This window comes from Chenopodium quinoa, unplaced genomic scaffold (genome assembly GCF_001683475.1).
Source record: "Chenopodium quinoa cultivar QQ74 unplaced genomic scaffold, ASM168347v1, whole genome shotgun sequence".
NCBI classification, from domain to species: domain Eukaryota; kingdom Viridiplantae; phylum Streptophyta; class Magnoliopsida; order Caryophyllales; family Amaranthaceae; genus Chenopodium; species Chenopodium quinoa.
The window spans coordinates 1,140,633-1,197,500 of NW_018744693.1; the positions used below are offsets into that span (position 1 = coordinate 1,140,633).

Below are 56,868 nucleotides of genomic sequence, written 5' to 3' on the forward strand. Positions count from 1 at the left end.
AATTCCGGGTGGAAGTAGATGGTTGATTGGTTTGAGAAATGGATTGTTGTTGAGGATTTGTTGGTTGAGATGTCTGTTGAGAGGGTTCTGACATTGAGGGTGTTTTGCGCGGCGTGTATAGTGATTAGTGAGTGAAAGAATGGAAAACCGAATCTGTATGTGACTGAAAGAATGAGATAATGTAGCCGTTGTTATTCCTTGTTGATACTAAGGGCTTGTTCTCATTGACTGAACTCAGCTGAACTGAACTGTACTGAACTGAATTTCAACGTAAAAGAACAGGCCCTAAAATTGTGATATTTTTAGCAAGGCATAAACAGTTTTTATAATCTAATGGGTTACGTTCATAAATTTCTAATTTCTCAAATGAATAAGGTACAGGAACCAACAAGATTTGGTTCAAGTGTTGAAATAAATTAATGTCGTTTAAATCGAGTTCGAACCTCACGGCATGCAGAAAATTCTTGTTTGGGAGACTCACGTTAATTCTTGTTTGGGAGACTCACGTTAATCAGGGATTAGAGCCCTTTTGGCAAGCCTTTCTCCACCAAAATACCCTGCTTTGATTTTTGCTACCTATTTAAAATTTTATTTTTATTTTGCTACCTCTAAAAGTTACAAAATATAGTTTTTTCTACCACTTAACATAATCTGTTACGATTTCGTTAAGTGGTAGCAAAAGCTATATTTCATTAAATAATGATTTAATTTATTAAAATAAAAAAGAAGAGACTTTAAAAAACAAAATCCCAGCCATTGCCTCCTATGAGCCACCCCTCCCCATGCCGGCTGTATGGGCCCAAACGATCCCCCGGCATCGGCAACCCCTCCCCTTCTCTTTCCCCCACCCACTTTGCATCACTGGCGACCCTACTTCCCACACATCTACCATCACACCTTTTGTTTTTGAAACACCACCGCAACATCAATCTCTCCTCTTCACCGTCCCCATTCAGGCCACTATCAAAAGCGAGGCTATGTTGGTCGAATTTGGCCACCAAATCCCAATCTAAAACAAATAAAACCAAATTCAACCTTTATAACCTCGGTTTTGAATCTCAATAATTTAAAATTTGCTTGGCTAACGGTGGTTGAAGTGGGTATTTTCTTTATTCTCTCCATTTGTTCCTTTATTTCAATGGTGCAGTGGTCTGCACGGTGGTGAAAAAGGGGGTTTTATATTTCAAATAAAATAAGGGTATGGTGGTTTTAAGGGTAGTCGAGAGTGGGAAAGGGGAGGGTGAGGGTGAGGTCGCTGGCGCCGAGGTATTGTTTGGGTGCCGCCAGCCGCCGCAGGGAGGGGGAGAGGGTGGCTGGGTGGGGTCGCTGGCGTCGAGCTATTGTCGACAACTACCACGGGGAGGGGCAGAGGGGGGAGGGGTGGCTTGACGGTGGTAAGGCCCTACTAATGAAAATAGTAACCTATTTTGTTAAGTGGTACGTAGGAGTAATACCAATTTTTTTTTTGTTTTTTTTTTTTTTTTTTTTATGGTAGTGAAATAAATAAATTTTAGATGGGTAATAAAAGTTAATGTATTTTAGTGGACAAAAGTCAAATTTTCATTTTGTTTCTCTTGCTGGTTGGTCACATCGTATGGCCAGTTTCATATAAAAATCTATAATATAATTGTAGAGATAATTCACTACAATCCTCCAAATCCCCAATCTTCAATCCTCAAATTCTATTGATCACCAATAACTACACTACCCGTCCTGTTATTTTTTAATTTTATATTTTTTTTGTATTTTTTTCAAGAGATACCAATAACCATCAACATTTCACTTTAGGTAATTTTCTTTTGAGTATAATGTGTCCTGTGTAAAGCACGGGTATGCTCTAGTTTGTAAAAAAAGAAAAAAAAAAAAAAAAGGTAAAACTATGTGCTGATTAAATTTGAGGGAGGATTCCTAAAATAAAAGAAAAACTAGGTCAGAACCCGTGCGATGCACGTTTTGTATAAAGTCTATTTTTAATTTGTACATTATAAAAATAAATCGCTATTATACATGAATATAAATAAGAATTACGTATATTTTGTAATTATAAAAGTTTTTATTTTAATCAAAATTATGATATAGTATCTGGTTAATGTTGTTTAGGAGGTCATTTATTAGTGTGCTATTTAAAATTGTTTCAATTTCCTACGATAAATTGGTAGATTTTAGTTGTAATGCAGAAGCTTCCAATATTTAAATTTCAAAAATGTTAATTATGATAGTTTTCCAAAACAAAAAAAATGACATCATCATTGTATTTAGACGGGAAATTTTTTAGTGAATTGCTATTTGCCACAATGAAATTACTCAAGCTATAGTATTAAAAGACTTTCATGCTCCTTATAATTTTGAAAATTACATAACAATTCAACCATTATTAACTACTAACTTTGTCTTAGCTCCACCTTGACCATTAGCTCCACTACCCATACCACGACTCCACCTTGACCGGTCCACCACGACTCCACCTTGACTGGTCCACCACGACTCCACCTTAACCATCATACACCACGACTCCACCTTGAATGGTCCACCACCTACGACATATAAAATGAGTCGACGACGGTCGGCGTTCATATCGGAGGCACTTGGTTGGGACGACGAACCGTCGACACCGTCAAGTCAGGTATATGTTGGACTTTTTTTTCAATTTTCGTTGTACCCGGTCGCATGTTATATGCGACTATACCACGGTATAGTCGTATGCTATATGCACTACATCGTGGTATAGTCGCATATAGCATGCGACTATGTCATGGTAGAGTCGCGTGCTATATGCAACTGTACAGTGGCGTAGTCACACGCTATATGCGACTCCACCACGGTGTAATCGCATGCATGACCAACCATAAGAGTGTGCAACATGAGCTGCCGCACAGGGCCCAACTTTGGTTGGGGCCTCAGATCATTAAAAATGTATAACTGATATATGTTGTAAAATTATGGAAATTTTGTAAATTACTACCCAAAAAGAGGTCCAGTTTTGAAATTACCACCCATTAAAAACTTTATTCTAAATAACCACCCATTAAATTAATTAATCTTTCAGATTACCACCCATTTTGATTTTCCGGTTGAAAATCCGTTTGAGGGGCCCACATAACTGCTATTAACGGCTAGTTTGACTTAATTGACTGGGTTTCTCCTTGATTTTTCGTGTTTATATATTTCCCAACTACAATTACTTGGAAAAAAAAATATATCTCCAATTAACAAATTCTTCCCCTAATTTCTTCCAAATTCCCCAAATTTGAACTGGTATTGTGCGACGAATTAATCCATTGAAGTTCAGACCCAATTGAATTCGCATTTGAGGTAAGACTCCTGAACTTTAAAAATTAGGGTTCCTGGGTAAATTTATTTGGGGGATTTTGCAATTAGGTTTCGTGGAAGTAATTAATTGGGTGTTTATGTTATTTTTCTGGTAATTGGTGTTGGTGTTGTCCAAATTTGGTGAATGATTGTCTATTAGGTTGAATAATGGTGTCAAATGTGTTGTTTTTTTTTTAAAGAAAGATGTGAATGATTCATTCATGCATGAAGTTGTAAGCTTGGTTTTGTGTTGTTTTTTGTTGAATGATGTCTTGCAGAAATGGAAAGAGGGGATAAGTACATTTTCAGATTTAAGTATTTTAGTTTTGTTGTGGACCTTGAGTATGAAGTAGGCAACAGTAACTTACAGGACACAGCCATAGCTTTCGAAGATCAACTGCGTGACATGGAAGATCCAAGTGAAGGATCAATTGATCTTCTTTATCCTATATTTCAGTATATCTATAAAGGGAAGTATAGGACTTTAGAAGATGATGGTGATGTGTTCAAGATGATTAGGAGGTTGGGGAATAAGGATATGTACATCATACATGTTGGGAGCACAGATGACCCAGGGTTCTTAGCTGACTGTATCATTGAGTACAGGATGAAACAGAATGGGACTTGGCCACCCCCTGGTTATCCTCATTATGGGGGTCAACCACCACAGTGACTAGGTGTGCTTGTCTTAGAATAATATAATTGCTTGTGTTTGCTGGAAATGTTGCACAAACTGAGTTGTTGCTTTGTAAATGCAGGTTAGAAAATGTCTTGGAATAACACATCTCCCACTAACCAGAAGAAATGCAATTGTGGACTGCCCTTTGCTAGGTTGACATCTTGGACCAGAGAGAACCCAGGAAGGAAATTCAAGGCTTGCAAATTCTATGACCCTAACACTGAAACTAGAGGGTGCAAGTGTTTTGAATGGATTAACACTGAAGATGGAACTGAGTGGCAAAGAGATGTGATCAACAATCTTTTGCTTGACAAAAAATTGATGAAAGCTGAAGTGAACTATCTGAAAAGGGATGTTGATGACTTAAGTGGGCAGAGAAGGTGTCTTCTTAATGAGGTGGATACATTGATAGTGAAATGCAAGGCTTTAAGTGGAGATAGGAAGAAGATGCTCAATGGCAGTGGCAATCCTGATAGCAAGCTAATGATTGTTGTAGTTGTTGTTTGGTCCTTAATTTTAGTTTTAGGTTGTGTTGTAGTTAATAAACTGGTTTAAGGGAGGTGTAGTTGTTGTAGTAGTTGTTGATTATAATGTTGAACTTGTTATTTTAGTAATGGAATGAACAAGTATTTCTGGTTTATTTGGCTTATGTGTTATGTTTGCTGATGCTTTTTATTAGCTTCCTTATTTGTTGATTGTTCTATAAAAGAAAAATAAAAGGAAATAGAATATAGGCACACCACAATTTAATCAACACAGTTGCAGCTAAATGAATTAAGTATTTGGGCAAAGTTTGTCCAAACCAAACTGTCAATTTCATTGAAACAGCATCCAAGATTACACAAGTCACAAAATACAACCTAACACTACCACCTTCTAATTACATACTATCCAAAATATGAGAAACTAACACTAACACCTTCTAATTGGTACCACCTTGAATCTTGTATTTCATTCAAGTTGGAACAGTGTTATCATAAGTAGTTGTTGAGGCTTGGCTTGGTTGACTTAAAGGTTCTTGCTGGTGACTCTGCTGAGTCTGCTGACTTTGTTGCTCCTGCTGTTGTTGTTGTTGCTGTTGCTTCTGCTGTGCTTTCTGCTGCTGCTCCTTCTTGTATTGCTCTTGAGGGAATGTCCTATTCCCAATGCTGTTAGGTCCAGCAGTAGCATCTAGTGCACTTTCCTAATTTTGGCATACAACAGAACAGTAGTTAGAAACACATATCAGCTAAGTACTAAAAAAAATAAAAATCCACTTTGCTTTGAGTGTTACCATCTGCAATGCTCTGAGGTTTTTCTTCTTTCTTTGTTCTTTCACCTAGTCACTATCAGATTGGGGTCTACCTCCTCCATTTTTTGGTGAAGAAACTGCTAGTGGAGTAACTGTAGGGTTCTTGCAAGTTTTTGCATAGTGACCTTGCTGCCCACAATTGTTGCAAGTACTCCTCCTTTTCACAGGCTTTTGCACAGATTGGCTTTGGGCACCCTCCTGTCCCTGCTCCAGCTTTCTTTTCTTAGATTTAGGTCTTCCAGGCTGGATCTTGATGGCTGGTGGCATAGGTGCTCTGAGGTTGACCTTGTCCCGATGGTGTGGGTCAGACATTGGTTGTACTTCAAACCTATAAGCCAACATATAGGTGTCCACAGCATATGCACTGTCCACATAATCTTCAGGGTCTGCTCTCTTGTCCATGATGCATGCATATGCATGGACACAAGGGATACCTGTCAGCTCCTAATGATAGCAGGAACATGTCCCTTTACTTAGGTCAACTGTAACTAGATCAGAGTTCAGTTCAACCTCATATGCATCATCCCTAGATACTTGCACAATGCAATGCCTTGCAACTGGTTCAATTCTTTTAAATGTTTTCTTCACATATGGAGTTACCTTGCCCTCCATTTTCTGACAACACTCCCACTTGTCATGATTCCTTTTCATCATATACCTCCTAAGCCACTCCATTTGTGTCAAAATAGGCTTATCCCTAGCTTCTTTTATCACAGCATTGAAGGTCTCACAAACATTGTTCAAAAGCATGTTTGACTTTGGAAAGGAGCTAAATGCATGCCTAGACCAGTGCTTAGGAGGGATGTCAGCAAGGTATTCATATGCCTCCTCAGACAAGAACTCAATGGATTCCATGGCAACTTCAAAATCAAACTAAAATGTGCAGTGAAAAAAAAAATCAAGACATATCAAACAAACCTACATTATTGACAGCAGGATTTACTAACAGCACTAGATAAAATGTCAGAAGCTTTAAGTTAGACTAAAACAAAAAGAACAGGTTGAAGTTATGCTTACCAAGGTAGTTGCTCTGGCTGCTGACCAAAATAGCTCCTTAAATTTAGAGCCACTGAATTGAAGCTTGAAGTTAGCCCATATATGCCTCACACAGTACCTAGTGTCAGCATTTGGTACAACTTGATTCAAAGCTTCTAGCAGGCCCTGTTCACAAATCAACAAAATAAGTAAGTTAAAGTGCAGACATAAAAGTGTCTATCAGACATAAAAGTGTAGGGTTACTTTTTGTCTATCAGACATAAAAGTGTAGCCAAGCCCTCCTTCTTCATCTTTAAGTGTGCCCATCAAACACTCAAGAAAAAAGATCCAGGTTTCCTTGTTCTCAATCTCAACTGTAGCCGAGACAATAGGATAAATGTTGTTATTACCATCCTTACCAACTGCTACTAGGATCTGCCTTAGGTATGGACCCTTAAGATGAGTGCCATCAAGCCCAATTAATGGTCTGCAGCCTGATAAAAACCCTTTGGCTAAAGGTGCAAGACACATATACATCCTCAAAAACAAAGGAGGTTCAGGCTTCTCCACTCCCTCAACCATTACTACACAACCAGATCCAGGGCTATACTTAAGAACAGCCTTCCCATAGTCCCAAACTCGAGCATATTGTTCTGATGCTGAGCCATAGATCTTCAGTTTAGCCCTAGCCCTTGCCATCCAAGCTTTACTGTATGTTATTTCAATCCCAAGGTCCCCCAAAACCTTCCTTCTGAAAGCTTTAATTTTCCACAAAGGATCTGATCTGAACTCCTCAATGTACTTCTCAGCTAAGTACTCAGTTGTTAAGTTGTGATTGCTCCTATCTCTTAGACAATTATGCTTCAAATTTAAGCTCTTAATCTGCCAAAAATCTTGGTTCACAGACCTCCTAACAACCACCTTAAAGTGACATCTCCTACCCCCTACACAAGTACAACTAGGAAGTCTACATTTTTTTGGGATTCCATTTACATTGACACCTCTTCCTACATTGTATAGTGATCTTGCTACTGTCATTATGTAAATACCAATATTCATACCTATTCTCAATGGCATGAACCCTGAGAGCTTTCCTCACCACATTGTTGTTCATAAACTTCTGGTACTTCACCAATTGAATTGGTTTGCTGAAGTGTGTTGTAGCATGGAACCAAGGGCTGTTATCATGCTCATCATCAGACCCTCTTGGACTATCCAATTCCTCAGAGTCAGAGGTGAACTCTGTTTGCAAAGCTACCTCATTCTGTAGCAGCTGACTTTCCAAGAACACTTGTTGTTCTTCTTTGTCTTGCACATCCTTCAAACTAGCATTCACTTCTTCCAAAATTTACCTCCCACTAACCTCCAACTGCCTTGCCTCTTCTACTCCCTCATCATCACACTCCTCTTCCCCTGCTCCCCAATCTATATCAGTCCCCTCAGAATCAGAAAAATCAGATCCACTTTCTGATTCAAGCTCAAGCTTTCTATTTGTCTTCTTCCCCCTGGAAGTCCCTTCCTGCTCACCTTGCTTCCCCTTCCCTTTAACACTTTCTGTGGGAACCCTATCTCCAACCTTATCAGCAGCTTCCTCTCCCTCAGTCACCCCCTTATTTGTTTCCTGTTTAAACCTAGGGCTTCTTCTAATTTCAGTGGGCTTGGATTCATGTTTTGACTATTTTGGGTAGGCAGAACAGTATTAGGTTCTTCAGTTACAACCCTAAACTGGTCTTAGCTTGTACAGTAAAGTACAACAAACCCATCCTTACTTTTGGTCTCTAAAAAGCCCTTGACTTCCTCTTCATTCACAATTTCCCTTTTGCCATTTGACCAAAGCTTTCCCTTTTTTTTTTAATACTAAATATTCCACTCACTAGGCACATGCAAATCTAGCTTAACAAAACCCCAAATGCAACACTCTTTGAGAAAGTTCACTGACATGTCACTCACTTTACAGCCATACCTCCAAAACTCCCATCCTCCTTCATACACAACCATATTCCTTCCCTTTAATTTTTTTTTCACAAACCCACCACCTAATCTAACCTTAACATCCAAACATTCCTGTTTACCTAGTACCTGTTCATATTAATAAGCCACTAATGAATAAACCATACTTGGCAGTCTACAGTTCACCCACACAACACCATAGTTTATTCAATTCAACACATGTGGCATAATTAAACAATAAACACCCAATCAAACAACAATTACAGTTCAAATTGCAATAATAAACAATTGTGAAGATAACCCATTACACATTTAACCCTAATTTTTCGCATAATTGCAATTATACCATCAACAACATACATATACAAAATTCAATTGAATAGGGTCAAAATTGCTTACCTCAGTAGTCGCCATTGACATCAGCAGTACCCACGAGCTTCAAAATCACGTTTGGTCCCCAGATCACTTCAACATAGCGACTTTACCAATACATGCAAGTCCACCAAACGCATTCAATTTCCGGGAAAAAAGCTTAGAAATAGGGTTTTAACTCAATTGTATAGGAGTCGTTGAGGATTTGACAGAGAAATAAAGGAAGAAATAGGAAAAAATTGATGGATTTAGATGATTTCAGTGAGGAAATTGGAGAGAGAAGCTGTGTTATGTGGTTAATGGAAGTTAGGTCGAAGAAAAGAAGAAAAAAAAAGGAGGGAAGTTAATAGGGTGGGCCCCTCAAACGGATTTTCAACCGGAAAATCAAAATGGGTGGTAATCTGAAAGATTAATTAATTTAATGGGTGGTTATTTAAAATAAAGTTTTTAATGGGTGGTAATTTCAAAACTGGACCTCTTTTTGGGTGGTAATTTACAAAATTTCCTAAAATTATTCATGTATACTAATAATGCCTTAGTGGTTTCATGAGCTCTACCATCTTCACTTGCAAGAGGTCCTTGGTTCAATTCTCACTAAAGTCCTTTTTTTTTTTACAAAATGTATTTTTTTTTTCCGGATTTGTGAAGAACAACGATTTTGTTTCTTGTATTAAAAAATGTACCGTGAGTAGAGAAAATTCATAAGCCAAATTTTATATTCTATTTTTGCACAGGGCCTCCAAAAAGGTTAGGACGACCCTGATCGCATGCTATATGCGACTATGCCGTGGTGGAGTCGCATATAGCACGCGACTATGCGAATCTAGTGAAAATTAAAAAAAAAAAACTTACCGACAAATTGGTCGGCGTTTTCCCCCACATTTCCCGGCAAATGAACCCTCTTCCCACGCCGCGATTCCATTGTCGCCAGCCTCTTCCTTTTTCCGGTTGATTTGGTATGATAAGTGGTTGATTTGGCGTGATATATAGTGAGAAGATTGGATGATTTCGACGACCTTCGGGTGGTGGTGTCTAGGGTGATGGTGATTTCGACGACCTTAGGGTGGTGGTGGTAATGGTGTTTAGGGTGATGGTGGTGGAAGGAGTATGGTTAGTGAGAAAAATTGAATGATGTCAAACATGGAATTTATTAGGGTAGATGAGTCATTTAATACCGCGCCTTAAGTAATTTTATTGTGGCATTTAGTAACCCCCAATTTTTATTGAGAAAGCGTCACGTGGACAGTGGTGGGTGATGTCAGCAACTTCTGTTTTAGTAATTGTTAATAGATAAAAAAAAGGAAAATTTGCAAATTGCAGCCATTTAAAGTTCGTATTTTGCAAATTGCAGCCATTTAATTTTTTTTTTTGCAAATTGCAACCCAAAAGTTCGTATAAATAGTAAATTGCAGTCTAATTCAATTTTTTCATTAGTTTACATGTTGAAAAATCTTCGGTTAAGGTTTTAGGGGTCATTTTAGCCCTTAGGATCCCGAATTGAGCTCGGAATTAGCAAAAAAATAACGTAAGTGTCTCATATTTACAGTTTTCCACAAATCGATACATTTTTGTTACGCAAAACGAGATACTTGGGTTATTTTTTTGCTAATTCTGAGCTCAATTCGGTCCCCTAAGAGCTAAAATGGCCCCTAAAACCTTAATCGAAAATTTTTCAACTTGTAAATTGATGAAAAAGTTGAATCGGGTTGCAATTTACAATTTATATGAATTTTTGAGCTGCAATTTGCAATTTTTTATTTAAATGGCTGCAATTTACAAAATACGAACTTTAAATGGCTGCAATTTGCAAATTTTCCATAAAAAAATAAATAAAAAAGTACTTCTATTACATTTTCAATACTTTATTCCACTATACATCTATACTCCATCCATACTATTAAGATTAAAAATTAGGGAGTAAAGTTTGTACAGTAATACATACTCATGGTGAAAGAAATGAATGGTTAAGATTGGTAGCATTCGAATAAGAAAAACCCTCCTGCCAAAACATTGCAAAAACAAAATAGCATAAACCCTAAATAGTATTGCTCCACACTCACCAGTCACCACTCCGTCTTCCTCTCAGCCCCGCTCTTCATTCCCGGTGGTATATCCGCCACCCTCTTCTCTCTCGTTACTCTTCTCCATTTTACCTGTATTTAGCTTCACTTTAATGTTTTAATTTTCAATTTTAATTGAAATTTTTCTTTCTTAATTTCCTGATAAATTAAGGGTTTTTGGTAGAGATTGTATTGGGTTATTATATTTTGAGTATAATACCTGAAATTTGTTAGTTTTAATTCTATTCAGGAAAGAAATTGATTATGGCATGTAGAGCAATGGATTTTGCAGTGGCAATTCCTTTGGGAATTTGCTCTCCTCAAAAAAGAGATGTTAAGTTGTTCAGGGTCAAGTGCTCTGTTGTTTCTCTCACCGAAAATGCTGCTGTTTCAGGTATTTATTTATGAGCATTCTTTTATATTACAAAGTATTTGCTCAAAACATGAAATGGTGGTTTGAACGATTTGAGTTCTTACTTTTTGATTTACTAGTATTGCATATTGCTGACTTGCATTGCTAATGGTAAGTAATGGACTGGATCAGTGGTTTGTAATTGAAAATTCGTATTATACACTGCTGAATTGGGTGCAGGATTAGCAAACTAATTATACGAGACAAATGCAGTCTAAATCTTTAATCAGCAAGTTACAATAGTTTGGCAGTAGTTAACAATATTGATCTTCAGTAGTCTTTTATCATCAGCTGGTTTGCTGCTATTAGTACCCAAAAAGAATAAAACTTTATCACTCACATTTTTGAGATTAATATAAATTGGGTCAGCTCCTATTAGCTGATAACCCCCCCCCCCCCCCCCCCGTTTCAAGTTAAGTTTTTTTTATAGATGACACTGTTGTTGTGGTGGAAGTTTTTAGGCAACGGAACTAATTAGGTTGTGTTGCGGTTGGTTTCACCTGAGAATGGGAACTAATTTTTTTTTGGTTTGTTTAAGTTTTGAATTACTTGGGTTGAAATATGTGAATATGAGGCTCAGATAAGAATGTGTCTCTCTCTTTACTTGTGTGCTCATGTTTGTTAATGACCTTAACACACAATTTAGGTTGATATTTGTCAATTGTTTGTTACTGCTGCCAACTGAAAATTGATATGCTTCATGAATGCTTAGTTTGTTACTCTCTTTCTGCTCTTTTCCAGTATTCTGTCCAATAATCATATCTGAAACATCATTTCTTGTCAGCCACAGGGTCAGGAGGCCGACCGTGGAAGGTATCAGATGCTAGACTTGTGCTAGAGGATGGTACCATTTGGAAGGCCAAATCATTTGGTGCTGCTGGGACGCAAGTTGGTGAAGTGGTCTTCAATACTTCATTGACTGGGTGAGTGGACTCCGTCTGTTAAAAGTTTTTCTCATTTGCTGACGTTTAATTACCTGCTTCCACCCTTGGCTTGGTTTGTAGTCTAAGTGTATTGTATTTCAGGTATCAAGAAATTCTAACTGATCCTAGTTATGCTGGCCAGTTTGTACTGATGACTAATCCTCATATAGGGAATACTGGTGTGAATTTTGGTGAGTAATGTTTATTTCCTCTGATGCATGGAGTAGCATTACAGGACTGATGTATCTGTTTTCAATACGCTTCCTGTTTACCTGTTTCCATATCTGTGCAACACAATTTACAATTGTTGCCTATTCATCTGTCAAATATGTGTAACTAGATTAGGATTCAATCATTGCAGATGATCAAGAATCAAGTCAATGCTTTCTTGGTGGTCTGGTGATTAGAAGCTTAAGCATCAGGTCGGATTATTTGCATTATTACCTTGGTAATTGCTTTTCTGAAGGATTCCAATCATTCCATATGTGCTTATCTTTTTCTTGTTTATGCAGCACTTCAAGCTGGAGATGTGTTGAGACACTTGGAGATTATTTATCCAAAAGAAACATCATGGGTATATGTAAGCTAAAAGCCAAAATTTTGGAAATTTTGATTGGCAAAGAACATGCATTAGTAGTTAGTTTGCATTTGCTTGCCTTTTGACTTTCTGTCAAACTGTCTATTGTGGAATAGATGATGTTGACACTCGTGCTATCACCCGTAGATTGAGGGAAGATGGGAGCCTTATTGGTGTGTTGAGCACGGAAGAATCAAAATCAGACAACCAGTTATTAGAAATGGCTCGTTCTTGGGACATTGTTGGTAATGTTTACTTGGTGTTGAAAATGGATTAGGCTGTCTATTTATTTTTTATCTTAAACTCTGATTACAATATTGCAGGTGTTGATTTGATAAGTGGTGTTTCGTGTCAAGCTCCTTATGAGTGGGTTGACAAAACTGGCAATGATTGGGAATTTAATACAAATGGGAGACCTGGAGAAACTTTCAAGGTCTGTGCTTTGCATCTGCTGCTGTATTGACCCTATATTTGGTTGTAAACTTTCATTGATCAATTCTTTCTGGCTGTGTTTTCAAAATGAAGGTGGTTGCCTATGATTTTGGTATCAAGCATAACATTTTGAGGCGTCTGGCATCATATGGATGTAAAATTACTGTTGTTCCATCAACATGGCCAGCATCAGAGACACTAAAATTGCAACCAGATGGCATTCTATTCAGCAATGGTCCAGGGGATCCTTCAGCAGTTCCATATGCTGTTGATACAGTAAAGGAATTAATTGGACAAGTCCCGATTTTCGGAATTTGTATGGGCCACCAATTGCTGGGCCAAGCATTAGGTGGTAAAACTTATAAAATGAAGTTTGGTCATCATGGAGGAAATCATCCTGTTCGCAATATCAAAAATGGTCAGGTTGAAATTAGTTCACAGGTACTTTATTCACGTGCTATATTTCCTCCTCGTTTTGTGCTTCATCTTTTAATTTCCTTGTGTTGTGCTCCCGTACTCCTCATTTGTTTACTGATGTTTAGAGAACTGTCTATTGGCTCCACAAAATAGTTGCTCACAAGTAGTTTATGTATGATTAATTTTTGAAAGTTTGAAACTATTTCATTGCTGAGGGACTTCCTGATATATGAGCGGAAATGCGGAGTTTTTAACACTTAGAAGAATAAGAAAATTTGTGTTATGATATCCCAACATGTTTCCCTAATATATTTTTGGATTTGCAACTGATCTTTATGACATACTGTATAGTTTCTGGATAGGTGAATAAGCATATTCTTTGATAGAATTGAGAACTTCTATAATTATGTAATGGTGGAACTTAAAGATTAAATCCATGCATTCAATCTCTGTTTTAAACATGTAACAGAATAATCTTGATTGTTTGTGTATGATGTGACAGAATCACAACTATGCAGTAGACCCTGCATCACTTCCTGATGGAATTGAAGTGACACACATCAATCTTAATGACGAAAGCTGTGCCGGTCTTGCGTTTCCGTCGAAGAATATCATGTCTCTCCAATATCACCCTGAAGCATCACCAGGACCCCATGATTCAGACCCTGGTATTTACATTTTCTATTTAGGATATTTTGATTCATTTCAATCTCACTGCAACATTACCATTGGTATCATGTCTCTTGTTTATAATCTCTATCATATGCTAACACTAATTGCTTTAGCTTAGTTTCTATTTCAGCATCTGATAGATCAAGTTTAATGCATTTTAGTTACTATGTTGGCGGATGGGTGTATTTTGTTTTTTCTCCTTTATCTGAGTTACCGTTTCTCTTGTTACAGTTTTTGGAGAATTCGTTGACATGATGAGGCGAGTGAAAGCAAATGCTTGAACTAGTGAGGTTATTGCTATTGTTGGACATGGCTATAAGTCCACATATTCTGCAATTAAAGTACATCCATTTACAGATCATCTTTGCACAATATCCTTGAAGAACAAGGATGTAGGAACAGGGTGATGTCTTGGAAAATGCTCCTTTGTTTTGTGAAGTATAAATTGTTTTGATGCTGCGTAAATCTATGGTTTTATTTTGTATCTTAATTCTAGAAAGTCAAGTACAACAGCAAGTACTAGCAAATATGAACTACAGAAGCCCAAACTCTTGCCAGTTGCCACGAGATATCGTTTCGTGTGTCAAAGACAACTGTGCTAGAAATCTTGTTAAACAAGGGCTCATACCAGTATACTACAGGCAAGGTTACAACAGTCATATACAACTGGCTGGATGTTGAACATTGTATCGCCAGTGCCCTTATTGCCTACGCTAGATCGAATAATCCTTGCCCGGCTTATGTTCATTGACTGTCTATGGGCTCCTAAAGCTGATAAAGAGTTGACGTGGTATGAATGCCCAAGGAGTCACAGCTTTCTATGTAGTTAATTTTGTACCTTTCTAATCTCCAAGGTGTTGTTTGAATCTTCTTTCTATTCAGAATAAGAAGGCTCAGCCGTAGTTCAAAAGCTTGCCTTCGGTTCGTCAATTGTATTAAAAATCCTTTTATTTGCAGTATAACTATAGCTTTGCCAAAATAAATGATACTCCTTGTCAAAAAAAAAAAAAATATATATATATATATAAATAAATGCTACTCGTAATTCACTTCTCTCGTGTCATGATCGTCCTGAATCTTGGTAATTACAGATGTAAGGAATTGATGAAAAAGATAAAAATGCTAAAGTTGATCAGTATTACGAAGTATTATTTTCGGAATTTATATGAAACAAAATCTCTGGAGTTGATAAATATCAATAACATATTTACTACTACCTCTGTTATATATTATTTGCAATGATTAGACATTTTTCCTCTCTACTTTATGTCAAATCGTTGTAAATAATATGTAACGGAGGTAGTACTTTCAATACGGAGTATTATGTGAAGTACAGTAGTAGTAAGTACTAAGTAGTAAACTAGTAACTACATAAACTTGCATGGCTCAAATACTCTTTATCCTAAAACTTAAGTTACCATTCCCTAAAAAAAAAAAAAAAAAAAAACTTAAGTTACCATTTGCGGATAGAGGAGATTGAGACCTATCATACACAAACTCTTAGGCCCTGTTCGAAAAAATTAACGGTTGCAGATAGCTTATAGCGGTCGAATAATGGGTAGGTTAAGAGTAATGAGTGACTGTCAATCAATTAGCAGTGGGTAAAGATTAACTATTAAAGAACAAACTTTTAAATAAATCGGATGTACAATAAAATATTGTTCATTAGTTTTAAAGTTACCCTAATTATGAATAAAAGTTACCCTCACATAAATAAAAGTTAAAAGTTACTCAAAAAATTGTAAAAGGTAAAAGTGACCCTAAATTTGATAAAATAACCCCGATGTACAGTAAAATACTGTACACCGGATGTATACAAAAGTTACTCTTTAGTAAAAGCAGTTGTTGAAATAGTGATATGTACAATAAAAATATACATAAATATTGTTTATGTAATAATCAATGACAAATGCTACTTGCTAATTTTGAAACACTATTTTTTTTTTTAACGTTTGAGAAAAGCTACTCAAATGTTATCTCACTACTAACCGCTACCTAAACTTCTATTGATGACAAACACTTTTTTTTTTCCTAATTGTTTTAACCACTAACAACTACCTAAACCGCACGCTACTGCCAAACAAGACCTTTATCTAACTACTAGGTCAAGATATCATTAGTCTCTAAAGATAGCATAGAAACATAGTAAATAAAAAAAAACCGCCACATCTAATATGCGTAACAACTTTTCCTTGCTGAAAAAGGTACAAACTCTACTTGTCACTGTACACGTAAAATAATTAAGCCGGTCGAGTTGAATTCAATTACTAGTTAGTTGTCACATTATTTTCAGCTCATATGAAAATATCCATAAAATAAAATGAGTAAGATAATATGTAAAATTTTAATTCTAATTGTGCATATTGTTCGATTCAATGTGCAGTTTATTTCTAATTCAATTTTGAGATGCTTATGTTTTTTTTTTTTAGTATAATACGAAGTATACATATTTTTATAACCCCACTAGTTATATTTGGATTAAGGATTCTCTTACCTTTTTCCCCCACTCTTATAATGTCTAGCCCACTAACTCGGATCAAAAGAAGTGTGAGAGGCTTCAACCTAGTACGGTTCTTCTCCTTACCAACCAAAAAATAATAATAAAAAAAAATAACAAAAATAAATGTACATATTTTGATATCTACCCAAGAAAAAAAAGTTAGAGATTGAAATTATGCACATAAATTGATAACTTGATTCAAATAATAATCCTTTTTCCCTTTTTCCATTTTTCCCCCTTTAAGAATTATTTTATACAGAGTATAATCCTGAGGCTATGTTCAATTCAAGAGATTTTTATATTTGATCAAAGTTTTACTTTATTTGTACATTAAGGGTCTGTTTCAATTTACTGAAAACAACTGAACTAAATAGAGTTGAAATGAATTGTTTATGAAAGAAGGAAATTAGATAATGAGTTGAATTAAACTGAATTGATTGGAGCTGAACTAAACTGAAATTAAGCTGAACAGAACATGACCTAAGTCATTAGATAAAAAGTTGTTAAATAAAATGTCATTAAGTCAAATTATTCTATGCCCCAAACATGATATTTTCATAACATATATTACGAGATTAAAGATAAATAACGATAAATAATTGGTTTATTTCTTAAATAAGCAAATATCAATTTAAATGAGTTGAATTGTTTCTTAAATAAGCGAATACTACGTATTAGCTTAAATGAGTGATATTGAATATATAAATACTTCCTCAATCCATTTTTTTTGAGAGCCACAACTCACAAGTGCGGGTGTGAAAATCGATCCCAAGGTTTCCTAGAATCGGAAGGGAAAGTTTAATTAGTTGAGCTATACCTCACTCAATCATTTGACATATGTCACAATAGACATAGAAGTTTGACTATTATTATTAGTGATTGATATGCGAGGCAAAATATAGTCAAGTAAGATTTTGTTAGATTCGTTTTCTGCTATGTATTTTCAAAATTGCAATTTTTTTTTTTTCTAAATTCTTACTAATTAAGAATAAAAAATTTGTAATGATTGAAATTAAACATTAACAAAAGAAAAAGCTAAAAACCAAACAATTGCAAATAAAATTGAAGAAAAGTACACTCCAAATGTAGTATTAAAATTTTCTAATGTTTCTATAACTAGTTTTCGAGTAAGGTCTATTTTTCGAGTCAGGTCCATTTTTAACATCTCGTATATATATTTGTACATTGTACTCACTATTGACAAAGAGGCGGATGAGCACCTAGCCCTTGACTATACGTTACCGAGTAGTAGAAAGGTGTGGACTGTGGAGTAGTAACTTCTAACGTAAGCTTTCGTTATTAGAGACTAGAGAGAGTACCAAAAAAAAAAAGGGCAAAGCATTTAAAAGAGACCCCAAATTGAACTTCCTCAATTCAACACTTCCCGTTAAAACTCCATCTTCTCTCTCCTCTTCCCTATTTTTTCTCTCTCATATTTTTTCCCGCTACTTCATTCTACCCAAAAACTAAACCCTAATTCCCAAAAAACAAAAAAAAGTTCAATCTTTTTTTTTCTCTAATTTGATTCTCTAGCTAGCGGTTACGAATTCTCAGAAATCTGAGGTTAGTTCTTTCCAAAATTAATTTATTGTGGAATTATTAATTTATATGATTATGGAAATATTCGTAATTTTGTCAACTGGTAACGGATGAATTTTGTGTCGGTTTTATTATTGATGAGCTTGTGTTATTAAATTCAATTTATACGTTGATTGTTTATTTTTGCATTTAATAGTGATTTTTGACTGAAGTTTTTGATTAATATCTACTGAAGAAACAGAGTTTGTGATTATGATGATTTCAGTGAACCTGAATTTTTTGGAATCTGTATGTTTTCGTTGTATTCTTTCAAAATTTGGTGCAGATTTATGCTTATCATTGTGATTTTTGTATGATTTGATCAATAAGACGAACTAGTAGTTGTAATAATTATTTTTGGGATGATGAAGATGATTGAGGTGAAGAATGAGGATGATGAGTGGAATTTAGGTTCTCCTGATGGTGTTACGATTGCTTCGAATTCGTCGATGTCGTGTAGCAGTTGTGAAAATGCTACCCCGAGATCTACACCATTGCACGGGTATGCATTTTTCTTAATTTCAAAATTTTAACTTTCATATTCTAGACGATCTACTCGTCAAACCATTTTTCGTATTCCTTTGACGCCATTTATGTGATTAATTACGTTCGCGGCACAGTGTGTGTATGGGGAGAGTGAGGATCGAGTTTTTGTGTAACTTGGTTGTATGCATAACTATTTATAAATGTAACAATGTTCATACTTTAGTTTGTCTGTTTGAGGAGGTGTTTTTGTTCTTTAGTGTTGAAACAGGCATTCAAATTATGGTAGAGGCTGATCCACTAATGTTGTTTGTGTTGATTAGAAGGACAAGTGGTCCGACAAGACGGTCATCGAAGGGTGGGTGGACAGAGGAAGAGGTGAGTGGTAGCTCTTAGATCCTCCATATTTTGATTATCATGCTTTAAATTGGGACACTAGTTTAGTGTTTAATCAGATGTGTATGTGTAGTGGTGTAGTGTAGTGTAGTGTATGACTAGATTAAATCAATGTGTTTGCCTTATATTGGCTTGCTGATCTTGAAAACAGGACAATCTTCTCACGGCTGCTGTAAAGAAACACAATGGGAAGAATTGGAAAAAAATAGGCGAGTACAAACCTTTATACATAGTAGTTTCATTTGTTTTTATAGTACTCCGAACTATTGAAGGATTTAGTGTTAATTGTTGTAAGCAACTTTTGTTCAGCTGAAATATGATAGACCTTGATGGCATTGCAATCAGTTTGAATTTAGCTGTTTAACATAAAATGGTTAAATGCTTGATCAAGGAATTTATGTGAGTTGAATTTTTTACATGGTCAATATGTACTTTAATTGTATCTAGTGAAGTTTTGTAGTTGCTTATAAGCTGTTTATTGACTATGTCTTTGAATTTCCTACAGCTGAGCATTTTTCGGGAAGGACGGATGTGCAATGCCTACATCGGTGGCAAAAAGTTCTTAATCCTGAACTGGTTAAAGGACCCTGGACAAAGGAGGTGAATTTAACAATTTAAGCTCTTTCTCACTGGAAGTGGCTTCTAAAGACTCGATATTGTGCTTGCTGATATTTCTGATGCCTATGAATATTGTGTTTGATTAACTTATCTATCATCTTTTAGGAGGATGATTGTATCATGGAGATGGTTCAGATGCATGGTTGCAAGAGCTGGTCTGTCATTGCAAAGAGGTTGCCTGGTCGGATAGGCAAGCAATGTCGAGAGAGGTAAATATTTCTCTAGTGCATTATATCCCTGATCCTGACATGCAAAAATGTATGAATATTGTGAGAAAGGATATGGTGAAATATTTTTCTGATCATTACCTTCTGACACATTTTGCCTATAATGATTTTCTTTGTTCTACTTTTATCAGTTAGACAGCTAAATGTTTATAATGGGAAATTGATTGTGCATTATAATTTGCTTGTTTGGGATAAAAGGTTTGGATGGTCAAAAGAGGGATCATCTGGCATTGCTTAGTAATCCCACTACTAATGCTAAATGTTGAGGCAAAGGTTCTAAAATGTACCATATACTAGTAGTACTTATTTAAAAATGATGAAAATTGAAAAGGGAAATCTCTGTATTTCTATTATGATAGGCAATAAAAGATTATCATTTTTTCTGGTTGAATGTAAATTATATATGTAGCTATTATGATCTCTCTCTCTCTGTTTCTGCATTTCTGCTCACTAAAAGCAAATAAGAATACAAGGCAACTAATTGGAGGCAAAAGTTTTGTTTTGTTTAATTTTGGTTTTTCTTTTCCTCCCCCTCATTTTTGGTTCTCATGTAGGTGGCACAACCATCTTGACCCTGCGATAAAGAAAGATGCCTGGACAGAGGAGGAAGAATCACTTCTTACTTACTATCACCAGAGATATGGCAACAAGTGGGCAGAAATAGCAAGATTTCTTCCAGGAAGGTATTTGTATTTAAATTGGCAATCTTACCATGACTAAATGCTGACATGATACAGATTGTTTACTGTTTAGGTGCAGTCAATTTTCAGCAATAATTATGTTTTGACTTCTTGTGTCGGAAACATGCAGGACGGACAATGCCATAAAAAATCACTGGAATAGCTCTTTAAAAAAGAAGTTGGATGCAAGATCGCCTCATGGTTTTACCCAGAGCATAAACACGACTACATTCGAAGCAAACTGTTATGAGGGAAAGTTAGACCTCTGCAGAGTCAAAGCTGCAGCAAATGTTTATGAAGATAGCTGCACAGCAACAATCTATGGTACTGAAACTTGCTCTACTGAATTAGCCCTTGGAAATACTCCTGGAAATTCTTACCGTTCAGAAATTAGACTAAACCGACCAAGCAGGATGTTGTTTGATGAACAAGATGCTCCTCTTGGTGCAGATCTTCAGCTATCTAGTACAGCTACTGCAGGTTCTCGCTTGAATTTTCCTTCAACAAACTATAAGGCTACACCCTTAACTATGTTAGCACTGGAGTCTCCCAAAAGGCCAAGAAGTGGTAGCAAAACTGTTGATCAGGTGTTCAGGAGTTTAGACAAGCCTTTCTTGAGTTTAGGAATGTCTGATTTCAGTGGGGATGATGCTCAGGGCAAGAAGAAAAACAGAATTAATGGTATATCTACAGATTCTGAAGGTACAAGTTACGGAAATCTGTGCTATGAGCCTCCTGGGTTAAGAATTTCAGAGACTGGCCAGTTATATGGAGTCAATTATGTAGAGAACAATGATGCTCAAACTAACAGTCCATTATATCTTTCTACACCACCTAGTCATGTATATACCCCTACAAGTACTGGCAGTCCAGAATCTATATTGAGGAATTCTGCTATGAGCTTTAGCATGCCTTCTATAATAAGAAAGAAAAGTTCAAGTAAATTGAGAAATTCCGCTGAGAAAGGGATGGGGATGCAAGATTTCAGGAAGGCTGAAACTTCAGCAGCTCATAAGCCTGTTGAGAGATGCCTTGAACTTTCATTTGACTTGGAAGCAGATGTTGGTGCAGTGAAACGTGGCGCTTCTGTTGCAACTCCAGGTGAAGTTGTTGGCTTGAAGACAATGTCAATATCTTGATATTACCCTATTGGTAACTTCTAATCTGTTGATGCCCCTCTCCTCTGAATTGACCTGTTTTCTTAATAGCATCATACAATTTTTTGTTTTTTGTTCCTCTGAAGCCTTATGCAGTGATATTCAATATTCATAGGTTATGATATGTGTATGATCTATGAGCTTGTAGGTTGTTTCTTCTTCTTTTTATTCTTTCGTCGTTAACATTCCTGGCCTTATCCCTAACCCGGCATCACATTGTGTAGGTGTATGACAGCTTTCAGAAAAGGGACACATTCTAAATTTTCTTTTATATAAGCCATAGATAATTATATCTTGGGATTGCCCTACTTACAGGCTCAAAATCTGTCTTTTTGGTTTTGTGGTATTTGTCTGCCTGCACGGTAGTGTCAGTTTAAATCTTATCTGATTCAATGATGCTGATAACATGATTTCTTGGAAATACAACAATGACATTGCTATAGGCTTGCTAATTAACGCTTATCTATTTTGTTGCCTGCTTAAGGACACTTCTTCAGAAAGTCTTGCTTTACTTTAACTTGTATTTGCTGTTACGACATACTAATAATATGAGCTGTGTACTTGCAGACTCTGAAGCTGTTCTTTGTGTGGCTGTTGGGCAGTCCAGCAACTTGGACGAGAAGGGTGGGAGTGAGATAAGACTCGACCTAAATAGGTGAAAAGAAAGGCATGTTTTAAACTTTGGCCTTTACAATAAAGGGAAATGTAAATTTTTTAGAATTGGTAGTTCCTTAGATAACAAAATTTTGGAAAGCATTCATAAAAATTGTACATAATATCTTCTAATAAAATTGGTTGTACTGAAGGAAGAAGTTGGAAACCATGCTTGATTGCTTGGCGGCTTGGCGCCAGTATCTTGGCAATAAGTTGTTTTGTAACCTGTTTAGTTTACCTGTGAGACAATCTTTGAAGAAATAAAAAAACGAGATCACTTACTCATTGAGTAATTGATGTTATCTGTTGTTTTATGGACACACTTTCTCATTAACTCTTTGAGAGAAAGCATTAAGAAAAAGTGTTATGTTATGGTCACATGAATGTACATGGCTTATTATAGTCGATCTATTCATTGCTTCCTGTCCCAACCTGTCAAGTACGACTTGTTACGGTTACTAAAATACAATTTTGATCATCGATATATTTATTTATGTAATATGAAGTATTATAAACAAAAAAAAAATTAATATTTTAAAAAAGTGATCAAGACAAAAATAACATCACACTAGACTATTTTTTCCCTGTGCTTTGTTATAAATGTTATTCCCTCCGTTTTTAAGAAACTTGCTTCATTTCTCCATTTGCGGAGTGTTAGAAGAAGAAATTGGAGAAAGTATTCGTAATAAAATATGAAGATATTGGGGTAGGTGAAAGAATGAAAATTTGTAAAAAAACAAATGTAGGAAAAAGAATTGGAGAGAATATGAAATTAATAAAACATGATTTATGTTGGGTCCAATATTTAAAAACGGAGGTAATACCAAAATGTATTGTTGATTTTGTTATAATTAAAACTCGTACAACAATTATGTTGAGACAGAGGGTAGTTTATCAAGGTACATGAGTAACAGTAACATGACGTGCAAATTGTTGACGTGAATCATGTTGTTTTAATTCTTTCAAATCCCTCAATAGATAGTTATTCTGTTAATCTGTTTCCTTTTTTCTGGCAGGATGTACTGTATTACTTTTGATAAGTTGTACTCTGTAATTTTTACGGAGTAAAACATTATTCTACATGTAATAAATACATACGTAGTATGTTGGTTAGTGGAGTATACTTTTGTTAGGCCTAGAAGTAAGGTTAAGCAAAATTGTCGTTTAATTAAGCCATATAATTGGTTTATTTAGTTTCGTCTCTTTTTGGTGAAAACGTAGCTTTTTTACATCATCTCCTTAACTTCAATTATACCCTTTTGAAATCGATTTTGTGTCTTAATCATTTGGCTAATCATTATCGTTATTACATTATTTATGCTTTTATAATTTTGGGGGTTGAAGGTTTTGTTCCATAAAACTAGCAGTACTAGTAATTGTTGTATACTTGTATGTTATAATCGTACTCGTAGCTGTATGTTACTTGTTAGGTTATATGTTACTTGTTATGGAGTACTCCGTATATGTTAGAGGTTAATCGTCAAATTAGTTATCTAAACAATTACCGTTCAGTAAAATTAAAAGTTAGATTAATAAAATATTAAATCGATCTAATCCGTATTTTTTTTACTTCCAAACTTGTTCTTTCTGAATTTTAGAGTTTAAATAGAAAGACGCGTCAGTTAAAGATTTTCATAAATATACAAATAACAAGCTTTTAAGCTGTATACTGTTCTTACTGTCCAGAAAATAACAGCAGCTTGATGTTACTACAACTAGTCTACAACTCCATTTATAGGCCATTTCACTGAAATTCCAGTAAAAAAAAAAAAAAAAAGAAATTCCTGCCTGTTAATTGAAGTGCAAGAAAACCCATCTTTTTGTTTACTTAAAGCACCCATTTTGCATGTGAGCTGCTGAATTAGTACACTAAATTTAGCTAAGACAGCTTCAGATCACACCCTTTTATGACTCTTATGCATATATATTAACCCAATTCTAGTAACTTAAAGTAGCAGGTTTACATCATTATTTCTAGTACTTAACTTATTTATTGATTGATCGCGTAATTTTGATTGTTGAGGATGTTTTGGCTCATTATTTGGTTTTAACAAAAATGAGAACACTGCACATCTCTCAAACTATGCAACTCGTTGAACGATTTACTGAGAGGGTCACTGAAGGATGGAAGTATTCAAGAGTCACTTTGATCTTGATTGTTTGTCTCATAAGTCTGCCTGTTTTCCTGATCTTGTTCAAAGACTCGAAACCTCTTGCTGAGCCATTTGATACAACTGAAAAACCTTTGAAGGAGAGCTCAACTAAGCTGTTGGGAGGACTTTCACAGGATGTTACACCATTGGCTGCAGGTAATGGTCTTATAACAGCACATTAGTCTGGATTAACCAATCATGTGCAAAGCTGGTCTTTTCGGTCCGGCCATATACATTGTGCCAGGCCGATTAAAGGTTAACTAACTGAAGATTAGGCCACAACCCGGGCCAGAAAATAGCACCCGAAACCAGCCTGAATGTCAGATTTGATCTTTTCTACACTCAAAAATATTCATATATAGTTCCTTCTAGTTGTGTGCTTGATTTCAATTTGTTATGAAATACGAAGTATGGTTATTACAAATTTTTGGTTATTTGTGTGATTACATGAATTGCTCACAATTTTTCATTGATTTATTCACAGATGGACAGAACAGTTCATCAAATAGTTCTATTCCTAGCAGCAAGCCTGTTATCGAGCAGCACAAACTGGTTGATGAGCTTATAGCTTCAGGATTTGTTAAAGAATCATGCATAAGCAGGTACCAATACTCTTCATACCATAAAAACAAGCCTTATAAACCATCTTCTTATTTGATTTCCAAATTACGGAGCTATGAAGAACTCCATACACGGTGTGGACCGCAATCATTGTCCTACAGAAAAATTATAAGCAAGCTATCAAGAACACAGCACATACATGATACTGAGACCACACCATGCAAGTACTTAGTTTGGACACCTGCAAATGGATTAGGAAATAGAATGGTTAGCATGGCTTCAGCTTTCCTATATTCCCTACTTGAAAATCGAGTTTTCCTAGTTGAGTTTGAGTCTGATATGGATGGCCTCTTTTGTGAACCATTTCCTAATTCAACATGGCTTCTACCCAAAAAATTCCCTCATAAAAACCGTTGGAGTCAACTACCAACCTTTAAAAACAGGGCAAATTCAGGGGAAAGTGGGCTTTCGCCGTCTTTTGTGCACCTTGATATACAACATGGGCATGGTGATCATAACATCCGGCATTTTCATTGCAATGATACTCTTGTCTCCCTACAGAAAATCCCTGTTTTGATCATAATATCAGACCAATATTTCGCGCCTTCATTATTCATGAGTTCATCCTATAAGCAAGAGCTAAATAAAATGTTCCTAGAGAAGGATGCAGTTTTTCACCAATTAGGACACTACCTTTTTAGCCCTTCCAATGAGGCTTGGGGACTAATCACAAGATTTTATGAAGCCTACTTAGCTAAAGCAGATGAGAAAATCGGCCTCCAAATCAGGGTTTTTGATCATCAACACGTTCCATTCCAGAATATAATGTCACAAATTTTATCATGCACCCAATCCCATAACATACTACCCTCATTGGATAACACAAAAAAATCTCTAGAATTTCCATGGCAAAACACAACCTCGAAATCAAAAGCTGTACTAGTAGCATCATTATATCCCGAGTATGCTGAGAGGTTGAGGAGTATGTATTGGACAAGGCCAACGACGAATGGAGATGTGATAGGAGTTTATCAACCAAGCCATGAAGAATACCAAAAATTTGGTGACAACATGCATAACATGAAAGCATTGGCTGAAATATATCTGCTTAGTTTGTGTGATGTGTTAGTGACTAGCCCTCAGTCCACTTTTGGGTATGTTGCCCAAAGTTTAGGGGGGTTAAGACCATGGATCATGGTTAGTTTAGGGAAGAACAAGCACTCGGATCCGCCTTGTAAACAAGGCATTTCTATGGAGCCTTGTTTTCATACTCCTCCACAATATGATTGCAAGGGCAAGACTAGGATTACTAACTTTACCAAACTTTATCCTCATATTAATGCTTGTGATGATTTGTGGTGGGGAGTTAAGTTAGTTGATTTATGATCTTTTGAGCTTCAATAATGTATTTGTAATTAATTCATAATGAATCCTATGACTATTGTATGTTTTTTGAAATGTACGAAAATGATTTTCTTAATTAAAATACAAAGTTATATTTATGCAAAAATATTTTGAATATTAAGACGATAATATTTAGTGTGTATTCTCTATCAATATGTGGTATCTGGCTTCAAAATATTAAGATGAACTAGATAGAAATAAGACATGCATTACGTTGGGCCCTTAGGAGTTCACGGTTCAGCCCAATCTAAAGTCTATATTGAGGGAAATAAAAATGTTGTTTGATCCATCTTTACAATCTAGTCCAATAATGCACAAAATGCCCCACCTTCAGTTGAAACATTCAAAATATAGAAAAAAAAAATCCTAATGTTGGTGGTTTATTTTTTATCTCCGGGTTTTGAATTATCAAAATTTCTTTCTTTGATTCAATTTGATCAAGTTTGGATATGAGAATTACCCTACCTCAAGGTTTAATTTGAATGAATAAGCATACATGTTGCGAGTACAAACAAATTGGTTGAGTACTAATTAGGTGAATTTGAATTTGAGCTAGAACCAAGCTACAATAATTTATTTAAGCTCAATTCGTTTAAGGCTATTGTATTCGTAAATTGAAAGGCTCGTTCACTAAATGAGTTGGTTTCATCGATGAGGTTTGTTGAGATAATATTATATTTATGTAAAGATAATATTTAGGGAATATTGTTAGGATTCCTTAGTTATCTTTATGTAAAGATATGATTTGATATTATTCCTAAATCTAAGATAATTAGGAATATATTGTAGCTTATATATGTACACATTGAGGCATAATGAGAATTTGAGATCTTGAGTTAATTTTGACATGGTATCAAGAGCTAGGTTTGAGAAGCCATAAAATAATTTTTTTTCTTCACAATCAACTAATTGGTGATGGCAAAGGGTGATGATGATGTTCCGCCACCACCACCCCCTCTTGATCTTGAATATCATTTGGGATCGAGTGATCATCCCGGCATTATTATTACCCCAATAAAACTGCGAGGGGCGAATTATGATGAGTGGTCTAAGGTTATGCGTAGAGCGTTGATTGCTAAGTGGAAGTTTGGGTTTGTGGATGGCTCGATCAAGGAGCCTGCTGCCGATTCTTCACAGAGGAAGCACTGGATAGCAGTCAACTCTATGCTTGTTTCATGGATTAGTAATATGTTGGATGATTCGGTGCGTTCAACCATTGGAGACTATGACTATGTGAGTGAATTATGCACTAGTAGAAAAAACGCATTAGGCAGCGGTTCAAACCCGGTCTAAGGCACCGGTTTGAACCGCTGCCTATTTGAGGGGTGCCAAAAACCCCATATTTGGCACCGGTTCAAAACTGGTGCCATAGGGTTTAATAGGCACCGGTTAACCGGTGCCTAATACTGCTCTCCCGCCATTTTTTTTTTTGGGTGGTGGATAGTTTAGGCACCGGTTCCTGCCTAACCGGTGCCTTTTGTATACTTTTTTTTTTCGTTTTTTTTCCATCGTGCAATAATATTTTTTAAAAAAAAACCTGCAATAATAATACCCTGTAATTCCAGCAATTATATTAAATATAATAATTAATAATTTTATTATTATAATAACTAATAATAATATTATTAATTATTATATACAAAAATAATATTAGATACAAGAATTCAATTATATATATATAGATATAAATATTCCCAAACGCAATACAAAAAAAAAAAAATTTGCTTACATATACAAATAATAGTAAGTACACATATATAATGAATAATAAGTTATATATAGTTCAAAAGTTAACATAAATAATTTACAATTACAATGCATGCCATTTACATGTTGAAGGTGATGAAAGACGCCAACATATCACGAACTTCATTAAGCTCCTTGATTGTCAACGGACCATCCTTTTGGACCTTGCAAAACTTGAAATACAAAAACATTATTTTAAAAATAATTAATTAGGCAAAAAATATGTATTTTATCAAATATTACCTATACGACTTCTATATAGCCCATTTACTACATTACTTATCAAATGAACTATTTCTTTCTCATAACATTTCAATATTGGATAGTTGTATGTGTGTAAGCCCTAAAATTGTATAGGAGAGCATTTTATTAAGGTTTATGACGGTTTTTACCCAAAATGGCCCGAATATGGCCTATATGACCTTACTTTTCCCATTTCCTACATTTCTTATTAAATGAACTTTATTTATCTCATAACATGTCAATATTATCTAGTTATAGGTGTATAAGGAAAGAAATCACATCAAAAGAGCATATTAACACAAAATGGCCCTAATATGGCTCATATGACTTCTATTCAACCCATTTTCTACCTTTCTTGTGAAATAGCCTTTTTATTTCTCATAACATGTCATTGTTGGATAATATTAGGTGTCTAAGGCTAGAAATCACATCAATATAGCATTTCAAGAAGTTTAACAACGCATTTTACTCAACATGGCCCAAATAGGGCTTATATGACTTCTATGTAGCCCATTTTCTACATTACTTATCAAATGAACTATTTCTTTCTCATAACATGTCAATGTTGGGTAGTTGTATGTGTGTAAGCCCTAAAATTGTATAGGAGAGAATTTTATTAAGGTTTACGACGCTTTTTACTCAAAATGGCCCGAATATGGCCTATATGACCTTACTTTGCCCATTTCCTAAATTTCTTATTAAATGAACTTTATTTATCTCATAACATGTCAATATTATCTAGTTATATGTGTATAAGGAAAGAAATCACATCAAAAGAGCATATTAACACAAAATGGCCCTAACATGGCCCATATGACTTCTATTCAGCCCATTTTCTACCTTTCTTGTGAAATAGCTTTTTTGTTTCTCATAACATGCCATTGTTGGGTAATATTAAGTGTCTAAGGCGTGAAATCACATCAATATAGCATTTCAAGAAGTTTTAGGACTTACCTCATCAAGCTGTTGAGTGTCCGTACAATGAGTCACAATGTCAAGCATGAATCTCATCACATACAAAGCACAATCAAGTCCATTCTCTTGTTGTGCGCACTAGCATATGACAAACAAATCACATCAGTGAAACATGCAAAGGAAATGAGCAAATATTTACTACCATAGATTTTCAAGATAATCACAATAATATCATGTAAATTACCAACGGTGTCTTCCATGTTGGACCCTTTGGAGCACGACAATGTAGCTTCTTCATAACACTGTAGTATAAAAAATACAATCAAATTTGATTAGTCGTATGATTACTAAATTAGTTATTATTAGCAATAATCATCACTATAGGTTGCTATATATATTTACTTTTGCAATATAGACTTCACGAGCCACTTCTCCGATGATCGAGCTGAATCAAGGTGATAAATTGTGTTAGTGGAATTACAAATCACCATGAGGCTCCAATGCTCCCTACATAAGTTCACAATAGACAAGGTAATTAATATTTAGGAGTCAACATATAATGAGGCCAAATCGATTGAATTTGACATGGTTAGTCATACTCTCTATAACATGGGGCGAATATGAACTTGTCTCCCGCACGCGTTGATTCTCTTATACTCTGTTCAACATAGTACAACACGTTATGGGGGTTGCCTATGATTTTAGTAGTGGATAACTGCTCGGGGCATAACCACCCAACTTTACAAGGAGAATCAGTGTCAGTTAAGTGCTCCTGTAGTGCTCTGCGTGCATGAACATTGATTAATTTATCAGATGTAGGATAATCACCATCAATTTGAATAACTTGAAAAAAGTATGAACTTTATGTGGGCATTGAAGTACCTCATGAATGTTTGAATGAGGGAAATGTTAAGCTTTGCACCACGTAGAAATTCCTTCACATCTTCTTTGCTGATCCATGCAATTGCATCCTCATCATAGTGGAACATTGCCTTAGGAAGTGCAACTTCCATGGGATCGACCAAATGACAAGCACGGTTGTGAAGAAAGGTCATTTCAGTAGAGAGAGATTGAAGAACAATGTCTTCAACAATTGGAGTAGGTGGCATGGGTGAACCTTTCGAAGAGTGCAACTTCGACGCTTGTTCACTCTTGGACTGTTGTTCACTAAGCTTCTTCTTAGGTTGATCAATTCTTTTAGGCTTCTCCACCCTCTTTCTCTTTGAAGTTTTTCTTCCATTGGAAATCTAAAATAGTTTGAGAAATAATAAGTTTCAACTCAAAATCACTTATAATAGCCAAGTGAGTAGCCATTTCGGGTCGAAATGGCTTTTTTTGATGAATTGGACCCAAAAACTTAGAAATTGGCGATTTTTATGTAATTTCAAATGACAAACACTTATAAATATGTAATTATGAGTTGTTTTGAGATGCAAGGAGTTTATAAGTTGAGAAATGAAGAAAATAGTCGAGTGAGTAGCCATTTCGGGTCAAAATGGCTTTTTTTGATGAATTGGACCCAAAAACTTAGAACTTGGCGATTTTTATGTAATTTCAAATGACAAACACTTATAAATATGTGATTATGAGTTGTTTTGAGATGCAAGGAGTTTATAAGTTGAGAAATGAAGAAAATAGTCAAGTGAGTAGCCATTTCGGGTTAAAATGGCTTTTTTTATGAATTGGACCCAAAAACTTAGAACTTGGCTATTTTTATGTAATTTCAAATGACAAACACTTATAAATATGTGATTATGAGTTGTTTTGAGATGCAAGGATTTTATAATTTGAGAAATGAAGAAAATAGGCAAGTGAGTAGCCATTTCGGGTCAAAATGGCTTTTTTGGATGAATTTGACCCAAAAACTTAGAACTTGGCGATTTTTATGTACTTTCAAATGACAAACACTTATAAATATGTAATTATGAGTTTTTTTTGAGATTCAAGGAGTTTATAAGTTGAGAAATGAAGAAAATAGGCAAGTGAGTAGCCATTTCGGGTCAAAATGGCTTTTTTTGATGAATTTGACCCAAAAACTTAGAACTTGGCGATTTTTATGTAATTTCAAATGAAAAACACTTAGAAATATGTGATTATGAGTTGTTTTGAGATTCAAGGAGTTTATAAGTTGAGAAATGAAGAAAAAATAGTCGAGTGAGTAGCCATTTCGGGTCAAAATGGCTTTTTTGATGAATTGGACCCAAAAACTTAGAACTTGGCGATTTTTATGTAATTTCAAATGACAAAAACTTATAAATATGTGATTATGAGTTTTTTTGAGATGCAAGGAGTTTATAAGTTGAGAAATGAAGAAAATAGGCAAGTGAGTAGCCATTTCGGGTCAAAATGGCTTTTTTTTTTATGAATTTGACCCAAAAACTTCGAACTTGGCGATTTTTATGTAATTTCAAATGACAAACACTTATAAATAAGTAATTATGAGTTTTTTTGAGATGCAAGGAGTTTATAAGTTGAGAAATAAAGAAAATAGCCAAGTGAATAGCCATTTCGGGTCAAAATGGCTTTTTTTAATGAATTTGACCCAAAAACTTAGAACTAGGCGATTTTTATGTAATTTCAAATGAAAAACACTTATAAAAATGTGTTATGAGTTGTTTTGAGATGCAAGGAGTTTATAATTTGAGAAATGAAGAAAATAGGCAAGTAAGTAGCCATTTCGGGTCAAAATGGCTACTTTTTGATGAAATGATGAAAATTGCTTAAATTTTTTTTTTTAAAAAAAAATGCAACGGCAGCCGCACCGGGACACCCGAGGGAGGCGCCCCCGCTGCCGGAACAGCGAAGGCAGCCCGTGCCGAGGCCACAGCAGCCCCGACAGGTGGCTGCCAAGGCTATAGCAGCCACGGCAGGTGGCTGCCAGTCTGCTGCAGCCTTGGCAGCACGGGCTGCTGCTGCCTCGACAGGCGGCTGCCATGGCTGTAGCAGCACTTGCCGAGGCTGCAGCAGCCATGGCAGCCGCCTGTCGAGGCTGCAGCAGTCTAGCAGCCACCTGCCGTGGCTGCTACAGCCTTGGCAGCCACCTATCGGGGCTGCTGTGGCCTCGTTGGGGCTGCCTTTGCTGTTCCGGCAGGCGGGGCGGCTCCCTCGGGTGTCCCGGTGCGGCGGAAGTTGCTTATTTTTTTAAAAAAAAATAAATTTGAATTAGGCGATTTTTATGTAATTTCAAATGAAACACTTATAAATATGTGATTATGAGTTGTTTTGAGATGCAAGTAGTTTATAAGTTGAGAAATGAAGAAAATAGGCAAGTGAGTAGCCATTTCGGCTCAAAGTGGCTTTAGTTTGATGAATTGGACCCAAAACCTTTGAACTTAGCGATTTTAATGTAATTTCAAATGACAAACACTTATAAATATGTGATTATGAGTTGTTTTGGTATGCAAGGAGTTTAAAAGTTGAGAAATGAAGAAAATAGTCAAGTGAGTAGCTAATTTACCTCCTTATTAATCAACTTCACCCATGCACGTGGCCAATGAACGAAGCTACCTACAGCTTGCCAAAGCGTTGTTATCTCAACCTCCACTATCGGTACGGGTAGTGGGATGTCTTCGAACCCCGCAACCACTGAATCGATCCCATGTGTCTTTCAAAAGGGTAGCACCACCTCATGAACATTGGACCGCACAACTTAATATCACGCACCAAATGAAGAACCAGATGAACCATTATGTCAAAAAATGAGGGTGGGAAATACATCTCAAATTTGCACAAAGTCACAACCACATCAGCTTGCAAAGCATCTAGTGTACAAGGATCAAGAACTTTGCTACAAATTGTATTGAAAAACGAACAAAGGCTTGTAATCGTTTCCCTCACGTGTTTCGGTAGAATACCACGGATTGCAATCGGTAGGAATACTTGTATCATAATGTGACAATCATGGAATTTCATACTTTTCAGCTTGCAATCCCTTTGACCTTGTACCCACACAAGTTGCCATATGCAGGGAAGTCATTCATGGTCCACATAAGGGCTGCACGCAATGTGAACATCTCGTTCTGATGAGCATCGAAAACGGAAACCCCTTCGTCCCACATCTTTCTCAAGTCGTCAATAAGCGGCGCAAGGTAAACATCTATGTCGTTTCCAGGTTGCTTAGGACCAGTTATTAGTAATGAAAGCATTACATACTTACGTTTCATGCACAGCCAAGGAGGCAAATTATAAATCACTAAAAGTACCGGCCATGTGCTGTGTTGGGTACTAAGAGTGCCAAATGGATTCATCCCGTCCGTGCACAACCCAAGCCTTAAATTTCTGACTTCATTACCAAATTCCTCAAACTTCAAATCAATGTTCTTCCACTGTGGAGAGTCAGCTGGATGCTTCAGCATTCTTTTTTCTTTCTTCCCTCTGCATGCCACCTCAAGTTTTTAGCGTCTTTTGGTATTGAGAACAGACGCTTAAACCTTGGAATAATGGGAAGATACCATAACACCTTAGCAGGAGGTCCCTCCGTGCCAGGATTGGAACTCATGCGCTTGTACCGCGACCGCTTGCATCGTGGACACTCCTGCAGTTTTTCATACTCATTTCGATACAAAATACAGTCATTAGGACATGCATGTATCTTCTTATACTCCAAACCAAAGGGACACATGAGCTTCTTTGCGTAATAATAAGACTTAGGAATTTCATTCCCATCAGGCAACATATCACTTAATGTGGTCAACAAAGAAGTAAAACTGATGTCCGTCCACCCATGTTTCGACTTAATGTTGAAAAGTGTTAGCACGGCCGATAGTTTGGAGTATTTTTTGCACCCGGGATACAAAGGCTTTTTGGAAGCCTCCGATAATAATTCAAACACTTCACCTTCAAGACCTTGCAACATCTCATCCACTTGTTCATCCTCGACCTCATCCGCCTGATCTTCATCGGCTCCATCCTCACCATTATCAACAATATACTCATCATTCTCGTATTCCTCGTCCACATGAATCTCATTGCTTCTAACACGCACATCATTCCGATCAAGATCCCCACTGTACTCTCCACTTTCTCCGTGCCAAATCCACACATGGTAAAATTGCCTAAACCCACGACATAATACATGATCTCTAATGATTTCAACACTATCGACCACATTCACACAATTACAATCAACACAAGGACAATAAAGGCCTTTGCCTCCCAGTGTGCGTTGATAAGCTAAAGCCCTCTCGCAAAACTCTTGAACCCCATTCCAAAATTCCAATGTATCGCGTCTACCATACATCCAACCACGATCCTTCTCCATTTAGTAAATTGTCTCTAAACATATATATAGCACCATATAATTATAATGTGTAAGTGCTACATATTTTATGTAAATCAAATTCAAGTACAAAACGTGAATATACCATTCATATAGTGAAAAAATGCATGTTTCCAAAGGGTCCTTATCACTCCAACCTAACCCATCCTTGAATGTCTACTCTCACTAGTGAATGTATGTCAACTTTCCAATTTTAAGGAAAATCCGGCAGCATTTCCCCCTAGTTCTCCAAGTACACGATGTAGATAATTAATTACCCACATATGTACCCAGAGAACATAGTGAGGAAATGGTAAGCCGAGATGTTCCTTAAAATCGAAAAGAAAACATACATTCACCACCTAAGTGAGAGTACACATTCAAGAACAGTCCCAACCGGGGACTATTCAAGACTTTCTCCTAATGAGAAAGCCTTGAACGGGTATCTAGGCATATGATAATGCAATTCAAGTATTCTATATATTGTTGTATTTATTTGCAATTAAACAATGCACAAGTTGCAATTTCATGAGTAAACTTTTATTAAATGGATGAATAGAAAGAAATATATAGCTAAGTAAAGTTTAGTAGTCATACCAATATAGCAACTACCCACTTGAGCTCAATATGTATTCCTCAAGCTAATTAAACTCTTGCTTCAATTCACAAATCTGTTAAAAAAAACACATCATTCATTGAACTAACAATTGCTAAACTAAACACATCATTCATTGAACTAACAATTGCTAAACTAACATGTCAATTCACTAATTTATTTATAAGTTAAAACACATCATTCATTTGAACTAACAATTGCTAAACTAACAAGGTTACTAATCTCTAATTTTTTCAAAATTACCCATCAAAACAACTTAAAAGTAACCATTCACCCATTCCAAAATTCATCTACTTAAGTAACAAACAAGGTTACTAATCTCAAATTAATTCAAATATACCCATCAAAACAACTTAATATTAACCATTTAAACATTCCAAAATTCAACTTATTTAATAACAAAGTTAACTAATCTCTAACTTATTCAAAATAATCCATCAAAACAACTTCAAATTAACCATTAAAAGTAAAATACCAAATTTCACCTATTTAATTAAGTACCAAGGTTAATATATTTTCTATAATTATTTCAAAAGTATCCACCAAAATACATTAAATTAACCATTAAAACATAATAAAATCCAACCAATTGAGTAACAAGGTTACTAATCTCTAATATTTTCACAATTTTCCAATTATGTTCAAACCTAAAATTGAGAAAAATTATATTCAAACCTAAATTTTAATTTACTAACAATGGTTCAAAATACAAAACAAATTAATATATATAATTATATAATTGGAAAATAATGTAAAAAAAAAAATTAAAAATAAACCTTGAACAATTAGGGCAGCAGCTAGCTAGGAGGAGACTCGGTTCATAATGGAGGAGGCGCAGCAGCAGCTAAGTTCATAATGGAGGAGGCGCAGCAGCACTCACGGCAAATGGAGGAGGACACTCAGGCTGGTGGCGCGGCTCGGTGGTGGAGGAGCCTCAGGGGGGTGGCGCGGCTAGGTGGTGGTTTATTTTCGAAAGAGAAAGAAAGGGAAAACAGAGAGAGGAAGGATTGAACTAGGCCGGTTTTCGAAACCCCTGGTGGCCGCCGGTGAAGGTGACGGCTGGTGGTGGAGGGAGAGAGAGGAAGGATTGAAGGATGTAATTTCGAAACCCAGCAATGAAACAGTAAGACGGAATTGAAGAAGGAATGAAAGAGAAAGAGAAGAAAGAGAGGAAGGAGAAGAGGTAAGCTCGAGTCCGCGTTTTTTTTTTTAAAATGGGTCCGGTTCAATTGGCACCGGTTCAAACCGGTGCCATTTTAATTTTAGGCACCGGTTCAGGCCAAACCGGTGCCTTTTCTCTTCTTCTAAAATCCCGCCCATTTCTGGACCGGTTTTTGGGGGGTTTAGCCTAAACCGGTGCCATATGGGGGGTGCCTAATGCTTTTTTTCTACTAGTGATGGGTGCATTTACAGCAACGCTATTGTGTTGTTAGTGGTACAAGAGTTTGTCAATTAAAGAACTCTTTGGGAGAGTGTAAGCAGACATCTACAGAATCGGAGACGGAATATTTTGGACGCTTGTCTAAAATATGGACGGAGCTGCTACAATACTCTCGAGTTCCGAAGTGTTCATGTGGGCAGTGTAAATGTGATATTGCCAAGCAAGTAGGTGATATTAGAGATGAAGATTACCTACACTATTTTTTGATTGGCCTAGATGATCCGTATGAGCAATCCGGGCTCAATTGTTGACGCAACACCCTTTGCCTCATGTGGACAATGCGTATCAAGCAGCTATAAACACCGAGCGGCTTCGTTCTAAGGATGGAAAGCCCAAGGAGAACGTTATGGCCTTCAAAGTAGACACAAGAGCCAAGTCAACCTCGGGAGATGGTGAAAGACCCTTTTGCACCCATTGCAATCGAGAGGGTCATGATAAAGAGGGTTGTTATCAATTAATCGGGTTTCCCGAATGGTGGGATGACAATCGCAAAGGAGGTAGAGGCCGAGGAAGAGGTGGTCGTGGGGGAAGAAGTGGCGGTCGAGGTGCTAGTGGGGGGGAGAAGTAACGCTTCTACAAGCAACACACATCGCGTAAACGTTGTCCAAGGAGGCGTGAACAGTGCAGCGGGCAGCAGTCAGGTTTCCTCCACACAAGGCCTTGCAGGGGTGACATCCGATCAGGCACAACAAATTATTGAACTGCTTAGTAATAAATCTAAGACTCGTTTAGAAGGTAAGACAAAAGTCCCGTGGATCGTAGATACCGGAGCCTCTGATCATGTCACAAATGATTTGTCGATTATGAGAAACATTAAAACAATTCAAAACTGTCCAGTGGGATTACCGGATGGTCAAACAGTGAACGCGAATCAATTGGGTTCGGTGACTCTAGAGGGTGGTCTTGTCATTGATAATGTGTTGTTTGTACCACAATTAAATTGTAATTTAATTTATGTCACTCAACTGAGTGATGAATCTAGATTTACAATACAATTTACTAACAAAATTTGTGTTATTCAGGACCAGTTGACGAGGACGGTGATTGGCGTGGGTGAACGAGATAATGGACTTTATTTTTTTCGAGGAGTGCCGCAAGTGAAGGTGCTAGCTGTGGAATGTGTGATGGATCTTTGGCATCAACGCATGGGTCATCCGTCGGAGAAAGTTTTGAAGTCACTTCCGCCTGTGAGTAACAAAATTAGGAAAAATAATAATGTGTGTGATGTATGTCCTCGGGAAAAACAATCAAGAGATAGGTTTCCTATTAGTGAAAATAAAGCTAGTAATTTGTTTGATCTAGTTCATATTGACTTGTAGGGGCCGTATAAGGTTGCCTCGTCGTGTGGTGCAAAATATTTTTTGACAATAGTAGATGATTATTCTAGAGGTGTTTGGATTTATTTGCTTAGCAATAAAACTGAAGTTGAAATTCAATTTTTAAATTTTATTGCTTTGATAAAACACCAATTTAATAGAGAAATAAAGGTGGTCCGGAGTGATAGTGGTACCGAGTTTTAATCATCTAAGGGAATATTTTGTCAAAAATGGGATTATTTTTTAGTCTTCTTGTGTTGGTACTCCTCAACAGAATGGGAGAGTGGAGAGAAAACCTCAACATATTTTGAATGTGGCACGGGATTTACGATTTCAAGGTCGATTACCAATTAAATTTTGGGGGGAGTGTGCTTTGACAACTTGTTATTTGATTAATCGTACTCCGAGTCCTTTACTTGACAATAAAACTCCCTATGAAATATTATTCGGCAAAGTACCTTCTTATGAGTCGATTCGTGTGTTTGGATGTTTGTGTAATGCACATAATCAGAGAAGTCAAGGAGATAAATTTGAGTCTCGGGGTCGGAAGTGCATATTTTTTGGTTACCCTTTTGGCAAGAAGAGGTGGCAATTATTTGATTTAGAGTCAAGAGAGTATTTTGTGTCTAGGGATGTGCAATTTCATGAGCACATTTTCCCGTATGATGAGCGTGTGAATGAGACTTTGTTGCCTCAATTAGAAGTGGAGATGTGGAGTGAAGACAGTGGGGATGAGTTTGAGCAATGGAATATTGGTGGCTTACTAAATAATGCAGCTAGGGGGGACATAGGAGGTGCGCATGCTGAAGGTGAAGGGGATGACAACACTCGGCCCCAGCAGCAATCACCTGGCCGAAACTAGCAACAAAGCAGCCCAGCTGGTGCTGCGAGAGAGCAGAGGTCGAGGCAGGGTAACCCATCATCGAGTGCTGGGCGTGAGCAGAGCCCGCAGCAGCTCGATGACGGGGATGCTGAGGTTCCAGCAGCAGGCTCCGCAACCCGGTTGCGGGGAAATGAGGCCAACCGCTGCCTAGGTGCGGAGTGCAGTTATGTGCACCATGGTGAAGTAGAACAGTCCGCAACCCTGTTGCGGGGAGATGAGGATAGCCGCAACTTAGGTGCGGAGTACACTGATGCACAAAATAGTGAGGGGTCGAGTGAGGAAATATTGGGCCGAGGAAAGCGGATTAAGTTTCCATCAACAAAGCTTCGTGATTGTGTTACGCATACTATTCGGAAAAATAAAGTCCCATCGTTGTCATCCGCGGAATCACCTTCCTCAGGTACTCCTTATCCTATAACCTATTTTGTTAATTATGATCGGTTTTTCGAGAAACATAGAAATTATATTGTTGCAGTGACAGAGGCACAGATTCCGAGATCATTTAAAGAAGCAATGAGACATGAAGGGTGGAGAAATGCAATGGCATATGAGATAAAGACCTTAGAAGATCAAGGTACGTGGACCTTGGAGACACTTCCGAAAGGGAAGAGAGCACTTGGAAGCAAGTGGGTTTATACTGAGAAGAGAGATGAGGAAGGCAAGCTGATTAGATTAAAAGCTAGATTGGTTATTCTTGGAAATCATCAAGAGGAAGGCATAGACTACAATGACACGTTCGCTCCGGTGGCAAAGATGTCTACAGTTCGTATTTTTCTAGCTGTTGCAGCAGTAAAGGGATGGGAGGTGCATCAAATGGATGTACACAATGCCTCTCTACATGGAGAGTTGGAGGAGGAGATTTACATGAAAGTTCCCCCTGGTTTTCAGAAAAATAATTCAGATAAGGTGTGCAAAATGAAGAAGTCGTTGTACGGGCTAAAACAGGCGCCTAAGTGTTGGTTCAAGAAATTGTCTATGGTTCTTAAGAAATACGGCTTCAAGCAGTCATATAACGATTATTCGTTGTTTACTTTGTCAAAAGGTAAATTGCAATTGAGTGTGTTAGTTTATGTGGATGACATGATTATAGCATGTAACAGTAAATTTGCATTGGAAAGTTTTAAAGCATATCTGTGTGAATGTTTTAAAATGAAAGATTTAGGAGCCGTAAAATATTTTTTGGGTCTAGAAGTGGCCCGTAGCAAACATGGTTTTTATGTTTGTCAAAGAAAGTATGCCTTGGATATTATTTCAGAGACATGATTGTTGGGTGCTAAACCTGCAGACTTTCCGATGGAGCAGAATCACAAGTTAGCAGTTTCAGGGGGGAAAGAGTTCGCAGATGTTGAGAAATATAGGCGTTTGATAGGGCGTCTAATTTATCTGGTTGTGACTAGACTAGACTTGGCATATTCAGTGCATATTCTATCTCAGTTTATGAGGTCTCCAAAGGAAGAGCATTGGGAAACAACCTTGAGGGTGGTGCGTTATCTTAAGTAGTGCCCGGGCCAAGGTATTCTTCTTAGATCTGATAGTGCTTTGCAGTTAGAAGGTTGGTGTGACTCAGATTGGGCAGGTTGTCCATTGACTCGGCGTTCTTTGACTGGTTGGTTTGTGCTACTTGGTTTCTCTCCTGTTTCGTGGAAGACCAAGAAACAACCTACGGTGGCTACAAGTTCGTCAGAAGCAGAGTATCGATCAATAACAGGAGTTACATGCGAATTGAAGTGGTTGAAGAGGATGCTTCGAGATTTAGGGGTTGAACATAAGCAAGGGATGAAAGTTTTCTGTGATAGTCAATCAACTTTACATATTGCTAATAATCCAGTTTTTCATGAGCGAACCAAGCATATTGAAGTTGATTGTCATTTTATTAGAGATGCGATTCAAGAGGGTCTCATATGTCCGTCATATGTGTCTACGAAGGTACAGTTAGCAGATATCTTCACGAAGGCGTTGGGCAAGGCACAATTTGAGTTTATTCTTCGCAAGATGGGCATTCGAGATCTCCATGCTCCATCTTGAGGGGGGATGTTGAGATAATATTATATTTATGTAAAGATAATATTTAGGGAATATTGTTAGGATTCCTTAGTTATCTTTATGTAAAGATATGATTTGATATTATTCCTAAATCTAAGATAATTAGTAATATATTGTAGCTTATATATGTACACATTGAGGCATAATGAGAATTTGAGATCTTGAGTTAATTTTGACAAGGTTTTTCATAATTAAATAGAGTTTTTATAACGAATGAACATTACATTTTTGGCATTAGAAAATCTCACAAGTATAATAATGATCAAATCCTAACCGTAAATCCTAGCATTTTATATATTAAATAAAATGAGTTGGAGTGTTTGTTAAACAAGGTTTTTCATATCAATGAGTTTGTTCATGATTTTATAAGAACAAATATATCTATGTTTATGTTCAACTTCATTAATTAAAAGTACGGAATTTATAACTTATTTAATCTACCAAACTAGTTTATTATTGATTGAAAATATTAAACGAACATAATATATTTATTAGTTGAGATCGATTCCAAGTTGTTTCATTGTAATATTTGGCTTCTTTAAGCCTCTATATTTTAGTGAAATCAAATTCAACTATTTCTGAAAGTAGCTTAACTCAAACAACTAAGAGAAAAAATAAATAAAATGTACATTAGTACCCATGTCAAAACTTTTAAATTAAACTATCTTGAATTCACACTAGCTAGTTAGGTACGATACAATCAAACATGTATCATGGTCTATTCATGGACTATCATCTCCAAGGTTAACACAACACTTATAAAGTTATAATATAAACGCAATCAAAGCATGTTAAGATATAAGAAATAATCCAATAAAAATGAAACTATATCTTCATATCTTACCATACCTTGAATACAAGATGTTGTCGATTAGACTTTGATAATAATGGATTCTTATATAAACACCACACCTCACTCTTCACAACCACCGTACGTACCATGTGCACTAGTCGTGCAGAAAAATGAGAGATTAATTTTGCCAACTATATATAATTCAAGTCTTAGATGGGAACACTTCAACAAACTATTGAAAGACCAATATATAAAATAAAATCATTAAACAGTCAATGTAAATATAATAAATACTCATCTTTGCTTACAAAAATAAGCACCAAAAGAAAGGTTAATTAAGAGACTACGAAATGAATTATATGTGCATGCTTAACAATAGATAGTAAAGAAACTATACATTTTGACAATTCTTAAGTTCTCACAAAGTCACAACTCACAAGCATGCATCCTCAACAAAAAGTAAAGAATCATACATTTGACATGTTTTTAGTGTTTTTTTTTAAAGTTAAAATGAACTATAACTTGTTAAAATTAAAGTATTTTCCTATCTTTTATGAAAATCAAATTCTAAATCTCATATATGTAAAGTCGAAATAAATTATATACTCCGTAATATTTTAAGATTTTAGTATAGAAGTCAATTAAGATAATAAAGTCCATGTCAAAGATATCTAAAATTTAATTCAACTTTTACATTTAAAGTTGTGTAATTTTCAAGTACCTATGTCTGGTACGCTCTTTTATCATCATGATCTTTGATTTGTAACAACTATCCACCTATTATAAGCATAAGCATATCCTATTCCATCACCAAATATTAAAAAAATTATCTTTCAAAAAAGATAAACCTTTCATAAGGTATTATTCAAGACAAGGGGTCGAATCTATCTACGTTTCTTACGCCAAATGGTAAAGTCGTCACCATATAAAAGAGTGTCTACCTACCAAAGTGCTCGAGGTGCGGGGGAACTTAAACAAAAAAGAACAACTCATACAATTATACAAATATAAATTTTGCAACTTGCACTTAGCTTAAGCAAATGAGGAACAATAAAAAAAATGTGGGGTATAATCTAAATTGTTCATATTCCCACTTAACAGAAAAACAGAAAATCCCGCCAACTTGTTGTTGCTTTTTTAAATACTCCGGAAAATTAATGTGATTGTACGTAGTATTTTATTTATAGCATAACAAATTCAAGGTTTTGAATTGAAAGGTAAAAAGTACCATTTACGTAACAACCATCTTTTCTTTCTCCAACTTCAATGTCTCTTTGTACAATTTCATCATGGTTTATTAATTCCCAAGCAAAAGCATATGATTTCTCAATTCAATATCATAACAATTTCTAAACCAATAAAACTACGATATCCCATCCAACAATGATCCCACTAAAAAGGGTGATTGAACTATATGAATTTGATTTGTTGGTTTGTTATTTTTCACATATTCTTAGTTGTTTTCGGATACACTTAGAGTTAGGTGTATCATGTACTACCTCCGTTACAGATTATGTACAACGATTTGACATAAAGCAGAGAGGGAAAATGTCTAATCGTTGCACATAACCTGTAACGGAGGTAGTATATGTTTTTTTTTTTCCCCCTTTATTCAATTTTGTCTATTTAATTTTAGCTTTATCGATTCAAATGAGCAAAACAGATTAAATGATGAAAAAAAAATAGCCTCATTTATACACACCACTCGAAAACAAAATAAAGATAATTAGTTATCGTAAGAAAAAAATGATGGATCACTTTCAGTCTTTCAATCATTATCAAATGGATAAAAATTTTGAACTTATATGAAACATAATACTCGAAGTACATGATATGCATCAATACATGTCCATTCTTTAATAATACCTCTTAAATAAAAGAATATTCTTGTAACAAGTTGGAAAAGATCAAACTAAGGGTGCAATCTATTAACCTGATTTTTATTTTTCCGAATTTATCTAAACTTATTTAATCTTATCTAAACTTATTAGGAACTTATTTTAGTTATAAATTGAACTTGGTGTAGCCCTGATTAACCCTTATCTATCACAACTTATCTGAATTTATTTTTCCTAAATTTATCTTACAAAATAAGTAGAGTTATAATTTTTCAAAATAAGTATATTGAAACGTAGTGATCACTATAGTTAGCAGTTTATGCCAAATCTTGGATACTCAAAGTAAGTATAGACACACTCAAAATAATTTTATGTGTCAAAACATAGAAATTAAATATACCGTTTTATTTAGTACGAGTAATTAATTTAAAAATTTGTACAAATTTTAATTTTAATTCAACTTTAGATTATACTTTGTAATTGACGTGCTTCTTTCAATCTTAGGTTGGATCTAACATCAACAATTCAACATCACGTCATCACTATTATCCTAATGTTTTTTAATTAGCGACTTCCATATTAAGCAAGGTCGAATGGGTCAATGAAAACAATAATACAAGCACAACGTTATTACACCATATACAGTAGAGATGCTTATCTTTGTTGAAAGATACTTGTATTTATCATTTTATCAACTCTAAATGCGACAGTTACGGATCATTTGCTTCTTAATAATTTTTTTTGGAATAATTAATTTTATGTTCCCTTTAATTAGATTAGACATTGGAATTAAAAACAAGCATTTTACACCACCTTCTATTTAATATTTGTTATGTGAGCTTTTTTTTTTTTTTTTTTTTTTTGAAAGGGTTTGTTTTTTTTTTTTGAAAGGTTTTTTGAAAGGGTTTGTTATGTGAGCTTTATTTAATTTTTTTGGTTGTGTATGTGTACAAAGTCACAAAGTATCATAAAAGGCAATTATATAAACAATTAGAAATTACTCATACTCCGTATTTGAATATTTTTTATATTTTTTTTTCACAATGTATTTGAATATTTAATCACATGATAAAATGATTTTTTTTTTTTTGCTTGCTAACCTTTATACTTCGTATTGAACACAAAGAATACATTTATTTTTGTGAAACTATAAGTTCATGTTCGGCCATATATAAATACATAAACTGTCATTAAAGACAACTATATTAACGAATAAACGGTATTCGATCTCATGTTTAAAACGACTCTCCTTTTACTAAACTTTAATTTATGACAACAAACTCTACAACTAATTATACTTGATGCCATTATCCACCCTCTTGTTCTTATCTAGTCATACATTACGCACACATTTAAAAAGCGTCAGCATTCCTTGAGTTTCTCACAATCTCTCCCTTCTTTTTCTTCCTCAACAATTGTTTCTCTTTCTCTCTCCTATTTTCTCTCTGTATTTCCTCTGTTTTTCATACTCTGCTTTCACATTTTCCCACAGAAAAAAAATGGGTTCTGAAGGAAGAAACATTCTAGTTACAGGAGGAGCAGGTTTCATTGGTACACACTGTGTTCTTGTACTGCTTAAACAAGGATTTCGGGTTGTTATTATTGATAATCTCGATAATTCTGTTGAAGAAGCTGTTAATCGGGTCAGAGAATTAGCCGGTCCTGAATTAACCCAAAACCTTGAATTTCATTTGGTAAATTATCATTTATTTTTCTGAGGTTTTGATATTTGGTTCAATTCTACAAATATTGGTTCTGATTTTTCTGGGTTTATCATTTTGGGTTCAATTTTCTGCAAATTATGACTCATATTTTTCTGGGTTTTTCTTTGTTTTATTTTATATTACAGGGTGATCTCAGAAATAAGGATGATGTTGAGAAGCTATTTTCTGAGAACAAGTATATTTCTTATTCTAATACTTGTATTTGTTTTTATTGTTGTTTTCTGGGTTTTTCTGATTCTATGCTTCATGGTTCAGCAATGTTTTTTTTTTTTTTTTTTTTTTTCCCTCTTTTTTTTCTGGTTGGGATTTGTGAATTATTTCATATTGCTTTTCTGCAAATTAATTTTGTGTATGTTTTCAATTTGATGGTAGTTTTGATGCTGTAATTCACTTTGCTGGATTAAAGGCTGTGGGTGAGAGTGTTGCACATCCATTCCGCTATTTTGATAATAATTTGATTGGATCAATCAATTTATACCAAACTATGGCCAAATACAACTGTAAGAAGGTGAGCATTTTAGTCTAATTGATTCAATTATATGTTCAAACTCCCAAGTTCGACTTGATATAAAATGGCTAATATTGATTGTGAAATTGAAGAAATGCAATTGGGTTGTTGCACTATATATTTTTACTATGCAGTAATGTTGATTACAGTACTTAATTTTGTGCATAAGATCGCATAATTACAGGTGATTAGTCTTCTTAAAATTGGATTACTCTAAATGAAGTATGTTAGTTGGGTAATGGTTGGAAACTTTGGATTTCTCTAAATGAAGTAGAGTAATGGTTGGAAGCTTGAAGTACATAAGCTGATGAATACTTCGTAGATTCAACGTGCCTGATCGTTTAGCACGACGTAGTACTTATGATAAATGAGTGCTCTTATGATTTTCTACATTAATGCAAATAATGATATTTGGATCATTATAAATTTGGATGTGTAGTTGGTCTTTTCATCATCAGCTACAGTTTATGGCCAGCCTAAAGAAATCCCATGTGTAGAAGATTTTGAATTGAAGGCTATGAATCCTTATGGCCGAACCAAGGTACTAACTCGAATATTTCGTGGTGTTTTCACATATCAATGTCTTAGAATTAGGCTGATTGTATTGCAATTTGTAGCTGTTCCTTGAAGAAATTACCCGGGACATATCAACCTCAGACAAAGAATGGAGCATAATTTTGTTGAGGTACTTTAACCCTGTTGGAGCTCATGAGAGTGGGAGACTTGGTGAAGATCCCAAGGGTATCCCGAACAACCTTATGCCTTACATACAGCAGGTTGCTGTTGGGCGACTGCCTGAGCTCAATGTCTACGGTACTGACTATCCTACAAGGGATGGTACAGCGGTATGTCAGTTTTCAAATACTGTGATCTATGTTAAGCCATATGATTCAGATTTGCCAATCAGTTGTAATCGGACTTCTTTGCTCACAGATTCGAGATTACATCCATGTGATGGACTTAGCTGATGGTCATGTTGCTGCTTTAAGGAAGCTGTTTACTGCAAAGAATATAGGTGACCTTTTCATTGTTCCTTCAAGATCACTTATAAAGCCTAGTTTATAATGAAATATATTTTAATCTTAAGTGTTGCCTTGAAACCTTCCTGAATTAGTCCCTTGACATCGTGTTTGATCTATTCTTCAGGTTGCGATGCCATTAACTTGGGAACAGGTCATGGTGCTTCTGTGCTTGAAATGGTTAAGGCATTTGAGAAGGCCTCAGGAAAGGTAATATTCTGTTTCAGTTTTCATCTGCTCCCTAGCTTGCAAATACTCATCAATTTTCTGCAAGCCTTACAACAATCTATTTGTATGTTAATTTCAGAAAATTCCAATTAAAATGTGTCCTAGAAGACCAGGAGATGCCACTGAAGTATATGCCTCAACCGGGAAAGCAGCAAAAGAACTAGGCTGGAAGTAAGTTTCTCAAAAAAACTCTGATATGCCCTTATTATGCTAGGTCTCATCATGCTAACAGAATTATAGTGTACTTAGCATTATCATCCAAGTAATTAAGCTGATCGTACTGAATGTGCGTGTTGCAGGGCAAAATACGACATAAACGATATGTGTAGAGACCAATGGAAATGGGCGAGCAGCAATCCATGGGGCTACCAAGGCAAACCTTAAAACAGTATTGTACAAGTATAGAAGTAATGAAAGAGTTTTAAAGATTTTTACCCAAGTGCCAAAGATTTATCAAGTGTTCAAAAAGCTCCTATTGATTTTTTTCTTCTTCTTATGATTTGTTACAAGTTTGTTAAAGTGCACTTGTGATTTTCAGAAAGTAAATATATGCGCTATTTTCCTGCACTTTTTTTCTGGTTCAAAGAATCAAGAGTGTATCAAGTTGATGTTATTGCTGACTCGTAATTAAGAAATAGATATATGCGCTATTTTTACTCGTACAAATCTTTTCATTTGTGACTTATTCTGTTATCCATTTTAGGAAAAGTAGGCCATCTTAGTTGTCATTTTCTCTGGCTACCCCACTGTTTTTTGGATAATCATCTTATCTTACTTTAGAGGATATACTCCGTAAGCAGAAAACCAACTTAATTTACCCATGCTAATGAATGTACACTTCAAGAAAACAAGGGAAAACGGGGCTACCATTTTCCTCCGGGGACATTTTGGACGGAGTACTCCCTTAACGCCGGAGTGTTCACAAGCGATTATAAATTCTCGGGTTACTTTATTTTAAAGAGTTTTCCGAACTATGGAGGAATAATAGAATGAAAATATTTATTAGTGCGATTCAACTTAATTACATTAATAGGGAGTGTAACTATAGCTATTCACAATTGTACTAAATACTTTGAATATCGTAATCATGATTCATAAGTGTAATATATCTGTCATATTGCTAAAGTAGATTATGACATCTCTAATTAATTGGGTGCATATAGAGTCATCCCTATCATATTGCTAATCAATGCGCTTAGAAACTGTCATGTTAATTATTATAATTATGGTATCATATGATATCATATCAACATGGCATGTGCTAAACATAAAGACCAGAAATAAGTCACACCTTTAACAACATCCTACATATGAGGATAAATGTGCAATACTCCAAATTAAATCAGAATAACTCTCAGGATCATCCAAACATTTAACCACGCCTTGACGCATGGATACGGAGTTGGCGAATCCCGGCCTGAAAACTAAATAATTTTGGGTTTTGACGAAAGAGGCAATCCCAGCAGGTAATCTAGTATCCTTATGCATGAAGATAATCAATTCGGTCGTTGTGGTCGGACTCTATTATGGATTTCTGACCACATTCTCCATAGGGCCCTCTTATCTCTTCCTTCTCCGAACTCTGGAAGATATCTTGAGAAAAGGTTTTAACACAGGTGTATCCTATATGTACTCTAGTTTATTCGAAGTATCCCAATGGTGTAAGGCCGCCGACTTATTTGGAAAAAGGAAGAAAATCACTTTGATCTCTTGTTTCGGAGAAATAAGTGGCTCACGAGGAATGGAAAGAAACATATTCTATTTGATCTCGAAGTCTTCATATAGCACTTCTTCCAATCCTGGATGGGTGAGGAAGAGAACACTTGCCCATTTACATAACCGATCGGATGGTTGGTCATAAATTAGGCGAATTTGCACTAACTCTAAAGTTCCAGGGACATGCAAAAAACGATAATAAGTCTCGTCGTTAAGTTTAACTTAAGCTTAATTAAGTTATTTATTGGTGAAAATCGCAACTTTAGTAGTATTTAAAATTGATTTACTCCAATGATTTTAAAGAGTAACGACCCTTTCAGCTAAAAAAGAATATCAAAGGCCCAACAACTTTACTTTATTCACATCAAGTCATACACATTAGGATTTCCCAATTAGGAGCGCATAAACTTCTTTTTCCTGTTCACATCAATAAGATCATGAAACATTCCGATTTTTTTATCTCAACCCTTTGAGCGAAATGCGGCAAAAGGAAGGAAAATCCATGGACCGACCCCATCGTCTCCACCCCGTAGGAACTACGAGATCACCCCAAGGACGCCTTCGGCATCCAGGGGTCACGGGCCGACCATAGAACCCTGTTCAATTCAATAAGTGGAACGCATTAGCTGTCCGCTCCCAGGTTGGGCAGTAAGAGGATCCCGGGCTCGATCTGGTTTAGTATCAAGGTGATTCTCTTTCTCTTTCTATATATATGGGTCCGTGCAGCATTTCCACGATATCGTTATGATCAATTAATGGGACTTGGCCGGAAAGTGTTCTTGCCTCTATCATTAGCTCGGGTAGTCGCCGTTTCTGGTGTTTTAGTCACCTTTCAATGGCTCCCTTTAGGTTCGACTCCTAGAATCCCCATGTGGCGAAATAGAAAGAGTGGTGTTCCGTAAAAAAGATTCACTCTTTAGTCACTTTATGGCATGCTTAGGAAGAACCATGTCTCCAGACGAACTGCCTTCGGATGCAGCAGAACCATGGAAAGACGGATTTAAAGACACAGCAACGGGAGATTTTCTTCCGGAAGTCAGTCAGTTCTTCTTGGATTTAGATTCTCTTTCTATCGGATGCGGCAAGGCTTGCTTATTTTGATCGTTGGACACATCCTCTAATCGGTCCCGGAGCGTAAAGTGCTTCTGGTATCCAACAACGAAAACAGGCTGGCTAACGATGAGAGGAAAACAACAAAAAGAACTACCGCTAACAGGACAACTAACTCGCTTCACTAAGGGCAAGGAGCTAAAACCACTCAATTATTTTCTTTGTGAAATTAAGGAGAGCAGCCAGCTGCAAGGAGTATTGAATCAATCAGGTACTGTCTACTGTCTTTAGCTTCACTGTCTTTAACTACACTATCTCCGGCCGGCCGGGCAGGATTGAATTAATCAGGTAGTTTTTCTATCTCTTTGCATTACTTCTTCTCCTAGTCTTATTCCAACCTGAGAGTTTCACGGATGCTAGACGATATCCTTGGGGACATCGCCTAGTAGTAAGGCGGGATATCCACCCAGACATCCCTTACCGAAGGACCACACCGAACATGCATGCAACTGCTTGTCGCATACTCCTGCTACTCCGACCTACGCTTCTCACATCGCGTCCTTGGTCCTTAAACGACGGTATATATTTTCTTTTTCCAGGTTAGTAGTTGTCTAACACTTACGCATTAAACCTCATGAACTCAAACTCATTAGTGCGCACTCGATCTTCTCAATTCACCTTTCAGCTTCATTGCTCTAAAAGCAAGCCTTGAATGAATTCAGTTAGAAATGACGGAAAGGAATTGCTAGTCTAGAGGCGGCTCTCTTCAAGCAAGGGAATTGCAAGACTTGCTGGTGAAGGGGTCTATTTGCCTTCTCGTGTGCTTCGATTCAGTCAACTCTTTCTGACACGAGGTAGAACAATAAATAGGCGAGTGCTTGAAAGCAGTTGGAATGTGCTCATATCTATTAATAGGTTTTTGGTTCACACGCCCTATTGCCGCAAATGCTTGTCAAAAAGCGTTTAAACGGGGTATTGATTATTGAACCGATTCGTCTGGCTATAAAAGGCAACGGGCAATTTCTTCTGTATCGCTTTTTCAATTGAAGCTAATGCTGTGCTGTCCTTCCCTTGAAAAAGAGAAAGCGAGGACTTTTTTTTTTAGCTGCCATCGTTAGCCAGCCTGTTTTCGTTGTTGGATAAGAACTATGTGTTTGATGCCGTCGATTCAGGGATCCGAAAGTTAAGCTAGCAAGGCAGGACAGAGATTAACGACTAGTTCTGAAAGCCAGGAAACTGCTAAATCAAACGTTTCAAGAAATATTCTCGGCAGGTGATCCGCCCTTTCTCCCCCTTTCGTCAGTCGTCTTGATCCGCCAGAGGGTCTTCTTGCAAACCTTGAAGAGGCTTGATGGCAAAGAGAAGTGAAGAAGGAGAACCTAAGGAAGGTCTCTCTCTACCTCGCAAGCTCTTGGATCCCAAGCGCTGCTAATGTGGCTACTAAGCTATTTCTTTGGAAAGCTCCTACTAAGATGAGAAATTCCCCGATAAAGTTGCTAGTACCAGGTAAACTCATATTGGCTAAAGTGAAAAAGAAGAAAATGGTAGAGAAATTCGGCATGGTGCTCACTAAACCTCCTCTTTTTAATAGGTACACTTTCGCTTTGTGGTATTCCGCCTCTTGCTTGTTTTTGGTCCAAAGACGGGATCCCTTACTCCAGTCAAGCATATCGTTAATTGGGGTTTGCGAACGACCATTCTTGTGGTGGTACGGAAGGCATGGACTCCGCGAACGTCCTGCGCCCCCCTTATTAGTAAGGCAGGGGAAAGAAAGCCTCAACCAGAACCACATTCATTCCTTTTGCGTGCGGCGAGAAATAGATGCTCAGCCTGCAATGTACCAGCTTTTTAACCTAGAGTTCGTAAATACTGGCACGAATACCCGAAGATGGAAGAATAGGCTTTGCCAACATTTAGTTCACGAAGTTCCGGTGCAAACGAAGGTGATTTGCGAACTTTCTCTCCATTCATCCTAGTAAGCTTGAAAGCCACTTACGCCTATTTCTTAGGCTCCAGGGCGCAGGGAACTGTAAATGTGAAAAGGTTGGAAGATCTGGCCAAAGAAGGTGATAGCCCTGTAGATTCGTTCCCATGGTTCGATCCTTCCCAGTAAAACGCGGCGTGTTCGAATTCTGATCGCAGTCTTAGAGAAGAAGGCTTTCCCACGAAGAGAGATTTCGAATACTGAAAAAAGTAGGTAGTAGGCCTTCAACCAACCTACTTTCGTGGAATGGAACGACGCGGGGATCCATATGGAAACATAGTATCTATTTAGATACGCTCGAATGACCCCGCGGCAGTACGCCAACGTTATGGACGTTCCTGGATTGTGTGAAATAAGAGTAGTACCAAAGGCAGCACCTTCTGATTTCATAATCCAAAATGGAAAATTGGCTATGGAGATTCCGTGCGGTCAGAAATTAGGCCGAAAGAGACGAATCCGTTAAATACTGCATTGAGTATGTCGCATTGGATACTGACTTCTGAGAGGGTGACTCATCACTCTTGCCTTTGGTCAAAACCTGTTAGTTGGATTGCTTGTTTGAGAGATAAGTTCGAAGATATTAGCCCTATGTAGAGTAGAGAAGGAAGCAGTTACAAGAAGCGCGCAGCACTCCGCGATCTCAGGGCTTGGAAGACCCTTCGCCAAAAGGCGTCGTTGCTTCTTTTTGCGTGACTACTGATAGTGATGACCTACTTCACTCCCCACCTTCTTACATCCGGCATTCTTCGGGATTTCACTTCGGCCTTCTCCCCTATCTTCGGGAAGGTTTAAAGGCTTTAGGCGGTAGGCTCAAATCCCTGGGATAGGTGGATATTCCTCATGCTTAACACATGACATTTCTAAGTGGAATTCTTCCTTCTATTTTCCATTCATAAATAGAATACAGATTTGTCCATCAGTAATGGAGATCACATTGGTGGGAATATAGGCCGATACGTCTCCATCTTGTGTTTCAATGACGGGTAAGGCGGTCAAGCTACCGGCACCTGTCTGGTCCGATCGTTTAGCGGCTCTTTCTAAGAGACGGGAATGTAAATAGAAAACGTCGCCTGGGAAAGCCTCACGGCCTGGTGGTCGGCGTAACGTTGTCAAAGAATTGAACAATGAAAATGGATTGGATGGCGAGTGCCTAATCGAATTGATCGGGCCATGTAGGAACAAGGTTCAAGTCTGTGGGTCTGTTAGGATGCCTCAGCTGCATTCACACCGCTGGAAAATTCCACCATTTCCCCGACTTGAATCTCGTTCAATCCATAAACACGTGCAATCCCATCTCCAACTGAAACCACTCGACCGATCTCATCCACTTGAAAATTCGTGTAAAAGTTGGTAATTCTACTTTCTAATAGAGTCGTTAGTTCCGCAGCTCTGGAAGAAAATTCCATGATTCAAAAATAGATAGGCAGAGTTAACAGATAAGGCCGCCCTGGGAATAAATATAATGATAGACCTGGTCGCGGATCAAGGCCTTGTCGCCGTTGATCAGCAGGTCCAAGCAATACGCAAAATCCCATTTTTTTAGAACGAGTTGAGAATGTGGGCATTATTGGTGGCGAAGAAGCAAAAAATTGGGATTTATCGGGCCCTATGCTACGAGCTTCCGGAATACAATGGGACCTTCGTAAAGTGGATTCTTTCAATGAGATCTCAATTCCAGCGACGGTTTCATTAGATATCTTACAACTAGAATCCCTCTTTTTTCCGATCCAGTTCCTCCACCACCGCGAACCTCGGTTAGATTCAGGCATGATACACTTTTTAGTTATTGGAAGAAACCAAGTACTCTCTTTCGGATCCAGGAAATAACTCTCAGAAATCTTTTTTCCCTCCTTTTCTCCGTGTGTATTGAATGATGGAATGAATGCGTTGTTGATAAAGAGCATAGCGGGCGGGGGCTTCCTGATCCGCACTAAGAAGTAAAAGTAGACTTACTTCTTAGCTTCAGGCACTTCCAAGTCACCTAGAGCAGGCCTTAATGACTTACCGACCGAAGGCATTGGTACGTACTGACTTGACTGCGCTTGGATTCTCGAACGAAATGGGTTAATCCGGCAAAGTATTTAACCTACCCTGTTGACCAGAAATATTGCCCGTTGCCTTTTATAGCCAGACGAATCAGTTGAATAATCAATACCCCGTTTTTTAGCAAATTTGAACGAGTTAAATCTTTCCGATCCAGCATTATATCCATACTCAGTTCTTTTCTTTCTATCGAGGATAGAAGAATTTCTATTGGATTTATCAATCGAAGCACAAGACAATATACTTTGATATTATTGATCAGCTTTTGATTTAAAGAATCTGCCCATTTCAACTGAAAAAGCAAATATCTTTTCAGGAATAAATCAATTTCTACTTCTGTACCCCTCGTGGGTTGCTTTTTCTTTCTCGGCTTTTTCATATCTGATCCTATATAATAGGGATGATCTATATAACGTGAGCATGCTCCTGTTAATGATGAAGCACAGGAAGGCTGGAAAGTGGTCCAAAAGAAACATCAGAAAAGGAATATACCTTCGAAGTCTGGGAAGAAAGAATCCTTTTCATGTGCTCAATGAGGATGAGGAGATCCAGGATAACATGCTCGATAGGGCATGAGTTCTAATATCATAAGTGTTTCGGCGTAGGAACGACCGCGGCCCAACAAATTGTTTATCAATGACTGAAGAATATGAGCTGCTCAAGTGGGCTGTTGGGCGTAATCGTAATAAACACTTTTCATTTCATCCCTCTAGTTCCGCTTCTTGCTCAAAAATGAAGAAAGACTTGTCCGAAATCACCGGTTGGGTTGGTCCGACCAAGAAAGGCATGGGAGTCTTTGGGCATTGCTTTCTTCTCTTATTCCATTTCTAGTTGGATGAAAAAAGTGCTCCTAAAGGACTTCTCAAGGACCGCGGAAGTACTATCGTACTACTGGCTTTTAAGCGGATTGCTGCTGGTTTGCTGACAAAGCAAAATGAAACTTCCTTCCTGTCTTCTCCCCCAGAACTTGCATTCGAGGTTCCATTTCTACTAACTATATTTAATCCATTCCTTTGGTCTATCCCCCGCTAACTCTTATTCTGATTCAACCTCCCCTGACTCGCCTATTAACCCTGGAAATCTGAGGAATCAGTTCCCTCTTTCTTGTTAAAGTAAGGCAATTCAATTGACTTACTTACTTGAATAAGTAAGGAAGGGAAAGCGAACCACAGAGAAAGTCAAGCCGGCTCTTCCTAATCTCACATTGCGGGGAAAGAGACAACAGCTACTCTTCCTCCACGAACTTCTTCTATAGCACCGTCTTCCTTCTCTTCTTCCCGAGAACCTGAAACGGATTCGTGAACAACTGCAGCTCATACTCTGACAACGGATTCAATGGTATCGCCTTGCTCGGGCTGAGGCTTCTTCACCCGGCCGGGCTTCAAAGTCAGAGTCGGAACTATTGAATTGAACCTCTTCCACTCGGGAAAGCTGCAGTCCTTCCTTACCTTTCATGGGATGAGACTGCCCCACTCTCTTTCTTGTTGTCTGGCTTTGTTGGTTGCTTTTTTTTCTAGCTGGAAAAGCCCTCCCCTTCTTAAGTTTCATGTGTGTGTGCACGAGCCAATTCAAGCTATAGCCCGCTCTCGCTTCGAATACTATTTGATAGAAAGGAAAGGAGGACTCATTGCAAGCCAAGGCCAAGAAGCAGAAGACGGTAGGTAGTACGGGGTCTACCAGATAGAAGATGATAGAGGGCCAACTATCGTTGCGTTGCACAAGACGGTGCCCTCTCAATCATCGTTCGTAGCCAAATCTGATAATACGCTTCGGCGATGTTACCTACTAAATAAAAAGCCTGCTAGATGATCGAAATCGCTCAGGTCACTGAGGACTCACGAAAAGTGATCCATCATTAAAGAAAGGCTTGTCTATACGTCTTTCTAGCCTACGCTAGGTTCCTTTCGATTGGAGCCTGCCGCTACCTCGATCAATCAGTCTATTCTAGTTCGCCTTGTGTCATCCGATTTTAGGGAATTCATTGGATCGTGAAGTTGCTTCACACCTGGCCTTTGATCTTTCGCTAGGAGCGAATTAGTTTACCTGATGATTCCTAGCGAAAACTCGCGAAAGGGAATCAAGCCGGAAGCTTCGATTGAAGAGATTCGATCTTGCATCATCTTCCGCTTTTTTCGAGATCCGGAGTTTTTCGAGAAAAGGTCCCATCCTTCAATATCATGATTGGGTCAACCAGGCCAGATCATGAGTCAAATATCATGATCGGGTCGACCAGGCCAGATCATGAGCTCCGTTCGCAGAAAAAACATGCCTAAAATAACGAGTACGCATTGTATGACTCGAACAATCATTTGTATTTTCATTCTTTGACTGCTCCGCTTTCTCCAGAAATGAAGAAAGACTTATTCTTGCTCTCCCAATTCAGGAAGAAAAAAATTCCTGGTTGGTTTAACCAAAAAGAAATGGGATTTTGTCACAGCTATTATCTTGCCTGTGACTACTATACGACATTTTCGACAGTAATTCTGATTCAATTGTGACAATAGTCAATAAGCAAGCAGCCGTATAGGGATAGCGCGATAAGCCATAAAGAATCCTGAAAGCGAAACTCTTGTTGCTGTTGCGCCAGCTTCCGTATACCATTTATTCCCCCCCTATTTGAGTAAGCGGACTGAACAGGGGGAAAGCATTAGTCTAATAACAGAAAAGTCATAAAGCTAAGGTCTTCTCCTGTCCTCAATCTTATTAGTCGTTGTCTCCACTAGCTGTAGAGCGAAGCAAGGCTTGCTCAGATATATCCGCGGTATTTGGGGCAAGATTGTCGGTATTCTCTTGCTTATCGGTATAAATAACTACACTTTTCCAATTTCTTGAGCGAATTTGATCATCGATTGGCACCGACACGTCTTTTTCATCTGGTCTATCCTCTGGTTCTAAATCGTCGACTAATTGAATTGAAGTAATTGAGCGTGAGAGCCAAATGAATTGAAAGATTCAAGTTTGGTTCGGGAAGGGGTCATGAATGTTTTGAAATGAATGGAAAGATAATCCACTTTCATTAAGTGAT

The 56,868-nt window shown here is 36.9% G+C and overlaps 5 protein-coding genes across 8 annotated transcripts; 4 read left to right on the forward strand and 1 right to left on the reverse strand.

Annotated features, from left to right (window-relative positions):
• Positions 1-5,306: 5,306 nt before the first annotated feature.
• LOC110702287 lies at positions 5,307-8,618 on the reverse strand. Its single transcript, XM_021879991.1, has 8 exons — positions 8,604-8,618; positions 8,205-8,333; positions 7,618-7,929; positions 7,316-7,572; positions 6,519-7,221; positions 6,297-6,440; positions 5,814-6,152; positions 5,307-5,723 (listed from the first exon to the last, which is right to left on the reverse strand). The coding sequence occupies exons 1-8, from the start codon at positions 8,616-8,618 to the stop codon at positions 5,307-5,309; spliced, it is 2,316 nt and encodes a 771-aa protein (XP_021735683.1).
• A 1,899-nt stretch (positions 8,619-10,517) lies between these two features.
• On the forward strand, positions 10,518-15,052 carry LOC110702481 (carbamoyl-phosphate synthase small chain, chloroplastic-like). 2 transcript variants are annotated; one of them, XM_021880194.1, is made up of 11 exons: positions 10,518-10,683; positions 10,887-11,030; positions 11,839-11,971; positions 12,074-12,162; positions 12,333-12,393; positions 12,484-12,551; positions 12,665-12,793; positions 12,872-12,981; positions 13,074-13,421; positions 13,900-14,065; positions 14,301-15,052. In XM_021880194.1, the coding sequence occupies exons 2-11, from the start codon at positions 10,901-10,903 to the stop codon at positions 14,348-14,350; spliced, it is 1,284 nt and encodes a 427-aa protein (XP_021735886.1). In that variant the 5' UTR covers positions 10,518-10,683; positions 10,887-10,900; the 3' UTR covers positions 14,351-15,052. The 2 variants fall into 2 exon arrangements, with proteins under 2 accessions (XP_021735886.1, XP_021735885.1); XM_021880193.1 differs by having other exon boundaries at positions 10,520-10,683; positions 11,833-11,971.
• Positions 15,053-17,956: 2,904 nt separating this feature from the next.
• Positions 17,957-22,680, forward strand: LOC110702482 (transcription factor MYB3R-5-like). 3 transcript variants are annotated; one of them, XM_021880196.1, is made up of 9 exons: positions 17,957-18,132; positions 18,519-18,649; positions 18,954-19,008; positions 19,178-19,235; positions 19,532-19,626; positions 19,750-19,853; positions 20,426-20,554; positions 20,682-21,703; positions 22,276-22,680. In XM_021880196.1, the coding sequence occupies exons 2-8, from the start codon at positions 18,519-18,521 to the stop codon at positions 21,688-21,690; spliced, it is 1,581 nt and encodes a 526-aa protein (XP_021735888.1). In that variant the 5' UTR covers positions 17,957-18,132; the 3' UTR covers positions 21,691-21,703; positions 22,276-22,680. The 3 variants fall into 3 exon arrangements, with proteins under 3 accessions (XP_021735888.1, XP_021735889.1, XP_021735887.1); XM_021880197.1 differs by lacking the exons at positions 17,957-18,132; positions 18,519-18,649 and having other exon boundaries at positions 18,676-19,008; positions 20,682-20,875; positions 21,002-21,703; XM_021880195.1 differs by lacking the exons at positions 17,957-18,132; positions 18,519-18,649 and having other exon boundaries at positions 18,676-19,008.
• A 1,138-nt stretch (positions 22,681-23,818) lies between these two features.
• Positions 23,819-26,625, forward strand: LOC110702484 (galactoside 2-alpha-L-fucosyltransferase-like). The gene is made up of 2 exons (XM_021880198.1): positions 23,819-24,671; positions 25,000-26,625. Exons 1-2 carry the CDS (start codon positions 24,419-24,421, stop codon positions 26,460-26,462), a joined length of 1,716 nt encoding a protein of 571 aa, XP_021735890.1. The 5' UTR covers positions 23,819-24,418; the 3' UTR covers positions 26,463-26,625.
• Positions 26,626-44,858: 18,233 nt separating this feature from the next.
• LOC110702485 (bifunctional UDP-glucose 4-epimerase and UDP-xylose 4-epimerase 1-like) lies at positions 44,859-47,712 on the forward strand. The gene is made up of 9 exons (XM_021880199.1): positions 44,859-45,265; positions 45,421-45,470; positions 45,668-45,803; positions 46,243-46,344; positions 46,421-46,648; positions 46,737-46,818; positions 46,950-47,032; positions 47,130-47,221; positions 47,350-47,712. Exons 1-9 carry the CDS (start codon positions 45,071-45,073, stop codon positions 47,432-47,434), a joined length of 1,053 nt encoding a protein of 350 aa, XP_021735891.1. The 5' UTR covers positions 44,859-45,070; the 3' UTR covers positions 47,435-47,712.
• The last annotated feature ends 9,156 nt before the right edge of the window (positions 47,713-56,868 follow it).

What these genes read in the sequence shown, in the direction of transcription:
- LOC110702484 (XM_021880198.1), top strand. Translation starts at nt 24,419, where the DNA reads ATGAGAACACTGCACATCTCTCAAACTATGCAACTCGTTGAACGATTT. An exon ending in TGTTACACCATTGGCTGCAG is followed by an intron (nt 24,672 to 24,999) that starts GTAATGGTCTTA and finishes ATTTATTCACAG; the next exon opens with ATGGACAGAACAGTTCATCA.
- LOC110702481 (XM_021880193.1), top strand. Translation starts at nt 10,901, where the DNA reads ATGGCATGTAGAGCAATGGATTTTGCAGTGGCAATTCCTTTGGGAATT. An exon ending in ATTAGAAGCTTAAGCATCAG is followed by an intron (nt 12,394 to 12,483) that starts GTCGGATTATTT and finishes TTGTTTATGCAG; the next exon opens with CACTTCAAGCTGGAGATGTG. An exon ending in AAGAAACATCATGGGTATAT is followed by an intron (nt 12,552 to 12,664) that starts GTAAGCTAAAAG and finishes ATTGTGGAATAG; the next exon opens with ATGATGTTGACACTCGTGCT.
- LOC110702287 (XM_021879991.1), bottom strand. An exon ending in GTTCATGCCATTGAGAATAG is followed by an intron (nt 7,222 to 7,315) that starts GTATGAATATTG and finishes AAAAAAATGTAG; the next exon opens with ACTTCCTAGTTGTACTTGTG. An exon ending in TTATGTCTGATAGACAAAAA is followed by an intron (nt 6,441 to 6,518) that starts GTAACCCTACAC and finishes ATTTGTGAACAG; the next exon opens with GGCCTGCTAGAAGCTTTGAA.
- LOC110702485 (XM_021880199.1), top strand. Translation starts at nt 45,071, where the DNA reads ATGGGTTCTGAAGGAAGAAACATTCTAGTTACAGGAGGAGCAGGTTTC. An exon ending in AAGCTATTTTCTGAGAACAA is followed by an intron (nt 45,471 to 45,667) that starts GTATATTTCTTA and finishes ATTTGATGGTAG; the next exon opens with TTTTGATGCTGTAATTCACT. An exon ending in TTGAGAAGGCCTCAGGAAAG is followed by an intron (nt 47,033 to 47,129) that starts GTAATATTCTGT and finishes TGTTAATTTCAG; the next exon opens with AAAATTCCAATTAAAATGTG.
- LOC110702482 (XM_021880195.1), top strand. Translation starts at nt 18,775, where the DNA reads ATGGGGAGAGTGAGGATCGAGTTTTTGTGTAACTTGGTTGTATGCATA. An exon ending in GAAGAATTGGAAAAAAATAG is followed by an intron (nt 19,236 to 19,531) that starts GCGAGTACAAAC and finishes AATTTCCTACAG; the next exon opens with CTGAGCATTTTTCGGGAAGG. An exon ending in GCAAGATTTCTTCCAGGAAG is followed by an intron (nt 20,555 to 20,681) that starts GTATTTGTATTT and finishes GGAAACATGCAG; the next exon opens with GACGGACAATGCCATAAAAA.